The sequence below is a fragment of the Cyanistes caeruleus genome, chromosome 5, assembly GCF_971803275.1.
Source record: "Cyanistes caeruleus chromosome 5, bCyaCae1.hap1.1, whole genome shotgun sequence".
NCBI lineage: Eukaryota > Metazoa > Chordata > Aves > Passeriformes > Paridae > Cyanistes > Cyanistes caeruleus.
Window position 1 is genome coordinate 77,741,145 of NC_141705.1, and position 71,783 is coordinate 77,812,927.

The 71,783-nt window shown below is 43.6% G+C and overlaps 3 long non-coding RNA genes across 3 annotated transcripts; 1 reads left to right on the forward strand and 2 right to left on the reverse strand.

Annotated features, from left to right (window-relative positions):
- Positions 1-1,750: 1,750 nt before the first annotated feature.
- On the reverse strand, positions 1,751-6,119 carry LOC147653285 (uncharacterized). Its single transcript, XR_015286892.1, has 2 exons — positions 5,942-6,119; positions 1,751-2,899 (listed from the first exon to the last, which is right to left on the reverse strand). It is a non-coding gene; the product is annotated as an uncharacterized LOC147653285 (long non-coding RNA).
- A 25,292-nt stretch (positions 6,120-31,411) lies between these two features.
- LOC111929060 (uncharacterized) lies at positions 31,412-38,230 on the reverse strand. The gene is made up of 3 exons (XR_015287307.1): positions 37,939-38,230; positions 34,261-34,489; positions 31,412-33,833 (listed from the first exon to the last, which is right to left on the reverse strand). It is a non-coding gene; the product is annotated as an uncharacterized LOC111929060 (long non-coding RNA).
- A 45-nt stretch (positions 38,231-38,275) lies between these two features.
- On the forward strand, positions 38,276-43,887 carry LOC111929059 (uncharacterized). The gene is made up of 3 exons (XR_002864493.2): positions 38,276-38,365; positions 43,303-43,345; positions 43,802-43,887. It is a non-coding gene; the product is annotated as an uncharacterized LOC111929059 (long non-coding RNA).
- The last annotated feature ends 27,896 nt before the right edge of the window (positions 43,888-71,783 follow it).

Sequence of the window (71,783 nt, forward strand, 5' to 3'; positions counted from 1 at the left end):
CTGAGGACGTCCAGGATCGAGTTGGGCTTGGAGCAATCTGGTCCAGTTGAAGATGCTCATTGTTAAAGGGGTGGGCTAGGAGAACTTTAAAGGTCTCTTCCAACTCAAACTATTCTGTGATTCAGCGATCCACAACAATAAATCACATTGTATCCTTCCTGCTGTGCGGCTCAGATCATCGGCATCTCTTTCTACTTGTCCTGTTTTAGCTGGGAATGAGGAAGGAAGGAGGATGTTTAACAGGAAAAGGACACTCTCAGGAGTAAATTATACCCTCTTGAGTTGCCATAAGCTTTGAAAAGTACAGTAAAGAGCTGCAGATGAGGCCAGGACTGCATTCAAAACACAGGCATGAGGACAAATTTATTTGGAATATGACAGGAAGCCACTTGAGAGCATCCAGATACGAGCATGTACAGCTCAGCTTAAGCAATGCTCTTTCTTTACAAAAGTATTTAATTTTTACATCTGTGTACAAAGGATCCTTGGGGTTTGGTTCAGGTGAGATTTGAACCCTAGAGAGGAAAATGGGAGGCTGTTTCCTGATCCTGAGCAGTCATTAGCATGCCTCAGTCTCAGAACAGTGGGACGAACCATTGCAGAGATACAATTAAAGGTGGATTTATCTCCTGTGTATATGCTAATGTACACCTCTTGGGCCAACAAGGTTGGGGCACAGCAGCTGCTAATTAATATATTAATTATATTTGAAGGATGGAGGTCATTGTGTATTTTCAGGGCCTCTTACTATTTCCATTCTTTAACAAGGAAAAGGAAACCGATATGAAAATGTCCAGAATTTAATTAACTTTCAAACTGAAGGCAGTAGCTGTAGCTTTCTGTTTGATGCATCTTCCTCTTCTCATCCCCTTCTTTCTGTCTTTACCCATTAAAAGTAAATTAAAACACCACACTTATCAAGACTGTAGCTTTCCAACATAAATCTTTCTGTATGTGTGGCTCACAATACCCTAAGAGGGAAAATGACTCATCCTAATATTTTTTTCATTTTAGAAGTGGCTTCAATGCCTACCCCAATACAGACAGAAGGCACTGGGGAAGCTGTTTCAGGCCAGCTGCAATTATTATTCTCATTTCACAACAGAAACAGATAGAGCCTATCCAGCTCTCTTGTTTGCATCCTGCTTCCTTCGCTGTCATTAAGGATAAAAGCAAACTCAGAATGACACTGGCAGCCAGAGATCAGAGATGTGATGTTGTGAAAGCCTCAGCCACCAGACACGTACGTGCATTACGCAGAACTGTGATGTGGAGGCAGAGGTTGGGGTGAAGTTATTAAAGCTGTCTCAGCACCTCCTGCGCTGTCTGGGAAATGCCACACCAGAAATTATCTTTTGCGTCGTGACAGTTAAAGTTAGGGACAAAAAAAGGTAAAAAAAAAAAAAAAGTGTACTACATTACATGCTTCTTATACTGTCTGTGACTGGTAAGGCTCCTCTTGCTGCAAAAATATTATACCTATTGACTGCAAATAATGTGTGATTCACTGTGGGCAGAGAATTAAAGGCAATTTGGATCCTTAAAATTCTCTTTCAGAGGAAAGGAGAATATAAAAATGAAAGTGGTAAGTCTTCCCTGCATGCATCTTTTCTCTCTGCTTTCTTATAATTAATGTTATTTTCACCTGGTCTAAGCTTTCTTTATGCTCTGTCATCTGCACAGCACCAATATCTCTACATTGCCAGCCATCATGCAAGGTAAGAGCAAGAAAGACAAGAAAAATGGTGAATGCATTAATAAACATTTATTACTGATTTAGTTCAACCTGGAGCTGTGATTGTTTGAAATGGCAGCATCAGAAGTACATCCAGTCACTCATATATGCAATTCTTTCCTTCAGAATGTAGTCTTATTGTGGGGGAGTTTTTTGTCCCCTGGAAGACTTCACATACACTCACATTTAATCACACAACACAAATCCAAAAATGAAATTACCTCTGTGACTTTTACAGAAGCTTCATGTATACTGAAAAGGGAGAATAAGTGGCAAACCAGCATGAATTACAGTAAGATACTTCCATTAGGGCTTTCTGGTGATATTATAAACAAAATTATCCTCAAGCCACCAGAAACCTGAGCCAAAATTATAGGCCCTGTGCTTCAAATAAAACCTTGTGAAAAATTAATGGGTGAATGTAAAGTTAACAGTGTTCATTCCGAAAATTCTGACGCAAAGGCGCATATCCTTAAAATGTGCCTGCCTGCTTTCTCCTTTCCTCAGTGTTCAGAAGGCTTTTTTGGTCAAAGGAATGTGCCCTGGTTTTCCTCTTGTAAAATAAAGCTGGCTGAGTGCTCCCTGATTTGGAGACACTTTTGTAAATCCTTTGAGCAGTTTCAAATTTGGTCGGGTGTCTGGCCCTCTAATCCGTGCTCTCCACATTATTTTAGGCCACTCTGAGTTCAAGACTGTAATCATGGGGCACCAACTACCCCTGTGGTTGTAACACAAGTGGAAAAGGAGACTGCACATACCCATCAGATGATACGTAGGAAAATGCATCCATTAAAACCCCAGGGGCAAACGAGGTTTTCAGATCTTTTCAGCTTTCCTTGGAAACAGTCAAGCCAAGGGGCATGAGAGTGGAGCAAGAGGGATGTGCAGCATCAAGAGAGGTGGCTGGGGGTGTGCCAAGATTTCCACCAAGATATTTCTGAGCTTCTGCTGCAGCCTGACCCTGCCTGAGCCTGCTGCCTTACCCACAAAAGTGGTGCAGTGTCCCTGAGAGGCCACGTTAAGGTTGACTCGTGTGCTTTCCCCTTTGGCTGCTCACTCATGCAACAGCCACATGCAAAGTGTGTGCCTGTCCTCAAGTAGCCTCCAAGCGCTCTTTAAACACTAATCCAGTCCAAACTGTTGAATGGGGCTGTGCTTCTACCTCTGCAGGATAAAAAACAATGGGGAAAGAAAGAAAGAAACAATTTGCCACTTTGAAGCCTATAAAAAAAAAAAAAAGAAAAGAAAGCCTTTCATCCTGTAGCATGATGTATCGTAAGTGACATGGGTTCCTTGCATTAGCATCTGCAGACTATAATTATCCATGTAATATAACAGCTGGGGAGTGTTACTGTGATGCTTGGGGTTGATGGATGCTCTGGGAGGTTAAGCAGAGCTTGCTAATAATAGGATCTCTGAGATGCTGCATGGATCTCTGTAAAATGGTCCCTTTTCTGCCCTGGAAGGAGCACAGGGCATGGAGAAACCAGTCCTCTGCTCCCATCCTGCCCTCTGCTCTCTCCACCTCCCGTCCCTGGAAATCCTGCTGTCCCACAGTTAATTGAGCCACTGCTTTCTGCTGTCTCAGAGGGGCCTTTTCCTCTTCACACTGAGAAGGGAAGCCTGCCCTGTCCTTGAGTCATTTCCAGTCCTTTCCCTGGGACTGCAGAGGGGACTGGGCAGCAGGGAGGAGGGAAGGAAGGAAAGCTGTGCCTCCAACAGCTGACAGAATGGCAGCTGCATAAGAGAAAATCTGGGGTGCAGAGAGTTGTCATCCCCTAAATCACCCTCTCTAGCTGCATGTTTACAGACAGACCACGCTGCTATTAACACAGGGATCACACTGAATTCAAGGCTTTGCTCTCTGTGTGAAATACGAAAAAGAAGAGGAATTTAGAAGCCCCTGCTGCCCCGAGTGCTTGCCATACTGAGCAGCTATTCATCACCTCCACATTCGAAGGGCTTAACCTTTGTAAAACCTCAGCAGCACAAACTTGCCAGGATTAAACTATTTAAAGCTGAGCTTGCCAGAGCATCTGCAATTTGCACCTCTTGTCACATCCATGGGCTGCATGACAGGTTGGAGAAGGTGTAAGGAGAAGTTGCAGTGACATGGCCAGACTCAGAGCAAGATTAATATCAAGTGTCAGAGATGCCTGTCACCACTGAGGCCAGTGGAGGAACACCCCACATGTCTGGCCACTGACCCAGAGCACTTCCAGCATTTCCATTTCCCTGAGATTTACCCCTCACCTCTCTTTTCCCTGGAACAGCCCATGCAGAAGGAGTCATTTGTGTAGATGTGGGAGGAATGAGGTGGGTTGTGATTGATGCTGTCACGACAAACACCAGACCTGGCCACTTGCTCTGGAGATGTCTGATGTCTGCCATTTGTGCCCTCTGGATCAGAGGAGTGAGGGTAGAAAGGTCTGTCTGATGACAGAGCTGTGCAATGAGTGTGATGGAGGGAGGACATCTCCACCCTGGCTGACTTGGTATGGACTCTGCTTCCGTGTCACGATTCACGTGAGTTATGGCTAAATCGGTTCCAGGGGAGTGACCTCAGCCTCAAAATCAGCTCCAAGGGCTGGTTTTGGTGAGTGACATGGAAAATTCCTCAGCTTTCCCTGGAACTGAACATCCATTCATTGTGTCTGCTGCTGGGCCACAAATGTCCTTTGCTCAGGAACAAGCAGGACAGGCGAGGACACCGATTCGAGCACAGTTTTCCCTCCTTGGAACATCCATAGGGTGCCTGTACTATTCTGGGACAAGAGTGACTCTCTGTCCTCAACTCTGCACGCCACAGCACAAGCAGAGAAGGAGGCTGGTCTCTCAGAGCTGAGGAGGGAGTCAAGGACAGGCCCTGGGAGTCACACATCCCAGTTTCCTTACGTAGTATCCCTGAGAATTTTGAAGTCAGGGGCGCAACTTGAAACCCTGGGAAAACCAATAAGCAATTTCTGTAATGGCCAATTTTTACAGTACTGGAATTGCAAACCGAGACCTCAAAAGGCAAGAGGATCCCAACTGAGCAGGATATCAGTCAAATTAACTTCTCCCCTCAGCTCTACACTTGCCAAGTTCCTAGATATTTTACCAAGAAAACAAAAATCGGAGCGCACAAGTGTTTTCCTTCTAGATTTTGTCTAAGCTAAAGACACTAAGCAAACCTTTAGGGAAAGTTTAGAGAAAAGGAAAATTGGCTCACCCTTCCCACTTATTGCCTTAATAGAAGGGTTGCAAGGAAATGAAACTTCAGGATACAGCATTTATTCCCAAAGCCCACAGCAAGCTGTCACTCTGTTTTCCCATGGAACTGAGTAAACAGAATACCACTTGGCCTCTAATAAATGTGAAAACAAGCTCACAAAGGAGCACTTGATCAGAAGTGACAAGGCCAAGAGTAGAACAATCCAGAGGAATAAATGAAACTTGAAATTTAGTAATAATATTCCCTAAAGATATTGCAAATTCTGTTCTGACTATTGCAGAGGTCCCCTGAATACCTTGTTCTAGTGCTTGAATTCCCTTCCATCGAAATTCCCACCGCCCCTACTGCTTCAACTTGCTCAGAATGAGGAAACCATCCTGAAATACAACAGGAAGGTCCATAAAGTAGCTGTTCTCTCCCATTTTCCTCCAAGGTGAGGGCAAATTTGTGCTTTGGGAAGCTTAATTGAAGCTAGCCACATATGGAGAAATGATGGGCTTGCTTGTTTCTGCTCTCCCTGGGGGGATGCCCTTCCCAGCTGAATTAAGTTGCCACTGTGTTTCACTAATGTGCATCTGATGCCTAATGAATTGGGGTGTTATTCCCATTGCACAGAGGTGGATTAAAATCGAGTCCAAAGCCTTTTCATTCATTTTGCTAATTATTCTCTGCATTCATTGCACGCAGATGAAATGATGAAAGCCCCCCCTGTTGTGCGGGATTTGGACATTTCACACTTGGAACATAAATTGGGCTGATTATCCTTGCAGCATTATTGTCACATTTGGGAGTGTGAGTGCCAGGAAGCAATAAGCTGTGCACTCCCACATTCCCGGTCTTTTAGCCCCTTGGAATGTGAGAGAAATCCCTTTCTTTGTATGTCGTGTTTCAGTTTCATATCTAGATCATTTTGGTGCACAAGACCTAGAGACAGATCTCCTTCAGATCACGTTTTTAAAAGTTATCTTCCATTCCCCTGTTCCCATACTCACAGAAGTTTCAAACAGAAGGCAAGATGCTGAAATTCTGCAAGTGTCTTCTTTTGGCAGTATCTGCTGGGGAAACAGATGCAGAAATTCTCTTGAAATAGAGAGTTTCTCATACAAATTACAGGCTGTTAAGTGACTTCCAGAGATTCCAGTTCATGGTCGATTTGCAGTTAGGGAGAAAGTTGTGAGAGTCTTGGATCTCCTGTTATTTGAGCTAACTGGGTTTAGTGATAGTGTAGGGAAAGTCTTCACTGTTGGAGTGCTGATCCAGTCATACTACAAGTGCATTGCTTCCCATTTGTCTGGCACAGCTAAAAGTCCTTTCTCCATAAGGACAGGACCTCAGGAATATCCAGCAGGGCTCCAAAATGCCAGATATGAACTTAACATTAAATTATTCAGCCTTTTTCCATTTTTTTTCTGTGTGTCTGCATACAGGCTGGAGACTTATAATCTCTACCTGCACTTCCATTTTATGGGTGATACAGTCAAGCTGCCTAGGGACTTTGAATTTTGGCATCACAAGAGAACAAATCAAAAAGAAATTTGCGGCTGCCATAAAGCACCAGATATCTGCGTGAAATATTTCCATTTTTGGGAAAAAGTTTTGGTATTTTCACAATAAAAGTTATGCTTTCAAGAATCTCCCAGCTGCAACAAAAGGGAAAGTAATGAGTGAGAGCAAGTCCAGCATAAAATCAAACAAACAAATCTCATACAACAACTTGGAATCTGACTTTATGCATCTCCCGTGGATGTGTGAAATACATTGACAGTTTGCTTAGTCAAGTGTCTTGTCTGGATGATGGCTGCAGCAACAGCACATGAAAGAGACTATGTAAAACAGGGGACTAAAATTACTCTTCAGCTGTGCTCCACTAACGAAGGCAATGTTGAAAGCAACAACATCTGTGCTGTGTGGCAGAGACAGGACAAAAAAATTGCTGTTAACTTTACACTGTGAAAAACTGGGGTGTGTTAAACAATTGCATCCTCACTTTGTGATAATGTGGCTGGGACTACGTTCTTGACAGGAATAGGCTATAATTCCAGCAACAGGAAATAAGAAGCTTAAATAAGCCAAATTCCATGGCCTTCTGGAATCTCATAACCGTTACCAGGATTGCACAAGACACTGGCTTCAGGGCAATTGCTCTTGAAAAATGTGGGGATGTCCTAAGCAAAAATAAATAAATAAATAAATAAATATACAAATTATCTAAAAATAGCAGCTTCTAATGCTAGAGTTGAGGGGCTTGCTCAAGTCTCTACCATCCAACACATTAAGGCTGAGTCTTAGGGATAAGTCTAATGTTGTTCTGTCCAACTGGCAGAATTGCAGCCTGAATTTTCCCTCCTACTCACCTCATACAATGTCTCTTAAAAGAGGCAAAGCCACTTTTCCTCATAAGGGCTTTAAACAAGTTTGGGAGGTAACTGGGAGAAAAAAGCCATAATGCATAACCATAAACATACTCTTAACACAAGCAGAAGTGTGTTCCTACCAGCACATGGCTGGTCCCTGACAGCCACGGGCATGTACCAGACGTGTTCATTCTATTTTAGGAGTGAAGTAGCACCATCATTTGTGAGAACACAGGTTAACCATGGAAATTATTTCATAAAGCCCATTCTCTTTTTTCTGTGAGGGCAGCAAGGTTTTGTGGCCTGACTGGGTATAAACAGGCTGACATGGGATGTAAATGTTCCAATTGTTGTATTAAATATATTTGACTGGAGCTGGACATGTGGCCACAGCCCTGGTGTTATTTTCCCAATTAGAATGTCTTGAGGGCCATTCTTGACACACGGTGTGTAGATGCTGCTCATGGCATTACTTGGGCAGGGAAAGGCTCAGTGCTCCTGGGACAAGGCCCTGCACATGGGATCCCACAGCTATCCCAGCACTCCTGGGAGGAACGCGGAATTTAACGGATGTGCGCTGGTTCGTTCACCCTTAATTAGTTTGTATCCTCTGAAGCCATGATGCACTGTAACTCATTGACCCAACATGAAAGGAGACAAATTGGTTAATTGAGAGAGAGCAGTGCAGTGCCTGCTCTGTCCTCAGGCACCAGGGCCTCTGCTTCCCCGAGCAGGATTGCACCCAAAGGCTGCTGGGTGGGCATCCAGCTGATCCCGGGCAACAAGGGCAGGAAACAGATGTTCTGGTGCCATCACCAGTACCCTTCCTCCCCCAGTACCCCCTTTTGCCCCCCCATTCTTCATCCCTCCCTCATACCTAAGATGTGGGAAGTGGAAAAGGGGGCTGAGCAAAGGGATTGCTTCACAGCTTGCATGAGGCTGGAGCAGCTTCTCTTTTATCTCCCAGGCTTGTAGGATTCCTCCTGATGCCCTGCTTGGAGCTGCTGAGCTGTCATTTCTGCTCAGCTTGGCCCTCACCGCTGTGAACTTCGGTGGAAAAACCTCTTTCCTCAATTTGCTTTTCCCTAACAACACACACAGCCCTCAGCTCAGGAGGGTCTGGGGAGATTTCTTGTCTCCCCTTGGTGCTGACCCTGCACACAGTCAAGGCAGAGCCTTTGCTTTAGCTTTAAAGTAAAAGCTCCTTTTTAAAATTGCCACAAATTGAAAACATATATTGCAAAAAAAAAGAGAAATATACATCTAATAAAATAAAAAGTAAAAAAAAAAAAATTAAAAATTAAAAAAAAATGAAAACCTTTCCTTCCTTTCAGCCTTTTTCACGGTAAGAACATTGCTAGTTCTGTTTTATTTCATATTAGAGATCTAAGAATTTTAATACCCGTGGCAAACTCCAGCTTGTCTTTGACTCAAAAAAGACTGGAATAGCAGCAATGACACTCAGCTGGAAATCCAGTTACTCAGAAAGTGACACCACCAAACCCCAGCCAAGCCTGCCCTATAGCTCCTCTCCAACAAAGTGCAGCTGAAAGTATTTGAAGAACAGAACAACCCTATGATATTTCTCTTTGGTGTTGCTGCTGGAAATATCAGCTGCCTTCCAAATACCTTCAAGCATTCCTCAGGACCCTCTGATGCTGAAATGCCCAGGGATTTTCCAGCAAAGCCTTGAGAAATTGAGGCTAAGGCTTAATTTACATTTGTGCCCACCTCAAAGGCCCTTCATCTTTTAATAAGGAAGAATGTTACCTTGGCCTGTTAAAATGTTCAAATTATGAGATCCCTCACTTTCATTTTGATTGATATCATATACAAAATTTCACATCATATTCTCTAGGTGACTCTTCCTTGGCAGGAGGGTTGGACTGGATGATTACAGAGGTCCCTTCCAATCCTAACAATTCTGTGATTCTGTGATATAAATTTCTTCAGGTTAGGTAAAATGGAGAGAGTGAAAGACACATTTTTTCCCATAAGAAAGACAAGGCTTGAAGATTCCTTCTTAGTATGATGATGACAGAGTGAAGGTTAAAATCAACCTGTGCTTTCTTACCAACTTACAGCAGTGCACACCATTATCCTTCACTAATGCCCCAAATAATGAAAAATGGTTCATATTTTAGAACTTTTCTTTTGCAACATCACAGATGTTAATAAAAGGCAGTGAGTGGGGCAGTGTGTTGGTCTGAGAACAGGCACACACAGATTTAGAGCGCAGCTGAAATTTGAGTGGCACAATCCCACTCTGGTGCGTGCAAAGTACATTTTAACAGCTTTTGTGCTGGTTACCACGTATGCCTGGCAGCTGGATGCTGAGAGAGTGGCAAATGCAAACTGCACAGCAAAGCCATGAGGGAGTTCTCAATGAGTGTTTTCTAAGTGAACAGCACAAATAAAATTACAAAAAGAAACTGCTGTTGCTCTGACACAAACCCCCATCACAAACCGCACAGAGCCCCCATTAGCCATCCTCTCTCCTTCTTTTTTCTTCCATCCCCCCCCATTTTTAATAACTATAAGAGATGAGATGCTGTGTGCTGATCCATCTCTCCGTGATTGTAATATAGACTAGATTCCAAAGGGACTTGATAAACACATATTATATTAAAATATTCTACCCAGTACAGCTTTGTTTATTCTGTTTCTTTTCCAGTGGAAATACACCTTATGTAAAGATGATGTCTATCTATTTGCATCTTGTTCCCAGGCCTTAGATTAGATGATGCACCCACAGGCAAATATGGTCTAAAGCTGTCAGAGGTAGAGCTCCAAAGACCCATAATGTTCACGTGTATGTTGTGAAAGGAAGAGATGACATTAAAAAGAGAAGACTAATTCAGTGTAACTTCAGGTATTAGACTGCACAGAGAACTCCCAATCCCAGACTGCATGTGCTGTGACCTCAAAGTGCTCCACCACAAGAGTCAAATCTGTGGGACAAGTGTCCACATTAATTCCATCAAACACTTGGACAGGCAAAATCAGAAACAACATGGAGCTGAAATGTATCATAGAAATCTTCCCTGGAAAGTTGGTGCTGTGTTTATCCTACTGTTTGTTTCCTATGGGAAAAGATATATGCATGCAACATAAGTTAGCAATAAACCCAAAAATTCTACATGCATTTAACTCCCAGTGGAGTGGTAGAATGAGGCAGTAAAAGGGCTAAAATAATTTTCCATTTTCATTGCACACCATCCACAGAACTGCTCATTAAGATGGTGAGACTTTCAAAGAAGAAGCCTCATGCAAGGCAGAGTATTTATGAAAGCTGTAATCATACAGGGGATACCTAATCATACAAGATTGTCTAGCCTGGGCTGGGAATTGAGTGAGGTCAGGGAAGAACAACCTAGTTGTCACCATAGGAATTAACTTTAGATCAAGCCATGATATGTTGTTCAGTCTAAATTAAACTGAGCTAAATCATAACAGGTTTGGGAGTTTAGACAGAAACCAAGGTCAAGGGTCAGTAAAAACACCTGGACAGGAAAACTCATTTAATTATATCACTGCTTGGAAAACTATCAGGATATTTGGGGACAGGGGTGGGAAATCAAAGCAGGATTTCAAGATAAATCACCTGCATAAAAAGAAAAATGGAAATCTGTAAAGCCTTGTAGAAATATAAACTCCAGAATTCTGTCTTGAAATGTATGGATCTATTGCTTGTTTTCACACCCATTAAAAAGAAAGGAGGCTCTTTGGCTTTTGGGTGGAAGATGGAGCATATGAGGTTTTTTGCATGGATGTTCTCTTTTTTGCTTCTAACCTTCCTCAAAGATAAGCTCTAGCAGCTGAGGGTTTCTATGCTGGCCTTTTTCAGACTTGGTTAGGACATCTGAATGTTTGTGAGATGTGTAGAATAATGTGCAGGAAGGCTTGAGCAGAGTAAAAATAACACTAAAAGCAGTAGCAGTAAATTTAGGAAAAAACCCTTTAATCTAAACTCACAGTGAATGTGATTAGTTTTCAGGCTTTGCTCTGCCAGCTTGGATTTATGTTTGCTTGATAAATATATTCCTCCTTCTGGAGCATTCTGTAAATGCTTGTTTCCTTAAAGTTTTCTTCATCTGAGAACTGTAGTGGTTTGAACAAGGCTGACATGAACTGAACTGTGTAAAGTGATTTGTGAGCAACAACTGAAGTCTCCATTAGACAGCTGAAAATAATTTCTTAAAGTGTAAAAGTAAAAACATAAAAACGTTGATGCCCTTCAAGATCTTTCTAAGGCACTTTGCAAAACAACTCAGCTCTCCTCTGTGTAAATCTGGATTATTTTAATAGCTAACCCTGTGGCTCTTGCGGAGGTAAAACCGTGGCTTTGTTTTCATCCAAAGCTCGGTTCCAGCTGCTCTTGGTACACACTTCTCTGCTCAAGCAGCATCCTAGCTGATGTTGCCTGGGTGGAATGGCTGTGATAAGATGGACAGATATGGAATTCCTGAATTGCAGTTATGGAGAGGAATTTTATCAGTCCCCCCCTGAAGCATGTCAGCTTGTAGCACTGTGCATACAAGGTTATCTGGTGGAAATGCTGATACCCCTGTGAAGTGCATTGCTGTGTGGAGGGGTGTGGGTTTTTTCTGCACTGCAGCCCATCCCGTGGGCCAGCTCAGGCTGCCGTGGCCACCAGCCACCTCTGGCCCTGCTTTCTTGGGGACAGCTGGAGTCTGGGGGCAGAGGAAGGGAAATCCTGACTGATATCCTGTGTCTTGTGCACTGCAGTGTATTCACCTCTCCAGGGAAAGCCACAGCTCAGTGAAAGGCCTTGGCTCTGCAATTAAATCCCTGAGAGGGGACAGGGCGATGCTGAAAATGCAGAATTTTTCTCACAGTCTGTAAATCATAAAAAGGACATAATGGCAAAAGCCTAATGAGGTTCAAAAGACACAAGACTCTGACTTCAACTAAAAATAAAATAGATCTGAGAATGGGGAGAGATTCATGATAGTGGTAACCCCCCCTCATAAAGATACTCATAACTGTACATTTCAGAAGGGTAAAGGGGAGGTACTAAGCTGTAGTGCCCAATTGGTGAGTTGCAAATACAAGAAGCCAGGGAGAAAAAAAAATCTTGGTGAGAATCAAAGAGCACCTGCCACGCTGCAGGTACTTGTACATCACACAGACACCTTCTGCCAAGGCAGGTGGAAAGGAAAGCCCAAAAGTAAACTGGAATTTGTTTCATACACTTCCCCATGAGGATCAAGGAGAAATCCAGCTCCTCAGTTTGGAGCCCTGTGTAGCTAGGCTAGTCATGACTGGCTAGTCATACTCTCTGCATAGCAGAAATGTGCTGACAGATGGATCAAGAGAAATGGAATATATTAGAGCGCTGAATAAGCTCATGGGCTGAGCACTGGGTTTGATCTGATGAATGCAAGATCAGCTCTTAATGCAGATGAGAATACTGATTATGCTGTGATTACCATGCTTCAGTGTTTCAGAGCACATATATATCTGCATCCAGCTGAAGTCTGAAATAAATAATGAAACTCAAAGGGCTTTTTGGCCTTTTGTAAGAGATGTCCATGTTTTATTTTTCAGGGCTAGAATCCTTCTATAAAAGGAGGGAAAAGTCAAGATATAAATGCCTTGATTCAGTTAAAAGCCATTTGCTTGCTTCCATCTCTGTTAAGTCTTCCTGGACTAATGTTTCCTTCCCTCCAACAGTGAAGCACTCCAAATGTGTTCTGCTTTTTGTATGTTAATGGCTGGAGTTTAAGTTGGAAATTGCTCCACTATCAATTATGTGAGCTGACTTGATCGAGGAGACAAAGGCTCTGAATACCAAACAGCTGCCTGGCTGGAAAGGGGGAGGAGGGGGGGAAGCAGCCTTTGGGAGGCAGGGACCACTTATGGAAGTGCACCGTAAGTTTTGGTTTTGGGAGCACTTATGGAAGTGCTCCCTCAGTTTTGGTTTTGGGAGCACTTATGGAAGTGCTTCCTAAGTTTTGGTTTTGCATTGTTGGGTGAGCCAGGCTGGTTTTGGTGAGCAGGAGGGCTCCTGAGCCATGCCAGGGGCACTGCCAGGAGCTGAGAGAGGGATGCTGCAGATCCAGGTGCTTTGTCCCTGGATCCCAACAAAACCTGGAAAGCCGCTTGCTTCAGTAATTTGTGCTTTGTGAAGAGGTTGCTTCACCCTGAAACACTCTCAGGCACCGGGATCAGGAGGCCTGGCACAAATTGCCTTCCCCCAGTACAGAAATCTGTGCACAGAGGCTGTGGTTTAAACACTCTGCATCGCTAGGGTGACAGGAGTGATGTGCTGACGTGTGTCTTTAAGCTGTTCTGGTGTCTGGAAGGCACGGACCATTAGCCAGGTGACACTTCGTGCCCAGGCACTGCTGTGATTGATGCTCTAATAAAAATACCTGAGAGGGAAGGGTGGGAGAGAGGGAGGGGATGGCATCATGGAAATGACCTTATCCCAAGAGTGGCCAAATACCCATGGAGGCCATGAAAAGCAAGGACAGTGAGGGGAAAAAAAATTAATTTGTATTCAGCTGAGGATTCACGGCTGTAAAAAAAGGAATTAATAAAGTAGAAGCTCCCTATTTTCCATTTTAACATCAATATATTAAGCAGCTGATAAAATCCAGTATAGAAGGAGAAATGCTTTCCTTTTGCATATGGAGTGCCTTCAGAATATAAAGAGGAAAGCCTGTCTGGAGTTTAAGGTGTTAGCATGGGACTCTGGATGCAATTCACTTCTGCCTGTGGACTTTCTATGTCACCCTGGTAGAGTGACATATCCCCTCTCTTCCCCTTCCTAAAGGTAATTTACCCATTATGGAGGGAGTGGGAGCAGAAATGCCATTATTAACGCTCGAAGTGCATTGGCCACCATAATGAACTCAGATACTGTACTAGGAGAAGACACTTGAGTTACTCAGAGAAGAGGACAAAACAGTGTTTGTCTGTGTCCTGCTGGTTCCGTGCAAGGAATTCGATGTTAATTGCCACCAGGCACCCCAAAAAATGTAATTTATTACCAGGAATGCAAGGACAGGGCTTCTGCTGACTTCCTCTGTGCTGCTGTGTCCTTGCTGTGAGGAAACAGCCAGGGACTGAGGGGATTTCAACAGCTTCTCCTTAAAAAAAACCAAAACTGTTTGACTCCTCTTTTCTCCCTCAGCCTGGGAAAGGAAACTTTAGAAATGGGTTTGCAAGGAAACAGCAGGGTGTTGCTCAGCACACATGGTTAGTCTCAGCTGGAGAATGGAAGATTTGGCCTGTCTGAACTCTAAATAATGACATGGAATTGAGGGGCACACTGGGGCTGTCTGCTGCAGGCACCTAAATTGAATGTCATGGCTCCTCTTCTGCCGCACTCCAGAGAAACGAGAGACTGAGGCCAGGTTTGGCCAGGCCAGGTTGCCTTTAGTGGTAAGTGGTCATGAATTCAGTGTTTATTCTTCTTCACCCTGCCCTTTCCATCTGTCCAATGAGGAAAAAAATACTTTTCTTGAATAAAAAGCGCTGCAAAGCTTTTAGTGATTGATAAAGCCAGGTATCGTCAGCACATTGTGTCACAGGAACTTCGTGGATCCAAGGGGAATGTGGTGCTGTTTACCAAGTAAAAAAAAATAAAAAAAAATTAGGTTCACTGTTGTGATATCCTTGCCAAAATATGCCATTTTAAGGATGGCTTGCTGCCACTGAACAGCTGGGAATACCGGGGAGACAAATCACCTGTTCCACTCTTGGCTGCTGTGTTACATGTTGTTGTTACCAGACATGTGTGCTCAGAAGTGACCTGAATTGTTTCAGGTGTCATTTGTGGGAAAGAGGAATGCAGAAGGCCTCATGTTTCTAAAATTGTTACTTTATAATAGATAAAGTATATATATTATATATTTATAATTAATATACATATACATATATATGTATATATGTATATATATATGAATTATAAATATATAATTCAAAACACTGCTTTGGGACTTGTCTTTTAAGCATGCATGTGTGTCCTGACTATTGGATTTTTTTTAAATGCTGCGTGTTTCTGTGAAAATAATTCATGTTCTGCATTTTGTGACAAGTGCCTTTCATCAAGCTTTGTGCTTCTATTCTGATCAATTCTACCATAAGTGCACAAGTGGCTTTCTTTACCATGTCCACATGACAGTCTCAATTGTAAAATAGAATTTTGGGGTTATTTTTCTCCTCCAGATTGGGTAAATAAGACTAAAGGAAAGAATGTTGTAACTGCAAGATACTTTTTTTTTTTCTCTCCAGGCAGATGTATTCATTTTATGGTTTAGTAAGGAACAAAGTAGTTTTGATGTGGATTGTAATCTAGATGGTTTTATCTGGTCTTGAAGACATCTGTTTGACTTTGTCAGCTGTATATCACAATTACTTGCTGTTTTATTTCTGTCAGCTGTTTTAAGATATAGATATTGCTCAGATGCTGTCTCTGACTGAACCTTGAACTTGTGCTTTTTTCTCTTTCTGTGCTGATTATTTCCTCTTCCACTGCCAAATTGTCTTAATTTAGTTAAGTTATTATCAGCTAAAAAGCTTCCCTAAATTTATTAACAGCCATTTTTCCAGGTAATCTGTTTTTCAGGTTAGTAGTTAGGGAACTTGTATCCCACTGTGTCCCAGCAGCCTCTGCCAGTTTTTAAAATGGAATATTTCTATCTCAGCTTTGGCCAAGGTCGGTATTTCACGCAACATGAGTCATCTTGATGCTACCACAGGTCACCTAGAATTTACTAATCTGAGACCAGCAGCACTCCAAAGGGTCTGTGAGAGGAGCTTTGAGCACTGGATTATGGTCTAAGGGGATAGAGAGCTAATCCTGCCATAAACAAGAAGACAATCTGTGTGTGATGTCCCGCAATTAGTTGGCATGATTAGTCATAAAAACAGTTCACAGAGGGCTCACACGGCTCCTGTGATAGACGTGCACATTCTCTGTAATACAGAGAGGAGATATAATGTACATCCATGGCTGCTGCACAGAGTCAGCTCAAGGACAGCTTTGCAACAACTTCTGCAGGCTCCTCGTGTGTGTCACGGCCCCACTGCAGCTGCAGCCTGGCCAGGCTAGAGAGATCCAGGGGGTTTTTGCCGTGCATGGGATGCAGATGGGATACCCCCACCGGGCAAGCCCTCAGGCTCACATTAGCACAGATGCAGCCAAAGTTGTCTGTTTTTAAGGAAGAGATCCCTGAAAATACAAGAGAGTCCTGTGAATGGTCAGGCTGGGGAGTTCCCCTAATGTGTGAAATAAGAGATATGGAATCCCCAGTTATACAGCTTAAAAATCCAGAGGAGGCTAAATGGTGAGGAAACCCTATTTAATTTCACATTTAATTTTAGCTGAGTATTGGCTTCTTTCCTCACCAACTTGCCAGAAAAACTGCAGGGTAATTTTCTGTTTATCTCAAAGGCACCAGCCAAACCCAGACTGAACTTTTCTCGTGCAAAGGAGAAACGCTGCTGATCAAAGGCCAAATTTGAATATGATTATTTTCCTCTTTTGCTTGAGTGGTACTAATCATGTAGACTGTAGTTATGGGGAAGGGAAAAAAAAAAAACCCAGAGAGACCTAAATTTGTTCTTAGTAGATTATTTTACAATCCAAGGGTTTCTCTTTGCTTTATAGTGACAATAAGACATGGCACAGCGGAAAGAGGGAGCTGACCACAAAGGGACTACTGATGTGTCAGGTCTCCCAACCCAACTTTCCTGCACTCCCTGCTTAGCCAACAGAATTTAGATTCTTACCTGGGCTGGTGGAGATGGTGGTTTAGGGAACCCAAATGCAAAATAAGATTTTTGCCATGAAATAGCCTGCATTTCTCTCAGTCTTGCAGCAGCCTGAGATTTTTCATGTGTATAATCCATGGTCAAGGCCATGGCTGCAATCAGTTTCATCACTTCATAAATGTTGTCAAATAACTTGTCATGGGCTACTAAAATTTTAATTAACCTATCGCTTAATTTATACACGTGGCTTCTAAGAAAGTGCCAGGTTTTTAAAGGTAATTAAGGAAATATTACTTCTGCTCTAAAAATGTGTTTCTAACTGAATCTCATGACTAGGAACTAAAGTAGTAGGGATGTGAATGGGGGTTTTTTTTATGTTTTGTTAGGTTTTTTTTTTTATTTTTTCTTGGTTTGTGCGAAGTTTTTTTTGTATTTTCCAGTTGTTTAGTAACCTGTTGCAATTGTGCCCCATTTAGTGCACTACAGACCATGGTTAATGGGCTTTAGCTCCAGATTTAAGTTTCTCTAAAGGCAGCTTTAGTTCCTTTAAAAGTTTAGAGACTACCAGTAGCCAGTACAGAGTGTGGCGGTCCTAAACAAAGATTAAATGCATGTTTTTTCTTCTTCTGGTGCTGCCAATTGAGTAAAACTGAATCACTGTATATTCTTGTGCAGATGGAGAGGAAACAAATGTGTTTTCTGTTGTTTTGTGTGCCCAGTGCTGCTTTATAGCTCAGAAAAGATAGCTTAATTGAGACTGTCTGTGCATGGCACTCCCCCTGTTTAGTGTTTTGCCAGCTTGCAGGAAGGAACCGTGGTTTCTTGCCAGATCAAACATCACAGCAGAATATATGCTTCCCTAAACACAGACTGCATCATGTTTGCTTGGCCTCCACCACCAAAAAAAAAGAGCGTGCACTCCCTACCACTTTGAATGTTGGCACCGCTGTCGCTCGCCTTGCTGGTGGGGACTGGCTTTTATATAGGTCTAGCTGGTGAGTTGTGTTTCCTGAGAAAGGCTGTAAAATCTCTGCCAGCCACAAGTCCTGCTGGTGCTGCCTGCAGCCCACTGGCTCCCCGTGTGATGTGTGACCAAATCCCAAAATCACTGCGGGCTCCCCGTGGCAGCCCAGCGTCACCTGGGTGCACTGGGCAGGCCAGCTGTGCTCGGCTGATCCGTGTTGGCAGCTGGGGTGTGGAAGGAGAAAGCACCAGGAGGGTCCCCAGGAATCCTGCAGCAGCAGGAACAGCACCTTCAGTCAGCAAGGGGACATCTGGTAGCATGGCACTAGGAGGAAAGTAACACCTATCCAAATTAAGCGTTTTAAACCCTTTATTTAATCACAAGCTGCTGCTGTTCAGCGGGACGGAGGAGTCTGTTCTCTCTCCACTGATGCTGGCAACAGAAACACCAACACACTCACTGCAGTGTGCAGGCCAAACTTTGCTGCCATGGCGTTATTTGCAGTGAGGGCATTGCACAGGCTGTGCACAGGCTGCAGATGCTGCGGTGCTGTTCTGTCTCCGTCCCAGCACCGCACACACCTGCTGGGGACCCGGCCTGTGGGACCCCTGGGGACACCATAACCTCAGTGGGTGGTTTTATGTGTCCACAGGATGCACAGTGCTCTGAATCCTGCTCCTCAAGGTGCTTTAAGCAGCTGTCAACTGTGAATGTGATGACACAGCTATGGACCAGCACGTGAGGTAAACTTTAGATGGAGAATTTTGGCTGGGCTTGCATGCTGGTGGGCTGGCAGGTCTGGATTGGATCTCTCTGCCTACAGAGGATATTTTGACTTCACTCACAGCTGCAGGACACAGCCACTGAAACCCGTTTCCAGAGCATAAAGCAGCATGAGGTAGCACAAAATATTCCATGCCAGATCTTTTCTCACCGGTTGAGCCCTCTCTATTAATGGACTTCTTGGGGGTTGATGGATATGTCTAAAACTTGGGATTTAAAACTTTGGTATTCCCAAATTGCATTCCAGTGCTGTTGGGCTGTCTCCTCAACAGCACTGGCTTTTTTTCCCCCTTTCCTCATGGAGTCTATCTGCCCTGCAGCCTGAATATATCCCCTGCTGCAAGTGGATCTCCAAAGGGCTGTTACTGGTGTGAGTAAATACGGCAGAATAACCCCTCTTTATTTTTGCATACTCCATCTCTCAAATCTTTAAAGTTGGAATCTGCAATTTCCAACCCAGCTGGCTCTCATGCTTTTCTTGAAGAGAGTTTTGCCAAAATACCAACAATGGCCTCAACTGTTTGTTGGTTTGGCACAGCTGTGTTCACAGTGGTCTTCACAAAACAACTGCAATATTTAGAGAAATGCACAAGAAATCTGAGACTGTCAATTGTTAAGTATTTTTGCACAATGCATGACATTAAAAAGATTTTCCTCTGTTTTTTCTGTTTAGCAACTGTGGGAATTTCCAGTCTTAAGTGACAGTCTCTCTTATTACCATGTGGAAAAAAAATATAATTTTGTTAGTCAGCAAAGCCAGTTAAAACTCCTATTTTAGTTGTTTTAACAATAGAAAAATTATTTTGGTCAGCCCTGCAGTTTCATAGAAACTAAAGAGGACTTTCTTATTGCAAAACTGCAAGGTCATTCGAGTGGAAAGCAGCCTGATCCCGTGTAGCCAAGCTGGACTTGCAACTAAAGGAAAAAAAGAAGAAATCGTACATAGCAGGGGTGCTCACACCCAGCCAAAACATGTTTGCCCCAAAACTTCCTCTTCTTGACCCTATTGCTGTCCTCCTGCAAGCCTCAGGCCTCTCTCATCTCGTTTGTATTTCAGCATCCCTGGGACCAAGTGCGGACCGATCCCTTCCGAGCCCTGCGGGCCGGGAGCTTTCCCTTCCAGAGGGTCTGGCTCCCTTTGTGCAGAACGAAGCCTGGCTGGATTGCTCCTACCAAGAGAGATTCTGCACCCAGCTGGGACAGTTCCCCCTCCTAAAGGCCCTTTTCGCTGAACATCGTGCTCCCACTCTGCCCTGCAGGTACTTATCCTGCTTTTGACAGCCCCCTCAAGCCGTGCCAAGCTGCCCTGACTGGGCATCCTCGCCTGTGCAAACAGGGGAAAAGTCATTAGCTTCCTAGGCACTCCTCAGTCTGGCTAATTAGGCTCGTTCCACAGACTGGAGGACTGTTAATTGGTCATTTCTAATCAGCCTCTGCCAGGGGAGGACTTAGTAACGATACGACATAAAATCAGAACCTTATCCTAGGTTTGGGGTGTTTGCAGCTGTAACTGCTGCAACAAGCTGGAACAGAATGGCAAGTTATTTAAAAGAAATATTTTAAATACGTGGAAAGGTCACTTGAAGGAATTTGACTGAACTGTAAGCTGCCACTCCAGGGAATAGAAGGAAAATGACCTCCTTTGCTATGGAGACTGAAATATTGCCAAGCCCTGAAATATTCAGATGATTGGTCAGCTGCCAAAAACTTGCTATTCATGAAATGCCTGGTGTATACAAGCTTGTAGGGCTATTACAGATCTTAATGAGCTACAATGGAGACTTCTGCTTTACAAAAGGCAGAGGCAGCAGCTTGTCCTACCAGATCCTCTGTTTCTGGCCTGTTCCACAAGCATGGGACCAGAGAGCCGAGTGCCTTCCTCTGGTGGGAGCGATGGGCTGGCTCAAAGCGAGGTGCTTGCCATGCAGGGAAGCTGTTTGCCACGAAGCTCCTTAGATGACTTCATTAGATTTTTGCCTGAGCCCCCACAGCCCTGGAGTCATCCTTGTTCAAAGCCATTCTTTGGCCTCTCAGTTTGGAATTGGTGATCAATGCAGCCCCAGCGTCTGTCGATCCCCAACCCCAGCTCTCCTGCTTCTGCACGTCTGAAAGAGGCTGCAAAGCACTTGATGAGATGGGGACTCATGCCCTGCTGCTCTTTCTCTCTCCACCTCCGTGCTCTACCAGCAATAACTGCGAGGCAGGCACTGCTAATCAGCCACTCGCTTTCCAGAAACCAGGCTCTGCTCCATGAATTCCCACTCACACGCTCTGTCATCACCCAGAGCTGAAAAACTGCTTTTGTTTTTGGCTTTTCATACAAGTTTGAGCTGTTTCTCTTTAAGAATTCAAATTTTAAAACTTCAGTTTTCCGGCATGAAATTGAGAAATGCAGGTGAGTCCCTATCAGATGTTCAGACCATTCCAGTCTCACTATTGAGAAGTCCTTGCCTGAATTTTTGCTGTTTTCTGATCAATAAACTAATTCTGAAAAAGCCAGAAAGCTATCTGATAGTTATATTAGGAAGTTTGGTGATTCTTTTTTATTATTATTATTTGAGAAGGAAACCAAATGGCAGCTTGAGGCTTTCAGGGACTGAAGGCTGTCTTTACCAAAAGGGCTACTGATTTTTTTGTTCTTCATTTCTAGTTTTCACAAGAATTAGATGTTGTTCTCAGCAGGCTGCATGAATTTGCAGAGCTCCCAGCAAAATCAAATAAAGAAAGAAAAAGTTATTCTTCATACAACTTAGTAGTTTCTAGCATAATCCTTGCCAAAAAGTTGGAAAACAATATAAAATTTAATCAGAATTTATTGAACTGTGTAGGAGGAATGAAGTACCTCCAGAATTATATTATATCAGACTGTTTCACCAAAGGAACATCAATTTGTAAGCATAAAATTCATAGAAAAAAACCCCTTAGCTTGCTGAAAATGCTCTGAAAATGTTTCAGTGAATTTTCCCATGAGTCCTGTGTGCTGCACATCTGCTTTGTAATGTCCATTCTAGGGGCTAAAATCTGCTTTCTTCTATTGTTTTAAATACATCTTTGTATATTATTGGCCACTAACAGAGCAATTGGCTGCTCTGGTTTGCTGCAAGGGAGTAAAACTTGTGGGGGAGTGTAATTCCAGTTTTCCAAGCAGGGATGACTTTGCAGGGCTTTGAGCCACCTGGTTTGGTGGGAGGTGTCCCTGCCCATGGCAGAGGGTTGGAACCAGGTGATCTTTAAGGCCCCTTCCGACCCAAAGTGCTCTGTGATTTTATGAAATAATTGTCAATATTTATTTAGAGTAGGTCTCAAGCCACTAGGGCTTCATCCTGGATTTTTATGGGTGGATTATTAGTTCAATCTGCTGAAAAAGGTGCTGTGTATTTGTGATTAAATTCTGCCCAAACAGCATATTCAGGTATCTGAATTTGTGCTGTAAAGCCGCAGCAGAAAGTCCCTCAGAGATACCACAGGGTTCACTTGTTGCCTTCACCTCACTGCATTTCTTTTCCCGGTTCTGTGACAATTTTCCTTTGAAGGCAGCAACTCAAATTAAGCTGTTTTGAAGGCTGGCTTTCACAGCTGCCTGGCCTGATGCTAATTTTGGAACAGAGCAGGCCGAGAGGTCAGAACCGCCCCTCCATCCCTGCATCCCTCCCTGCATCCCTCGCTGCTCAGAGGGATGCGCCGGGCTCCGGCTGACCCCTAGTGGTAATGGGGGATGCCGGAGCCAGCCCTGGAGGCTGCCCGCAGCCTGGAGGGGCAGCTCCATCCTTCCCGAGCATTGCAGCGTGCCTTGCTGCTAAGAAACCCTCCAAGAGGGGAGGAAAAAGGTGCCTGTGTTCAGGTTTTATATGAACAGGATACAGGTTATGCCGTGGGAGACTCCAAGCATCTCTCCTGAGGTGTTATGGGGCAGCACTGGAAGTGAAACAGGATGTATGGGATGTGGGGTGAGAGTGTGAAATGGTGTGGTTTTCCTCTGGGCAGGGAAAACCCATGGTCAGCAGGTGTAAGGAGGATAGGTTTCCTGTAGGTTGCTCCTCCCCCCAGAAAGCCACTGCAGATAATTAATGAGCACAAGGAAACAGTGCTGAGCTGGTGATGAGATGAACCTGCCGATGGTTTAAAGCTAGAAGAGAAGAGATTGAGATCAGATGTCAAGAAGAAACTCTTCCCTGTGAGGGTGGTGAGGCCCTGGCACAGGTTGCCCAGAGAAGCTGTGGCTGCCCCATCCCTGGAAATGTTCAAGGCCAGGTTGGATGGAGCAACCTGGTTGAGTGGAAAAGGTCCATGGCAGAGGATGGGAATGAGACAATATTAAATGTTCCTTCCAACCCAAAGTATTCTGTGAGCTACAGCCCTCGGTGTGCTGCTGTTCTTTAAGGTTTATATCCTACCTAAATGTATTCTCTTTCAGTTTAGGGCCATTCCCCCTTTTCCTATGGCCAATTAGGGGTCTTCTCCAACCCAAATGATTCTGTGAAAAATAGGACTTGCACATTCCCACTGGCCCAGCTCCTGGTGGCTTCATGCCCTCAGAAGGGCACAAGGAGAAAAAGGCTGTGTCTCTGCATCCACAGGCACAAAGGGAAAAGCACCACAAGAAAGGCAGCTTGGAAATGTGAACGTTGTCTCTGAAGCTGTGGAAACATTTTGCTTTCTGCTGGAAGCATCTGAACAGCTCAAAGTCAACCCCAGCCCCGAAATGAGCTGTGAATTTGGGCATGAACCAACCTGAGTAAATGTAGTTCCTCATCGTCCCAAATATGGGAAATCTGCCCCTTTGTTGCTTTCACAAAGAGCCTCTGGGTTTAAGAGGGAAAAAAAATATTTGGGAGATGCACTCAGGGGCCAGGAAGAAAAGAAGTGAAGGGAGAGTGGAAAATAAAAATCCCCCATCTGTAACTTTTGTCTTTGACAAGTACAGTCAGCAAATACCCTCTAGCAAATCTTTGAAATGCAACTTTTTATCATCAAGATAATTACTCTGTTCTGAAAATCTCCTCTCTTTCTGAGGATATGTCTATTTAAAGTGATGATGTTGAGAGAAAATGAGTTCAAAACCTTTAATGTAACTACAATTAATAGGTGCATGTGAAGACTGCGCAGCCATTAAAAGAGCAGTGTAAAGTTTCTGTTTGGATACTTTGGGATTTGTATAAAATGATGAAGCTATGTTTCAGATTTGAGGAAAAATGAAAATTTAGAACTTCTCTCTTGGTGCTTGGTTCTATTTAATTGCACAACAAAGTTGTTTTCAACTGGGACAGCCAACCACAGCAATAATAAACAGCTCCACTTGGGACTTTTGGGGCCAATTAAGATTTTAACATAAGTCATAAGAGGTTCAGTGGGGGGAAAGTCAGACCTCAGAAGCTGCCACCTTCTGCTGTCGGGGGAGAACTGGCAAAAGCTCACGTTTCTCATTTGGAGAGATTAGTTCATTCTGCCACACACAGGGCTCCTGAGGACTTCAGCTGCAGCTACCTGCACATAAAAGAGAGTGACTAATGTGGAGAAGGATTTAAATATCTAAGTCTCTTTAACATAATCTCCATTAATTTTTATGGATTAAGGAATTCTCTGTGTTAAAGCAGTCACGGAGGCTTTTGAACTCCCGCTCTGCTAATTGGTGGAGAGAAAATAATTCCTTTGTATGTCCAGATAACTGTGGACTGCTAGAAAATTAAGAAATTACAGTAAAACCTCTGCCTGAGGTATTATTTACTGGCCTCTTTTGACAGATGTGTACTAAGCACTGAAGAATAAAGGGGGAAAATTACCTGGGAATTGTTGACAGGCATTTAACGTACAAATTATTTGATCGTGCCAGTGTGCCTGTTTGACGTGCTCAAAGGGAAATGAAACGCTGCTCAGTAACATCTCGGGGTACTGCAGGGGCTGGAAGTGTCCACAGACCCCTCTCCCTCTTCCCTAATTCCATTAAGTTCTTAAATGGTGAATTGGGAGATGTTATCTGAGTTTGCTTTGCCTTATCATGGCTGTGCTGCCGCTGCTGCCAACAGCGGCATGAAACAAATGCCGAGCCAGCAGCTGGCAGTCTCTCAGATCCATATGTTTTTATCTGTTTAAAAATAGCCACTCAGAATTCATGCTTTTCAGGAGCAGGAAGGTCCTCTTTCTGGGATTTGTTTAAGATACAGTGTATTTTTGTGGTAACCACACATTCTTTGTGCTGCTCTGCCTCTCCACTTGGAGCCTTCTGGCCCCTGTCTCTTGTCTACTGATGCGAATTTCACAGACATCTTATGGAGACACATCCTGCTTTTTTCTTAATGCTTTCACTTGGGATGAAATCCATTCCCACACAGAAGCTCTGCTGTCTAATTGATGCTTAAAGATCCCCTTAACAGGGGGAGTCCAACCATGCCTTGGCATGGAATAAATCCTCTGTCTCCACGGTTTTGCAGTGGACCTGGCAGTTCTGGGTTAATGATTGGGCTCAGGCTTAGAGGCCTTTTCCAACCTTAATTACTGATTCTGTGAATAGCACTGATCCTACTGCTCAGCCTTGGGAGATGCCACATGGACTCTGCAGCCCCTTCCTTCTAAACAGGACATTTTAAATTGATATTTTTGCACAGTGAAAGCTGTGCTTTCCCTGGAGGTCAAAAGTCAGAGTTGTTCCCATGAGTTGGTGCAGTGGTAGCAGAAAAGCATAGGAAAAATCCTTAATGCTTCTCCTCTAGTGCCTAGGGAACTTCAGGGGACAGGGGGTAGTCAGGTTCAGCACAACAAATCAGAATAAATTGTTGCTGTCTGAAACTACTGATGGCAAGCTGGACCCAGAAACTGGATATTTATCTCACAGTCACGTATGGATTATTAACACCATGTTTGAGTTTAATTAGTGGCTTTTTCTGTCAACTCTCTAATGAAGAACCATGATTTCTGCTTCCAGTTTTCTGGCACAGGCTGCTGCAGGGAAATAAGCAAAATAACAATGTGCTGTGACTCAACCTAGCAAGAAATGGCACAACTGACTACCACAAACATCTGTACCAAGGCTGTTACCTCTGTCTACTCTCAGCAACTACACTAATACCAGCATCATTTCCCATTTTCTGTGATTAAGTTTTCAAGACTTAAGCAAAATAAAGAAAACATAATTATTTATAAGAGCAGAAAATACCTTAAAAAAAAAAGAAACAACAAACCATGTTGTTCATGTTGACTAAATTACAGTCATCAGTTAAGCAGAATATTTTAACTATGTTAAATTATCTGTTGATTTTGGTTGCAGATGATGTAGTTGCAGGCATTTCTGAATTTCCTGGGGTGAGAAAAGTTCAAATTAAGGGTCCCATAATGCCTCCCCTTTGCCATGCTTTGACTTTTTTCTCCCTGGCTTTTTGGGAAATGGTTTTTCTCCATTCATCCTTAGAACCCTTTTCAGAAATTCCCTTGTGGTCAAGTCAATACTTAAACTCTAAACAACACAATAGCCAGGCATGCATCTGCTTTATTAAATTAAAGCAGCTTTAATTTTGTCATAACATTTTTTCAAATGCAACTGTAGCCTCAAGCTCCACTCAATGAAGTCAGCCAAAATATTTTAATAGGGTTAGCAGCTTTGCTTCCATTGTCTTTAGCTGGCTTTGCACGAGCCTTGGGGTGGACAAGAGGTTAATAATGCATCAGCAGGGAGCTGGTACAACCTCCTAATGCAGTGCTCTTCTCCTGTATCTCACCCATGTTCAGTCTAAAACATTTTGAGGTTGATATTTCTGATGGACTCTTTCCCCAAAGCACAGAATGTGAAAAGCTGTTAATGTTCATCCAAGGAACAATCGAGAGCTTTCCCCTGAACTGCTGTAATGGCACCTCCAGGAGAACAAATTTTTGCACAGATAAACCAGACAACCTGAATGGAATTTGGAAAAAAAAGCCATAGGGAACATCAGGGAAGCTGGAAAGACTTACCAAGGCAGATTGTGATGGTTCAGAGGAGCAATAACTAAGGGAGGACACAATTACTCCATGAAGTGTAGAAGGAGATAAAGGCTGAGGAGGTAGAGCTTGTTGTAGGGGAACCAAGTCAAGGAAACAACACCCACCCTTGGGTTGTACCAGGGGTCACTTTTTTGGCACGAAGACTGAAAGGTGAGGTGAAAATATTTATGTGGAATTTGAACAGTTTACTGTGATCCAGAGGTTTAGGAGTTCACACAGAGAGTGTAAAGTTACATCAGAGCTATGCAAGGCACCGTAGCATTTGTCATCCTCTGTGACAAAGACTTTATGGGGGAAAATTTTATTCAAAACATGATGGCTTAGTCTGTGGGAAACATTATCTCTTATCTGTGAATTCACTGTTTCCTTCAGATGTTCTCTGGACTCTGCCATTTCATGGGGAAAAACCTCATTTCTGGTCACAAGAGAAGGTCTGGAGTTGGGGCCATGGGTCTGTTATGAAACAGCAGCCAGGTTCCTCTGATTTTCTTTTTTCCCCTGAAACTTTAGGCTTAGGATAAGAAATCAGTTTTTGATTTATGTGTTTATACCAAGCCTACACTTGCTGCTCAGTGGTGTTGAACTGCTGCGAGATGCAAAAATCTTTCAGTAATTTTAAGAAAATGCTGCAAGCCTGTGCTTTCTTTAAAAGCTATTTTTCTTCAGATTATAATTTTCTGCTTGACTTACTGAGAATCTGTAGTGAACAAGCTTTTTTTTCCCCTTCTAACTTCCTTAAAGGCTTAACTTTGAAAAATGCACGAAACTAGCTAGTGCCCCAGCTTCAATTTCCCTGGTTTACCTCAAAAATTACTGTAAATCTCTTCTAGTATTGTTCTGCATAAAAGATAAGTGCACATTAATAATGCAAGCTTAGAAACTTCCTGGATGTTGTAAAGAATAAGAACCTATTAAGGAAACAATGGCATTGTTTTCCTTTCATATTTCTTCCCCTTTCAATATCAACTATCATAAGCCGTAAGAGACTCAAATAACAATTTTCACTCTCAATATACCTAGAGCAGCCGTGTTGAAGACCAAAAAACATAACATTAACATCATTTTTTAACAGAAACAAGCCAGCTTGCAAACTGTGGTTGAAAATGCAAGTAGGAGCCCGCACCTGATGCTTAACCAGGTAGGTTTATACACAGAATTCCTGCTTTTCAGGTACAATTTCAGTGAACTGTGAACCACTGGCAATATGTTGGGTAGTTATATCAGTTTGGTTACTTTCTCATAACTGTTGAATTCATTTAAAATGAGAATTCCTGACCCAGCTTCCCCCACTGCTGGGGGAAGCTTATCTCCCCCCAAGTAAGTTGATAAAAACAGCAGGCTACTGAAAGGAAACTCTTTTCCTCATGGTTCAACCCTGCAGTTGAGGGGGGGAATTCTTGGTTTATGGCAAATTTGGGAAATAAAATCAATCAATAATTAAAAATCCACCATCTAAATGCACACAGGAAGCTTGAAATGCTCTTGTTTCCCTTGGTGGAACTCTCTCTGTACCTCTAGGACAATTTTGCACAGTTTGTGTGTGTATCAAAGCTAATTTCAAATTAAAAAGCCCAAGTGGACAGTCTTAAAATTAATGTCATTTTGTATTTGGCTTCAAGTACTAGAGAAGAGTGGGTGCTTAGGAAAAGAAAAATCAGCACAATAATAATTGGGAAGGGAAAAACACTTGGGAAGGGATGTGTTAATCATGAATTTTTTTCCTATCTAGAGTTAAGATGCACTTTTGTCCCTGAGGATTAAAATAAAAGTGTTTAAGAAGGGAAGCAAAAATGAATACAAAATGCAAGTAGAGGGAAGCCTGCCCATGGGAATGGATTCTGCAGGAAGAAATGCAGGGAGCCTGGTGGTGGGATGGAGCCATGCACAGGCAAAGCTCAGAGCAAACATCCAGGAGCTGAAGCTCTCTGAGGTTTTTGAACAGCTCCCAAAAGGAAGGAAAATGCTTGAGCCACTGAACTGGGAGGGCTGGGGTAAGGAAGGGCTGGGAAGCAGTGACTGGGGTTGTAAATGAGCAGTTTTCAATAAAAAGGTGTGCCTATGGGATAGAAACAATCTGCTTAATCCAGGCCTTAAAAATTCCACTTATGGGTGGCTCTAAGAAGGTGACACCTGAGGTACCACTAGGGCAGGCAGTACCTGAGTATATTGTTACTGCTGTAGGAAGATAATTCACGTGTGCTGCAGCAACCATTTTTCTTTTAAACACAACACCTGGGTTCTCCCTGTGGAATTGCCATTATTTAGGTGCCAGGTGCTTATCTGTGGTCTGCCCACAGATGCACACAGACATGTAAGGAGTTATGCAAACACAGCTAATCAATTTACATTAAACAGCTGATCAATTTACATTAAACAGCTGATCAATTTACATTAAACAGTTGATCAATTTATATTAAACAGTTTTTCTTTTTATCTCCACAGCAAATAACTTAGGCATGTTTTTCACACATCAGATCTACTCTCATCTGTGGTTTTTCCCAATACTGACCTATTTCCCCCCCCCCAAAGAATAAGATCCAGTGGTCATTACCACTTTAAGCTTCTATTTCAAAACTATTTCTCTTCCCAGCATATGGGAAGCAGAGCATCCAAATGTTTGTTACACTGGAAGGCAAAACCCCACAGTTAGCACTCGTGGACTTGGAGTATTTCCATGAATCCTGCCTTCTGTGTTGCTCAAATACAGGTTTGGAAGCCCATCCTTTTAGAGATTAATAGTTTCAAGGATCTGACCAAGCAAACTGATTTTTGGCAGCGACACTGATAGGAGTTGTCCCTATAAATACTCAGGTTTAAAAGTGAGTGAAATTAGTCACCAAAGAGAAAAGCCCTGTTGAGGTGACATCCACGTCTTCCTCCAAATGTGACTCTGGGACCAGCAGTGGCTCAAGCTGTTCGCCAGCTCTCACTCAGTACAGCCCCTGCAGGGTTCAATGTTACAGCTTCACCCAGTGCAGTGACACTCAGGGATGAAGACAGATTAGGGATGCGTGTCTGGCCTTTCCATTTATTGGCTGTTCCTTCCAGGAGCCACAGCTCAAACACAAAACCTCTGCTTGTATCTGAAACCCGGCAAATGAATCCCGAATCCCAGGGAAATTAGTTAATGTAAACTACTAAGAGCAGAATTATTTGGCAGTTTCTAACCCTCTGGCCATCTATTAAATATGCATAAACAAAAGCTAAAGCACAGCAGTTCCAGATGTTTGTTTGTACTCAGCTGGGGGGAGAAGGATTTTCTGTTTGAAAAGAAATTAGAGGAAATTTTTGCTTTTGGAAGTCAGAAGCGAGTTTACTGTAACTATTCATTTTCATTCAAACGGAACTTACTTGTGTTTGAACATTTGTTTCAGCAGGATGGAGCTGCAGCAACGCTGGTTTAAATGCAGTTTCGCTTGTGCTGGATTCAGGATAGGACTGGAGCAGAGCTGAATTTGCTTGGCTCTGAGTGCCACAGAATCACAGAACAGTTTGGGAGGGAAGGGACCTTAAAGCTCACCCGGTTCCAACCCCCCTGCCCTGGGCAGGAACATCTTCCACTATCCCAGTCTGCTCAGAACCCCATCCAACCTGGCCTTGAGCACTTCCAGGGATGGGGAATCCACGGCTTCTCTGGAGAACCTGTGCCAGTGCTGGGGAGAAGGTGCTGGAGAGCACCAGCAAAGCTGGAGGGGAACTTGTGAGGGATTAAAATACTGGAGTGTGCATTGGAATGTATTTCTATCCAGGGAGCTGGTGAATATGAGGTTTTATATAAACTAAATTTATATAAACTCCACCTGCAGTTTAAATCTTTATATGACCTTTGACTATCACAAACACCCCAGTCTCTCTTTCTGCCTCTATAAATCCCGTGATGCAGTGCAGCTGTTTCATTCTGCTTTCCATGAACAGATAATTTCTGTGGATGGCCCTCATTAATTTGCAGAACCCCTGTTTAATTTGCAGAACCCCTGTTTAATGATGTCTGCACAGAAGTCAAAGCCTTTACATTCAGTAGAAACAGTGCTTTACAATCAAATCTTTGCAAAGCAAATAACAATAAAGCAATTTTTCAGCTATAAACTGAGAAGCAGAGGATGGACTAAAAACAATTCCTCTATAGCTTTAATGCAGAAGAATTTAATTATTATATGAAGTTTTGTAAATAGATATAGATATATAGATATAGATATAGATATAGATATAGATATAGATAGATATAGATATAGATATAGATATATACAGATGATATAGATGATATAGATGATATAGAAGATATAGATGATATAGATATAGATATAGATATAGATAGATATAGATATAGATATAGATATAGATATAGATATAGATATAGATAGATAGATATGACTTCTGTTGCTGAAAACTGAAAGTTTAGGACTTTTTCAGAGGAAAAAATATCCTTTTGGCTTAAGTGTTTGCTTAACATCACATGAAATGTCTTTTTGGAATTAGGGCAGAGGTGGATAGGATAAAGGTTTTTCTTAGCAGTGAGAAACCAGGGGTTTGACTAGTGTTGAAACAGTCAAAGTTACTTTCTGTGATGTATCTATTGATGTTTGACTAATTCCCTCTTCTGTAGGCCTGAAGCCAACTTATTACAGGCCATAAATTACAAAATGTTTGCATTACCAATGCTGCCTGGATTCAAAATACCCAGGGGTTTTATTTATTCTGTAAAGCAGTGTATTATACCAGAAAATTTTAAGCCCTACTTAAGCATTACACTACAAAAAGAGCAGCTGATTTAAAAAAAGAAAATCAATTACTACATATTTAAAAAGGCAAACTATTAGGGAGGAGAGAAAAAGGAAATTAAAAAAAAAGAAAGATACTTGTATGAAGAACCTGGGCCTCTTAATTTTTAAGCCAGGCAAGGAATACCACTTCCAGAGCAGCAGAGGAGCTGCAGGGACAGAGCCAAGGCTTGGATTGCCATCTAGTGGGGTCTGGTCACTGGGGACAGGCACAGGAGTTTCACATTTCAGGGGGATGCTGAAACGATCCTTTATACTTTGCACAGTCCCAAATTAGCTTCTTTTCAGCTCTCCTTTAAGCTGCCATCTGGCTTAAAGGCTGTGGTTTTCCTTGTGCAGGAGTAAAACTACATCACATTTTGGCTGGGTGTTGTAAGGCTGCTGTAGCACTGGAGGAGGAAACCTCGAGTCATTGCAAAGTCTGGCTGGCAGGGCTTCCACAGCAATCACCAAACCCTGCCATGTAAGGGAGAGTTCACTGCTCTGGTTACAAGCAAGTGAATGCAGGTTTCGAGTGGAATACAGCATTTATTCATTTGGAGTCGTTTTCCACGGCAGACCTTTAAAAAGACCCAGCAGTGCATGCTTGAGAGGGCTCCTGCTAGAATGTGAGTAGTATTTGGACTGGTTTATTTACCCTTCCCTTGGGCAGGCTCTCCAAAGACCAGGACGGCATCTTCTGGTTGCAGAGTATTCCAGAACACTCGATAAAAGCTTTTTATCACCTGGCTGATATTCCTGTCCTGGGCACTAAACACAAATGTGTGATAAGAAAACACCTTGGACAGCATTTGAACTTGGTGGTTTGGTAATGCAATGGTAATTATGTCACTAACTGTGACTCCACTAGGTGGCACAGAAGTACTTTTTTAAAGTATTTTTAAAGTTTTAAAGGATAAATTTAAGCATTGCCAGTGCAAGAAAATTTCCTTGAGGAAATCCAGCACGAGCTGCCTTTTCCATTCCTTTGGAGTCTTCTCAGAGCATGAATATTGGGGGACTTTTGTATTGGGTATTAATAAAAACTCAATCACTGGATTTGGGATTTTTATACCAGAGGGATCTTAAAAATACTGTGATGGCCTTGCCCAAAGGGCAAAAAGCAGAAAATAAGCTTACAGGATGAAATATTGGACAAAAATGAGGGAGCAAATTGTGGAGCCCTCTACCTTGATAGGGCAGGATAATGTGAAATTTCCTAGATGAGCTCCATCAATGCCTCATCCCAGCAGTGTGAACCTGCCCTCAGCTCATTGCAGGTTAGCCTTGGCACATCCCCAGGGCTTTTACTCCACTCCTGATGCTGCAATGAAATGCGCCAGTGGTGGCTGAGCCAAAGAACAGGAATGCTTTTATGGAGCTGTATGGGCACTCTGCTAAGATTGCTCTTTTTTCCCATGCAGCTGCACAACAAAAATGTCCATCAAGTCCCTCTGCACTGGAACAAAGTTTTTTCACACTTTTTGAAAGTCTGGGGGGTTTTTTATTTCAATTTTTTTTCACTGAAAATCACTAACCTCAGAAACCAGATTTGTGGGGATGTTTGGTTTAAAATGGAAAAGCCTTCAAATTCTGTGCTCTGAGCAGAACAGGAATTTTGAGTTGGATGACAACAAACCTCAGCCAGCTCTGTGCAGCCCCCTAAGCTCTTTAATCAAGTGACAGGCCATCCCGGACTTTGGGGTAGAGTTTCCTATGGCAGACTAAGCACTCAATTAATTTTGTCATTTCCCTCTTCTCTTGAATTTCCCTTCTTCATACCCAAATTTTCATGGTCTCTGCATCCCTCTCACTTCCCTGTGGCTCCAGCTTTTGCTTAGTAGGGGTCATGGGCTCCAGCTGCCAAATGCCACACGAGGTTGCTAACTAGTAATTATTTGTGTTGGTTCTCATACTTTGGCAAAGCTACTTGGCAGGTCCCAGTAACCCAATCCTCCCCTTGGTTTATGGCTGGGAGAGAGTGGAAGCTGCCCACAGCTACATTTGCCATAAATACAACATCTATTAAGTCCTACTGAAGGACTTGGGCTGAAACCAGTGACTTTTTCTTCAATTACACTCTTCTGGTCAAGAGGTGTAAAGGGGTGGAAGTTATAAACTTAGAAAGGGATGTCTGTCAGTCCCAGTGGTTGCCCGTGGTCATCTTCAAATAATGTTACTATTTTAATTCCTGTCTTGATGTATTGGATATTGAGTGATCCAAAGACTTGAATGTGGCCAGCTTTTCTCCAAAGAGTTAGGGTTACTTAACAAAGAGTTAGCTTGTTACTCAAAATGCTGCCTCTACCTATTAAAAAAAGAAAAAAATAATTTAAAAAAAAATAAAAATAAAAATAAAAATAAAAATAAAAATAAAAATAAAAATAAAAATAAAAATAAAAATAAAAATAAAAATAAAAATAAAAATAAAAATAAAAATAAAAATAAAAATAAAAATAAAAATGTAGAGGTATATATTTCAGTAAAACTTTTATGTTCAGCCTGCATCTCCAAGGACTTTACTGCTCTGTAAAGCAGACTCTGTGATGTTGCAGAGTAATATTGCATGAGTTATCACAGTTAAAGGAGCTGAGCTGTGGGGTCTGAAGAGATGAACACCATAAAGTGAAGCACAGCTAGATGCTCAGACCCAAACTGTGGCTGCAACATGGTTGGTATCTGCTGTGAATAAGATGCTTCTTACAGTTATGAAAGAAATGATTCCTGTGAAGTACCTCTGAAGATGCAGAGAGATGCTTAATTTCCTGAGTCTGGGGTTTAGGTGCTCCTTTTCCCTTGCCCCAGGAATTTGGGACAGTTCTGGTGCCCCACTTTAACTGGGATCTGCAGCTGCAGCCCCTTCCTGCCTGTCTGGAAGTGTCCTCCCCTCAGTGCTGTATCCATCAGTCACATGCACATGATGCCCATGGAGCAGGCTTGTCTTCTCCTTTTTTATGTTGTTATCTGAGAGATAAGCAGCTATGAATATCTGAGCACACTAAAACCAGTTCCAAGAAACACATGATTAATAACATTGGTGTTTTAATTAAGCAGCCACCTTAAGTTTTACGGCACCCGTGTGTCCTTGTGCGCGTTTGGGTATTTAGCAACACCTCTCTGTTATGTAATGCATCTTCTTTTGAAGGTGACATTTAAGAAATAACAAAATCATAAATATTAGAGTGACTTCAGATGGAAAAAATGTTCACCTCATTCCTTTGGCACAGTTTGTCCTCTCTCATGCTCCTCAAGCTTTATTGTATTTTATTGTTATGCCTGCCTTTTGCATCATATAGCTTCAGCTGTTTCAGAGGCTGCTTTTTCCCCAGATAAAAAGCAGCAGCTGTCTGATGGCAAGCACAGTGGTGGTACACACAAACCAAGAACATTTTATTCAGATAATAACACATTTTTTGGTTAAACTCTTTTTGAAACCCTTGAAAACATCCTGTTACATGTTGGGATAAAAGGCATAGCTGTGCCCTGGTGCAGAGCAGGAGGGGTCCTGCTGGTGGCTTGGGAGGTGGTGGATCTGGGTCAGATTCTCCTCTTTGTGTTTTGCTGCTGGGGAAAAAGCTTTTCCCAAGTTCAGTGCGGCAGCAGTGCAACAGGACAAACCCCTGACCCCATCCCATGAATTTGGGGGTGTTCAGGTACATCCCACAGGTGACAGGTGAGTGGCTTTTGCCTCCCTGAGGGTGTTTCTTGGTGGCAGATTTAAGGCAGACTGGTTGCCAGTGGGAGGTAGTTGATGGCAGGGCATCTAATTACAGGCTTTCCACTTTCCAGGGTAACCTGGAGTCACTCATAAACCTGTCAAAATTCCTCATGGACAGAAAACATGATGGAAAGCCAAGCTGACCCCTGTTTAGGGTTTGCAGGTAAATTTCTACCTGCCTTTCTCTGCTTTTGCTTGGCTTTAACCACCTTGAAATATATGTTTGGCAGAAAATTGTGCACTGCTGTAAGTACCAACAGGGAAAAGGGCATGTCAAGCAGGCTTCCAGCATAAGGGAAATATTTCATGCTGTTCTGGTGGTGCCAATAACTCCCCATATACAACAAGGCTAGAAAGCAGTTTTCAGCTCATGCCATGCCCTGATTCAAAACTGAGCATCTCAACTCCAAAACACTGAAGGCTTCCTAGATTTCACTCCTTTGGAACACTTTCATTTCTCCCTGGAGTCAGATTGAGAGGCTAATGTAATCAGGAGTTATTTAAGGAGGCAGGAGCAGGTAAGATCCCCCAGGTTTTTGAGACCTGCAGTGCAGGGTTGAGCCAGTGAGATGCCTTAGCAAGCACAGGAAACCATAAATAGGCTCCTGTGGGGAAAGAGCATTAGAAATTAGGTTAAAGCAGCAACAATTAGAGATGGAAACCTGAGGAAACACTGCAGCACCACAGTCCTAGACAGGGAGGGTGGATTTTTTTCCCCATATCTCCATAAAGGACAACCCAAATGGGCAGCTACCCCAAGATGATGCTAAATACCAATCTCCCTGCCCAATGGCCATGAATACATCCTCAAAAGACAACAAGTGCTCCTCAAATCCAGCTACCACACATCCAGACCAGGGCTGCAAAACTGTGAAAGCAGAGGGGGATGATAATTTTCACAGAAATCTCTCACAGGTGTATCTCAGTACTGATACTGGGATTTTTCTGATGGTGTCACAAGAGCAGCATAGAACTGACTGATGTGTTTTCTCCCAGAAGAGCACAGCTTTAAGTGCAAACTAGGAATTCCTCATTCATTACAAAACTTGCTCCAGGACATGGGATACCATCTCCTCTGCGTAGGTGTGAGAATAGAAAGGGATCAGGAAGGAACTAATGAAATGCAGGGGCTAAAAATAACCATATGGCTTTTCTCACACCAGACTTTAAAGCTTTCATCTCTTTTTGCCTTTGTTTCAGCAGAAGGGAGATCTCCAGCACAGCTCTTGATAGTTAGCTATAGGCCTGACATGAATGAGGCTTTCTAAGTTTGTGTGTGTTAGCAATAAATAAAAAAGGATACAAATTTTAGCATCCTATAGCTCATGTGCCTTCTTGTGGTTTTCAACAGAGCAAAATATTCCTCCCTTTGGGAAATCTAACAAGAGATTTTAAACACTTCCTTGCATTAGTTACTCTGATACAACAGCTTCTCACTCAGTATTGTGCGATTGCGACACCTGATCCTGACCTAAAGCAGAAATAGGAATAATGAAAAAGAAAATATTCACTTGGCCACAGCATTAGAATCAAAATCAACCTCTTTGTGGGTCAATTCTTCATTTTGAGGGGGAGCTGTGCTTGAACCCTCACCTCGACAATGAAGGGTGAAGTCATCCTGATACTGTCAAAAGGAAAATAACCTTTATCCAATGTCTCTGTGATTTGTTTTAGTCCCCAGGAAGTTGTTTAAACTATTTCCTCCCAGCTTCATTAATTAATCATGTAGAGAACTTTTGAAGGATATGTAAATGTGCTAAGTTCATGAATGACTTGAATTTATGGTGTAGGATTTGGGAAATTATCTTCAGTTGAAATAACATTGCACGGTCCCATATCAAGCAAATTAATATATTGTGTTTGCAAAACAAAATTTGTAAAAACTTGCTGTTTTCATCATGTTATGCATCTCACATTCTGAGCAGAAGCTATCATTTATTAAACCTACCTAGGCAGGTACCCAGAGTGGAGAAAGTAATTACTCACAAAATAATTGGTCAGTCGAGTTTCTACACATTACAAATGGCTAGAATTTGGTTAATGGCAGCGTGGTGGCAACCACTTCATTTCTTTTGATGCCATTCTGCAGGTGCTGAGGGTTCTTTTCTGGCAAAATGAAAACCCTTTGATGTTAAAAATGGTGTTAAGACATTCACCTTTTACCCCCACCCCATTTTTGGTAATTTAATCATCCACTGAAGCAGATCATTTCACTGAGGGGCTCCAGCCTGCTCACAGCACTTTGGAGATTTTTCTTACTTAACACTTTGTTCTGATTTATTGGTTCAGCACTGTTTTTCATGTCCCTGTCGGTTTATAATCATAGTTCCCATTAACTTCAGCATGGCAGGTAGTAGTGAAACTACCTGTGTGCTGTGTTTTAGCCATTGTGTAAGAAAGCTGCCAGGGTAATGCAGAATGGTGCAGTTCCCTCCCTCACTTGGAGTCACAAACCAACACAAGCAGCGTCAAAATCTGCTCTGAGGCACACAAATCAGTGGCCTTGTTTTGAGAGGGTGAGCACTGGAGGAGTTAGTCAAGATTTAATTCTTAAAGGTGCCAAAATCTGCTCCGAAGCACAGTAGTAAGCGGCCTGCTTTTGAGAGGATCAAGTCAAGATTTAATTCTTAAAAGCAGCTCTGTGAGGCCCCATGATTTGGACCTTTCAGGCATAAATCTGAAATCACAGTCTGACCTGGTGGCTGGGGTGGGTTCTCTCTTAGATGTGGTCCCAAGCATGAGGGAGGGCCGGGGCCTGCAGGTGGGTGCCGAGGAGCATGGTGGTGACCTCTGGTTCACACGGCGGCGGCGCGGCCTCGCCTTCCCCGCACGTCCCGAGTGATTTATGGGATCTGATTTGCTGCTGTCACTTACCTCTGATTTGTGTACAAGCTGGAATGAGCCTCGGGGAGAGGGCGGGAAGAGGACAGGGGGACGCTTGGAAGGAAGGTTTCATGCCTCCCCCTGCTCTGAGGGGCTGAACGCGCAATCTGCCGGCGCAGTTCTGTAACTCCTGCCTTACCCGGTCATCTGGGAGGAAGAAAAACTGCAAACTGATGGCAGCCTTGGAACAAGCACTTGAGGAGTTTTAGGGTTGTTGAGGTTTTTTTAACTATCTGCAGGTAAAAATCCTAGGGGTGGGGAGGGTGTGAGGAAGGAGCAGTTTGTGTCTCTGGCAGAGCGGGGTTTGAAACATTACGAGAAGGGAGCTCTTCGTGATAGAAACAATACAGGAGCTTTTCTTTTTAGATAAATTCGAAAATAAGCTTGAAAATAATTGATTTTCTTCTTCCTGGTAACTTATTTGAAGTTTTCAGGCTCTGCATTTGGATGGGCCATTGCTCTATCAAATTTCTGAGGTGGGGCCCTGCTTTCTTCTCCATGGAAAACCCTTGGGATGCCCCAAGGATTCCCAGGCGCTTCTCCACATCTTTGTTCCTCTAAGAGCGAGCCTTGCCACCATCCCTTGGAGCACCCAAAAACCCTTCAGGTGTCTGTGCCACCTCCCCTGGAAGCTGTGGAGAATTCAGCTGCTCCTCCTGTGCCTGTGGATCAAAATGTGGGTATCTCCACTCGAGGGAACCCTGGGCAGATTGAGTCAGTGCTTGCAGCAGGATACGAGGTTCTGGCATTTATTGGAGCCGGATACGCGGCTGTGCTTCATTAGTGAGGAGCCAAAGGGATGTGCTGAGTGATGTGCTATCTTTCCAATCATGTTAGTCCACATGAGACCTGCATAGAGCTGTTTATTCCCCATCCTGTTTTCATAACTGAGGTCCCCAGCTCAAGCTGAGGGACAGGAGATGCCAAGCTCCTCTCTTGGTTTCTCCATTTCCTTCCAACTTTGGCTTGAAGAAGCTGCTAATAAGACTCAAAAAATCAGTATTACTCCTCAAAAATTTACACCATGCTGGCAGTTTCTGTAAAACATACAAAATTATTCATTTTTCCTGGGATCAGGACTGGGAGGCTGGGAGCATGTTGAAATGGAGATCTCTGCTGTCTATCTTGCAGCTACCAACATTGCCAACACACAATTTATTTTCTAATACTTCCTTGCAACTTGAAAATAAGATTGTTTACAAAAAATTTGTAGAGATCTTTTTCATACTCACCTCACAGTATGATTTCTGAGCTGAAACTCTGAGGAATCTCATCACAAACTTTTGGGGAAATTTGGAAAGAAAATTATGAAGGAAAATGTCAGCGCTAGTGCTGCTCCCACAAGCTTCATCACACGTGCGGCCAAATAATGCAAATAATAAAATACACTTTAATTTATCTACAGTTATTTGTGACTCAGGAAAGCTCTGGCAATTCCATGTGTGCAGGATTTGATGGAAAATCTGGCACAACTGTGGCGGCAGCAAACATCTCACTGTGCTTAGGTGAACAAAACCCCACCTTAGCGTGGCATTATCAGAGGTAGGGTGTGTAAACAAGGGATCAAAGTCCAGCCAGCATTCCCAGCCTGTGGAATAGGAAATGCCTGCTCTCTTCCATTTCAAATGAACTCCTCTAGACTAAAAAGTTGCAATTATCCAGGCAGCTCTGAGGGGATGAGTGAGCAGCTACTTTAGAAACAGTGCGGGTGTTAAGCATACACAGTTCAGGTGTTGCCTGCTGGCAGTTTTTGCGTGTTCTTTAATATTAATCTTTGTAATTTAATAGGCATAAATAGAGATCATAATTACCTTAAACAAAAATGCTTTTAAAGTTTTGTCTGGCACATTATTTTGGACTGTTTTTTTCCCCCTCTTCAGACTGCAAGCCATCCAGGCAGGATGGGAAATACAATACTTGGTGTCTTATATTGGGCAGCAGTAAGTTTCCCTGCTGAGGCGATGTCCAAAACTTGGAGAACTTCCACAAAACTCGGTTATTTTGGTTATTTTAGGGATAGCCAGAGTTCAGACTGTTTGGAAACCATTTCTGACAGTCAGTGGCATCTGCAAGTGTTTTATGGAGCGGTCCACTGGGATCTGGGGGGAACTTAGGAGGTGCTGTGTGCCTTAAAGCCAGCTTGCTAATTCATAAATAACCACCTGAGCAAATGGGAATGAGGGGAAACTTTTGCCCAATGCTGGAAGCAAAACACCTCTACTCCACCTGATGCTAACATGCCCAGGCTGCCCTTGGACAGACCAGCCCGTCTTGAGAATACTTTCCAAGACAATTTAAGACCCAGCCTCTCTCTGGAGGGAGTTAGAGTTTTCATGTGCTCCTGGAATCCTCTATTTTTTCCCTCTGCTGCTGCTGTTTCTAAGAGCTGAGGACTGGGGGGTGTGGAGGAAGCTCCAGGAGGCATCATAAACAGAACAAAGCACCCAAAATGGGGCCAAGTCCCTTTCTCCTTTCCTTTTCTTTTCCATCCTGACAGTGATGGCAACACTTCAGAAGGAAAAAACCTGCATCCAAATTGTCCCTTCCCACTTTTGGGATTTCCTTTTCGCAGCCAGCCAAGGCCTGGGGTTTATTTTTCCTCTGTTGCACCCCATTTGTGAGGAGGAAAATGCATCGCAAAGCTTGAGAGCCCAGGGCAGGGTTGGTACTTCCCCCTCTCACCTTCCTGCATCTCTGAACCTTCCCTCTTCCTTAGATGTTTGGGGAGCAGCTCAGGCCAAAAGGAAGAAAGGAGAAGCGTGGGTTTAATTTGGCTTATTGTTTATGGTAGATTGCCTAATTTTAGGTGAATGGCCATTTGTTATATTACCTGATGTGTATTTTGATACTGTAATTTGAATTAGGGGAGTCCTCCAGCGCCAAGATTAGCATCATAAAACGAAATAAAATAAATAAAAAAGGGTTAAAAAAACAATCAGCCAGTCCAATTAAAATTGTGGCTGTCTGGAGCCATGGAAAAAATGTAGCATAAACAGAGCTGCAAGATTTGCAGGGTGGAGCTGGCATCGGCAGCAAAGAGTGCAGGTATATACCTGTCTGCCTGATTTGGCCCAAACAACTGCCAGCGTGCTCTTTTTGGGGATCAGAGAACAAAAGTGAGGCAAACACCTCCGAGCTGCGGGAGAAGCCAATTCCAAGAGGAAAAGTACCTGTTCAAACACCCCCCCCCCTTTCCTGGAACATCTCTCATCTGAAGGACTCTCAGCTCCCGTGCTTATCGGTTTATTGTCCTGCTCTCTGGCAATTAGTGATCCACTTCACCCCTCGAAAGCTCACATCACTGCTGAGCCAAACTGACAAGATAAACTCGGTGCTTAAAATTCCATTTCCAGTAATAGAAATGTACCCCATCCTGTCATTTTTTTTTTTAACTTTTTTTTTTTTTCTTGAAGTTATACAAAACACCACCATATTAGATTAAGCCTGGAAGGCACAAATTTAAAGGGTGAAACCTGTGTATCTAAAGAGAATGACAGCCTCTAGTTTTCACACTGTAGAATTTTCTTTTGACTTTGGCTCTCAGATTTCTTCTTTCTTTACAAGTTTTCCTTTTTTTTTTCCTTTGTCTGCTATTTTGTGTAATCAAGCCTTGAATTAGTAAATCACTTAAACATGTATTGTGCTGTAAGCTTATACTGGGGTTCTTTTGAAATCAGTGGGTATTAGGGTTTTCTCCAGGCGCTTCATTAAATCAAAATCTTTGTCCTTCTGTCTTATTTTGGTGGGGTTTTGCACCTAGCTCAGTTCCTAGATTTCGTGTCAGCATGGTGATGCCAAGTTTGCTCACTGGCAGTGATTTCTCCTGGGATACTTTCAGAAAACAAAAGTAAAAAGGACATGATCCTCGGACAAGGAGGAATTCCATCAGCATTCGGATTCCCAGATGGCCACATTGGCTCAGCTGGACACGAAGCTGATTTATAAATTGGTGGAGCACCCCAGGCTCTGCACTGTGTGAGGAGCAGCTGCTGTGAGATGTCCCTCCTGTCCAGGTGGGATGGCAGCAAGACAACTCTTTGCACAAAATTTGTTGTGTGCTGTTCCTTATCAGCTTGCAGAGCTCAGTGGTGTGTTTTGGGCCAAACATGCCAAAATTAGCAAAGATCTGGAGATCCCCCGTGTCTGGAGCAGTGTTGGAGGCTTGTGGAGAGCGCAAACTGGGGCTCGACTGCATGATCCAGCAAAATTTTGGATCTAATTGAGTGACAGAGCATCATCAAAGCTCAGCATTTTTCACTCCCTTTCCAAAATGCCTTCCTCATGCTCCCCTTTATCACTCTTCTCTGCATTGCCCTGAAAAAAAATGAGTGCTTATAAAAGAAAGACATAATCCTCTTTCTTCTCATTTGAATTCTTTGTATGAACCAAGTCAGCAAACACACAAACCCTCCTAGAAAAAGTCTTTCATGTAGGTAACAGTGGACTATTTTTTTATTTTATTTTTTTTTTAAGAGGGCAGTCTGCCAGAGGGTGTCCAATATAAGCTTTTGTAGACAGCAGTTTTTCTACACAGAGCTGAGTTGACAGCTTTCCTCCTGGGATAATCACAATCTTCATTCTTCTGGGACAAAATTGCTTCTGACAGTATAAAACCCAGGACATCTTTGATGTAAAATCTGACTCGAACACATGAATGGCGAGACTACAGAGCCATCCCATTCAAGAGAAAATGTTAGTAGTGGAGGCAAGATCAGAGGTGCCAGCCGAATTAATCAAACTAGTAAAACGTGAGGAAGTATCAGTCCATAAAGCTGCCTAATAAATCCGAGTGCACGGCGCTGGAAGGGAAGTGCCTTTGGACACTAAGCTGGGTGTCAGGCTGGGGCTGGGCACCCTCTGTGTGTGTGTAGCCCTGCCCTGCTGTGCTACATTAAACATTCTGAACGTGCGTTTTTAACAAAAGTCTGCATCTCCAGCGTTTGTTGGCGCGGCGCAATGGGCAGTGCTGCGGCGTTCTCCCTCCCTCTTCCTTCTTTCTCCTCCTTTGGGATGGGGAGCTGCTGTCTCAAGGTGTGGGGCTGAACCTGGCAGGGTTGGCTCTGTTCCCTTGGCCTGACCTGGGGATGACAAAGAGGTTGTTGGGCACCACCACGTGCCCCTAAAAATCATCCAGTTTAAGTTTGTAAAGGTAATTAGGGTAATTTTTTTTTTCCAGGAGAAGACAGAGCACCAAGATGAGCAGCCAGTTTTCTGCAGAGGTAAAAATTAACCAACATTGCCATGTTCTTTCCTTAGATTTTAAAAACCAGGAGGGGGTTGTTTTCTCAAAGCTCAGGATGTTTTGGGATAAACAAAGGTGCAGTTAAAAAAAATACTAATTGTGGCATGTAGCCCAGGAGTATCAATACACCAAGCCTGGCTTCCAGCATCGTTTCCTTGCAAAGATGTGGAGATCGAGTACTGGAAACCAGAAAAGGCAAAAGGAGATGTTTCTGCTCCTGGAGACTTTAGGCAAGCAGAAGGAGGGAGGTGATGAGAGGGCAGGGAATGCTGCGATTGAGGGACCCATGTGTCCAAGAGGGAAGAGCTGGGTCAGCAGGTGGCACCAGCGCCCCATCCATTCATCCACCCATCCATCCATGCATCTATCTCCCGGCAGCAGCGCTCCACAGCCCGCCGCGTTTGGAAAATACCCTGTTTGCTTTCCTTTTTAGCTCGTGTGCAGTGTCACACGAATGCCAGACACTTTATCCGAGAGCTAAACTCAAGCAACTGCTTCCAGTTTGGGCTGTGTCCGTACACCTGAAGCGAGGAACAGTAAGGTCTCTCCTTTCTGCACCCCTTAAAGCAATAATGCGACATCTAACAGCCTTCAGCCTCCTAAAAAAAATAAAAAATAAAGTTTTAGATTATTTTTCATCTTGTTTTTTTGTCACATTCGCTTTTCCTGAGCACTCCTGCAAGAGTCCTCTAGAGAGGAAATAGAATTTAGCCTGGGGAAGACTGGAGAGGACCTCACCAGTGTATCCAAGAATCTGAAGGGAAGGTGCCAGGAGGATGGACCAGGCTCTGCTCGGTGGTGCAGGGCAGTAGGACAAGGGGAAGAAACCGATGCAGAGGAAGTTCCACATGAACATGAAGAAGAGCTTTACTGAGCAGTGACTGAGTGCTGGAACAGATTGCCCAGAGAGGGTGTGGAATCTCCTTCCCCAAAGATATCCAAAAGCCACCTGGACACAATCCTAAGTGGCACGCTCCAGGGGCTCTGCTTGGGCAGCGATTTGGACTAGATGACCTCCTAACCAGACCAACCTGTGAGATGGAGGAAGAGCCAGATAGGGAAAAAGCCTGCAGAATTAGCACAGACTGAGCAGGCACACACAAATTTCCCTACTCCTGCCAAAATTCCTGTAGCAGGTCTCAAAGTCCTGCTGATTTCCCTGTGAATCATCCGCTCCTCAAGCTCATCCAGTGCCTTGCTGACTTCTTCGCCCTTGGGTCTTCTGCAGAGGCTCCCTGCTCTCTCCACTCAGCCAGTACAAAGCAGGCCCTGTCTCTGTGGCTCAGCCCAGAGCAATTCCATCCCCATTCGGCAGAACACTTAGCCACATGCTTACCTTTAATTATGTACTTAAACCAGAGACGTGTGAACTTGTGCTCTGGTCTCACGCTGGACAGCACAGAACTTAATGAGATGCTTAAAGTTAAATAAGTCCTCGGTGATTTCCTGGATCAGGACCTACCTAAATAGAAGATTACCCCACCTGATATTTAAAATTAGATTATGTTTAATTTGGAAATGAGGGCACTTCCTTGAAGTCACATCGATTTGCCATAAACAGTTCTTGGAGGCAATGCCCCTGGGGTCTAATCCAGGCCCCTTTCATCAGGCTCCTGTTGATGTCAGTGGATTTGCATTAGGTCCTGGGTCCCTGCAGAGGACAGGGAAGGAAGGAAGGAGACAGCTGGGATCACACCCTGTCAATTTACCCCCCTGGATGAAGGCTCAGCAGCCTCTTTTCCCAGAGCTGGGACAAGATTGCTGGGTGGGAGCCAGGATGCTGCAGACTATGCACACCCTCATCTCCCCTCTTTCACCCCCATAGCCCAAAATAAAGTCATGGAGCTCAGAAGATTAATTAAAATATGCCCATTTTGCTCATGCAGACCAAGTTTGTGGGTCTGCTGTGTGATGCTTTTGCTGTTGGGATGAGGCAGGGCTGACTTATTGCCCACAAACTTAAAAACAGGATGGTGACTCCATCACCACACAGCTTTTGAAGAGCTTTTAGCTCTCTGTTTTCTTTAAAGAGGTGAAATGGATAAATCAACAAATAAACTTAATTAGAACAGGGTAATAAATTTGTACAGATTTACATGCCTCTGGATAGTAATATATCTTCTCACTTCAGTGGGGGGAAAAATGAGGGAAAAAATATGAGTTTGTTTTGGACACAAGTATCTGAATGGGATACTGGAACCATCTTAAAACACACTTCAGTGCAGCTAAGAGAGGAATTCGCACATAATCTTGTGCCCAGATGTTAGGGTTTTCTTCTTCACACAAGACATCTATCATCAGAAAGGGGAAGCTGTCTCATTTAATTTGCATTCCAGGTTACTAAGGAATTTAGTTTGTTGCAGTAAGTCTGGGCAGTGTTTTGCTTAGCTACAGAAGCCAGAGGCAGATTGTATAATTTCCATTTCCTGATTATATGACAATCATAAGTGAAAGGGCAACACTTGGACTGTTTACTACTGGATGAGGAGTTTAAAGGGCTGTTTACAAAATTAGGGTTGTGAAGAGAGCGAGCTCCCTAAAACCAGCCTGCTCCCACCTCCTGTCCTGATATTATCCAGAAAGATCCCTTCATTTAAATCTCCGGTTTGTCATATAGCAAGCTTGAAACTTTGTAGCTTTATTTTATTAACATGAATATGCTTTGCAGCGTGTTTTAGGTTGCAGCTGGTGCCTGATGTGATTTGGTTCTTATCTTCACCTTGCAGTTCTGATAGATGAGAGTAGAGCCGAAGCTTTTCTCTGGGCCTAATCCCTGGAATGTCTCAGGAATAAATCTGCTGGGATCTCTCTTGTGACACATCTGGTGCGCTCTCTGACATTTGTGGCAGTGCCAGCTACAGAACACCCTTTTCCTTGCCTTTTTCCCCACTGTCCATTCTTTAGCTTTCCTGCCTTTTTTTCAGCTTTGGCTCTCCTTTCCTCCATCCATTTCCAAGGGATTTTGCAAAACCCAAAACATGGCTGGCAGCACCCAAGGTGAGGCATGGTGGGAGAGAGGGCTGAGCCAGATGGCCGCATCCAAAAGCTCTGAAAATGCTCAGTGCAGGGGCTGGATCCCAACGCCGTGGCTCGGGCCCACGTCCATAAAGAAGGAGAGAGAGGAATTAAACACCCTGTTCCTTCAGCTGACCAAGATATGATGATATTTCGTAATCATAACAGAGAGGGAGCGGTGGGGCCGAGCTAGGTCTTGGCTGCTGTGTGTCCCTGTGAGGAGAACAGGACAGGGCTCAGATGGGATGAGCACATCCTGGGCTGTAAGGCAAGCGCAGATGTCCCCTCCTGAGAGGAACTCCTGGCAGCTGGAGGCTGCATGCTGTTCACCAGGGAGCTGCACCAGCTCCAGCAGAGAGCAGGGGGTCCTGATGCTCCTCAGCACCCCTCAGCAGCACGGCGGAGCAAGGCAGCCCTGCTCTCCCCACGCTCCCCTTTTTGCAGAGCTGATGGGTGAGTGCTGGCTTTTGGGGTGGCTCCCACCAGGTGCCAGCATCAGGGCTGTGCCAGCATGGCAGTGGGAAGAGACATTGTCCCAGAGCTTGCCCCAGTCAGTCCTGGCTCGTGCCTGGCTGCCCACACTCCTGCTGCCACTGCGGCTCTGCCGGTGACGCTCCTGAGCTGGCGCTGGCTCCTTCCCTCCCTTCCCCTCCTGGGTTTTCCACTGTGACTCCTGTGCTGTGTATAGAGGAAGGTTCTGTTTCTTGTTCTTTTGCAATACTAGTAGCACTCGGTTTAAATTTAATTTTCTTCTTTTCAACAAGCATTTTTTTGGCAGTGCCTTCTTTGCCCTTCAGCTGTTTTAAATGTTTATTTCTCATTTTGCACATGTTTGACAAAGACAGCACTTACACAATTCCTCTCTGAATAATTCCCTTTCTCCCTAGAGCCAATAAAGTGAAGAGATTATAAAAGGAGACACTGCACTCCTGTGTTAGGCAGCCAGGTCGCCCATCTTGCCTCTCTGCTCCAGCAGGCAGTGCTGGGATATGAATCCTCAAACCCCTCAAACGCTGCTCCAGATCATCCCAAATGCTCTTCCTTGCACACCACCATTTTTCCAGAGGTACAAACTCTTTTTTGGGGGGGAAAGAAACCGAAGCACATGACCTGAACTGTCATTTTAAAGTCCATACCCACCTTTCTTCCTGTTCTGTAGGGCTTTGAGGTGTGATTAAATAGTATGTGCCCACCAAAAGTGGGGCACCTCCTGAGGCAGTCACACTTGCCAGCACGGTGAGGAGGGTGGACATTAGTGAGAATGATTTATCGGGGAGATAAATCATTTCAAGCCTTCATTGCTTTCAGACAGCACAAGCTACTCTGCACATGGGCAAACTGAGAAAAGTGTCAGCCTTCCAGTTTGTTATCTCATCCCAGTCACCAGTGACTAAATAACCAAGTATTTTCTTCAAGTCCTGCATTATTTACATTTATTTAGTACACTGTTTACACAAAAAAAATGGTCTGGATAAAAGAAAACAATGATGTACAGTAACAGGGGTTTTAACAGTGAAAATCTGTGTCAGTATTTAGGGTAAAATAATCTCAAAATTTGCTCTAAGCTTAACCCAAGGTTAAAACTGATCTAGAAGGAGAAAATGGTAGAGAAATAGAACGGTTTGGAACAGATTTAATTCACTCAAATTCTTTGCAAATTTGGCAAAAATGTTCTGGTTTGGAATTTTAGCCTGAGCCAATAGCTCACACTACGATAAACAACTACTGCTTTTTTCCTGTCTGCAATTTGAGTTGGATGCATCCACCATTTGACTGCTTTAATTTCTTTGGAAGGGAAAATCTTGTCACCAGCCATGAATACTTGAAAATTGCAGCTGCCCTGTTTGCCACATTACAAATACAGGCTGCAATCCTGCATTGGCAAAACTCTCCTGAATTTCACCAGGCCCAGGTTTTCCCTCACGGGATACTTTGGTTCTTCCACCATCTATCTGGCTAATATAGCTAATTGCTATAATGAGATTTGCAAAGAGCAAGCTTGAAAGTCAGCTGTAAAGTCCAAAGTGAGCTATTGCCTCAAATTCACTTTCCATGAGCGTTCTCACAGAGATGGCCGGAGTGCTGAAACGTACGGGGAAAATGAACTAAACAGACCTGCAAACATCATTAAGTCCAAACTCCGTTTAGGGATCAAATTCCTTTGCAAAGAAGGAGCTTTTTCTTTTATTGCTTCAGCTCTGTGAATTTCATACCTCAAAACTGCCCATGAAAAAAATGAAAAACTGAAAACAGAGAAATAGGAAAAGGAATGGGTGATGAGACAGAGTTTGATCCACACATGTGAAAAAATGAGTTGTGGGCACCTCCCTCTCCAGATTTGCTGCTGGACAGAGATGGGCAGCACCCCTCGAGCCCTCCCTGGGGCTGTTCTCCTCCATGCCCTGCATCCATGGGCACTGCACACCCTGCTTGGCTCCTGGTTCCTTGGGGGGATTCTGCTGCAATGCCTGTAGCTGCATGGAAACAAGTAATGAAGATTTTTGCAAACCAATCTTGGTTTTTAGGGCAGATACTCAGGATATCATCTGCTTCTCTTGCTTCAAAGCGCTTTGACACCATCTCTCTTCTCTTACCCCGCTCTTTTCCCAATTTTTTTTCCAACATGGCTTAAATTGGGCATTGGGATTCCTCCTTCAAAATCTGTGGAAATGGTATGAAATGTTATGAAGAAATGAATGTAGGTAACGTGGCTGGGCTTCTGGGGGCAACCTTCAGATGCTGAAAATGAAGAAGCTTTGGAATAACATGCTAAGGAGAGCAAGTAGAAAATGCTGCCACTTGGGCCCCTGATAAATCAGTTGGACAAACCATGTGGTAGGAAACACTCCCACCCTGGCCCGCCCTCAGGCTGTGAAAACATCTGATTGTCTGTCTAGCAAAATACTTCCTGATGGTGCAGTATTCACCTTATTTTTATACCCAGACTTTCCTCTTCCTCTTCAAAATGTGTAAGAATATTAATGCCTAATGCCCACTCAAATCCAGTAAGTATATGTATGTTCTATGTAATTTAAGTAGATTTACATTTTGCAGTGCATCACAAATATCAGCTCAGACAATATTCCTAGTGAAAAGTGGGAAGTCTCTGTTTTGAAACTGCCCAGGTTTCTTCTTCACCTGAAACAAGTGATGAGCTAGACAGGGACTTGCACAGAGACATTGTCCAAGAAGTCTTTGCCACCAAAGAGTTCAATATGAAAATATTTTGCTACCTATGCACAGCAGTTTCTACATTTCTGAAATCAAACCATGCATTTGTGTAAGAATTTACAGCTGAAAAATAAGTGCTGTGTGAATTCAGCTTCCTCGGTCTTATTTGTCAGAAAAATCTTACAGCTCTGAAAGTGTAGGATTTGTGACACTTGTCATTTTCTCTTGGCAACTTTCTGCAGTTGTTTGTGATAAACTGTCCTGAAACCATTGCTTCCTTTAAGGTTAATGAGGCTGGTGAGCAGCCTTGTTTTCTTTGCATTTGCACACCAGCTACGTTCTTGACTATTACATGGATTTTCCATCTGCCCTCAGAGGTTTAGGTTATGGTTTCCATATTCCTCTTTCTTTTTTTTTTTTTTTTCTTTTTTGCACAAGCCATTATTCTGTGTAGGCATGGCAGGTGCAAGATGGTTATTCAATTGAAATTCTAGAATATATATTTATATATTCTTAATTTTTGAGTTCTCCATCATCCTCTTTCCACTGCCTCAGTGTAGCTCTGTAATTGATTTTCCTGTCAGGTGCATCGCTGCCTTGGACTTCCAGAAGTGACATTTGCTCCTGACTCTGTTATGCACAGCTATCAACTTTATCATTAAATACAGCACCCCACTTTGTCTTATCTGGTGGTAGGTGCTGGAACAGCTCTGTGGTGTTTATCCAGGGATGTAAGGAATTGTTTTGGCAATCATGGCTTGGCAAAGAGCAAACCAGAAAAGGGTGCCCAGATCAGAATGAGTCTGTCAGGCTCATTTTCCCCTTGCTTTTAATGCTGGGTTTATTTTGTCAGCTTCTCGAGGAAGTGGAACGTACAGATGTTTGATACTTGGCTGGAAACAAAGTCATTTACATTCCTGAGGTGAAAAGAATATCAAACAAAGTCTGCTTTACTTCTTACCTTCTGTTGACCAAACCTGAGGCTGATCAGGGAAGCACGGTACCCTGTGGTCCTGACAGAGCTGCCTAAGGCCTGATTTGAAGGCTACAAGGAAAGCCTGGATATTTAATTGGAATAAATTATCATATCAAAATATCATAGCTGTGGCACTGAATGGCTCTGACTTTGAATAGACTGCAGAGCTGAGCAGGAGTCACTGTGCTTGCAGCAGGACACTTGCTGGGAAGGCAGGTGGGGCTTCTGGGTGTCTGCTGGGCCTCTGCAAAATCCTGTGGGTTGTAGGTACAGCTGAGCTGCCATTCTGTGCCAAATCCCAAATAAAGTGCTCAGTATTTCTTTGCTTATTTATAACCTGAGTCCTGTGTCAGGGTATGAAAGTGGAGCTGGTTCCCAGGCAGAAATGGTCCTGAGGGAGGCAGGAAAGTGAAAAAGATGCTCCTACAGGAAGGAGGTCTTGCTCAGGGTCGAGCTCCTCCAAACTGCTAGTGAAATGTTCAATCCCATTAATTCCTGCTCACAGTTCTAAAGTAAAATATTTCTTTGTTTGCTTCCTACTCCAGGGCCAAGTTATATGTTAAAATTGATAGCAGTAAATCATAACATTAGGAAAAATATCTTGTTTCATACATACTTCTCTTTAATGGCATATGATTAGGAACCAAATAGGAAAAAAATTATCAGATTTCCTATCCCTTATCTGCAAAGGTCTTCACTCAGTAAAAATGGCCAGCATTTCCATATGGACTCCAGCTGCTGAATGCATAACTGAAATAGAGCTATAGGGCATAAATAACCAGCGAGATCGTTTCACAAAATACAGACCATTAATATCTAAAACTGGTCGTGGGATAAACCCTGCAAAGAGAAAAGAAGAAGAAGAAAAAAAAAGATAGCATAGGAAGTTTCAAAAACAGATAAAACAGATTTAAGTAACAGGTTCTCCTAATATCTGTCAGCTAGTGATTTTCCAGATAGGTGATGCCTCAAGGGTCTCCACGCAGCAGAGAGAACTCTCTGCTGCTGTGCCTTTGACAGGACGGTGGAGAACCCACCACATACCAAAAAAATAGAGGAAACTGAGAGTCTGAGCCTGCTCCACTCTCCCAAAGCCTTGCTTGGAGAGCTCAGCAGCTTGAAACATACTGTTCAGAAATTCCAGTGGAGTAGGGGCACGGAGGCTTTGTCAGGAATGTTTGATCATATCCTTTTGTGAAACCTAAATACTTTCCAGATTCAGAGAGTTCTGCCCTCAGAAGAGGACAACTAAGTAAATTCAGCATTTTTAACCAGTAACTCTTCCCAGAATTAGCCACACAAACACAACTCCAATTGGACTTAGAAGAACGTGTGGAGATGCATTGATTTTATCAATATTTTATTCTAAACCCTTTTCAGTTAGAGAGCCCACCTTTTGCCATATTTTATCATTGCAGGTTTGCAATGATAAATGCTGAATGGTGTAAAATCTTTTGATTTAAAGCTCTGTCATGATAAGGCTATACCATCACAGATATATCTTTCCAGCAGAACTTCTCCATAACTTATAAAGCAATAAACCAGATTTTCTCTCTCAGAGGGGACGAATGGAAAAATTCATCCTTTCCTCTGTCCTTTTTAAAAATTGAATATCTCAGATCAGCTTCATTCTTTCCCAACTGCAAGCATGGTTGGCCTTTTTCAGAAAAGTTGTTATTTAATTTTTCAGCTCCCATTTTTGCCAGTTTATGAAAGTGAAAGGTTGATTCTACTCCCTCTGCTGTCACTGATGCTGGAATTGTAACCATTACATGAAGCACTCAGGATCTTCAGATCCTGAAGAGCAGAAGCATTTCTTTAGAAGGAAATGGAAGATGTAATATTTCTTAGTACTACAAGGTGCTTTTCAAGTGATAAGTTACTTCAGACAAGAGTGGTGATGCTGTAGAAGAGAATATATTTCCGGTAGTGAGATAGAGTTGCATTTCCAAGGTCAGTATTTTCCCTCGTGCTCTGGACAGAACCTGAAGGAATCTTTGGTGTACACACTGTAATTTAAAATTTGGAAGAAGCATAGTCAGGAAGAAACACGTTTCTGCTGCCTGGCATGCAGGGTTTGCATGCCTGCAAAGCTCTTTTAGCAATACAAAGTGTTTGAGGTGAGTGTCAATGGTTTAGGCCCTTCCTTCCACCTTCAGTTAAGGAACTCCCCACACTTTGTTTTAGGCTTGCCTGGATTTATTAATTTACTAATTTGGTCACTTGCTTGGAAACAAAATCAATACTTTTAAGGAACCAGCTGACACACACAATTGACAAGTGCCAAAAAGTAGCTTTCTCACTGCTTTAAGGGCATACATCTCTGTTGGAAGAAGGGATGTGTACATCTTGGCTTTACGATGTCTTCTCCTGAGCACGTTTTGATCCATAAGGAATAAACATTACTCCCTAACTGGCAGATCCATGTCATAGCTATCTTTAAGAAATTACCTCTCCAGTCTGGCCAAAGAAGAAGGTCAGCTGGGCAGATGGAAAGCTGTGGGAGCCATGGATTAGAGGCCAAAAGATGCCTATCCTTGCTGGATATTCGAGCATCACATGGACAGACCTGAGGAACCTTCACTGCTGCAGGAAAGGCAGCTCTGTTTTGCTCCCGGAGAAGAAAGACTGAAGAGGGTATAACAAGCTGAATTCTGCCACATTCTGAGCAAGGCCTTCCTTCCCTGATGAGTAATTGAGGGAACGTGTAAGGAACGTGTTTTCCTGGCTGAGATTAAGGGATCAGACTTCCCTGGACAGGCCATCGGCCGGAGTCCATCTCGCAAAGCCACAAACCCAGTCACGTCTACCCAATGCTCAGCACCATCCATCCCTCCAGCAGTGAGCCCCCTCAGGCTGGGGACTGGCTTTGGTTGCAAAATAGTCACAGACCTCTCCCTGAGAGACTTCTGTCCCTGTTCCTCCCAGGCACGCTCTGTGCACTGTCAGTCCCGGTGCAATGACAGACCACAAAAGCTGCTCTGAGGCTTGAAGAGAGATTGTCCTCAAGAGAATTTATTGCCAGCTGAATCGGGGCACTGTGCATCACCAGCAGGGACCAGGGGGCATGTGTGACATTCACAAACATATATATGCACACATGCATGCATATAAATATGTTATTTGTGGTTATTTAGCTGCTAATGGAGTGATTAGCAAAGGACAATGCATTAAATAAATCCCTTGTGCAAGCACATTGTTTTATGCAGAGTTACACCAGCAATAATTAGGGACACCGCTCCTATCTCCCTGCTTCTTCCATATCTGATTAGGGAAAGAAAAGAAGTCCCCAGCCCAGTTAAGCCTCCCAGCTGGGAAAAGTGTGAATTTTTGAGGCCATTCCTTTCTCCAGCTTGGCTGTCTCCTCATTAATTATTATAAACATATTAGTTACAGTAGTTTGTTTTGGAAGGTAAACAGAAATAAAACATTATGAAAAGTGATACAGTAGCAGAGACCACAACTATGCCCAGCTCTGTCTGTGGATTCCCATAAATGTCAATATTTTCATTTGATGACTGGTGCTCCTACTGAAGTGGCCAGCGCTGTTCCAGTAATTCATTATTTTCTTTCCCTTCCTTTGAATATGAGCTCCCTCCTGCTGTTGGAGCATCCAGGCCTACATGGTGGAGTGCTCACAGCATCTGAAGCACCCTCACCACTGAGATCACAAAACAAGTGAAATATTTCCCCCCAACCACAAGAAGCGGGGCTAGGAAAGGATTTCCAAACAGAGCTTGTTTGTGCCACCTGGAAAGCAGCCTTTTCTCTAGCTCTGATTGATAGTGACAGCTTAAATCCTCCAGGATCCCACCCATCCATCCCATCTGGCGGGCAGTAGGGCCGCCCGTGCTGCGGGCATGGCAAATGCAGCGAGGCTGGATGTGTCTGGCTGCAGGGAGAGCCCCAGGCAGGGCTCAGAGATCAGTGGGAAGCTGCTTCTGGAGTCCCAGGAGTGCTGCCTTCAGCTCCTCCAGGGAAGGTGCATCGCCAAAATTTGTGGAACTTCCCATGGAACTTTCCTGGGTGACTCCCCGGCTCCAGCTGCTGCAGCAGGAATTGTTCATGCGTTTTTGTTTTGTTTTTTTTAATTAAATAGTTTCACATCCATCTATCTATGGACTTGGTATCTAAGGGTTACAAGGCAGAAGCTTTCTTATGAATGTAAGAGTTTAAAAATACATTCCCATGGTTAAGAAAGTTGCACTCTGAAAAAGCAAATTTTCTTTCCTTTTGAGCTGTAATCAGTTATAAACTCAGGAGTTCCACTACCAGTTCTGTACGGTGTTAATAGTTCTAGGAACTTGTAGACACAAGTAACACCCCAAAAAAAGCATAACAGCCCAACTAAAATGTCCTTGGGATGGGGATACAAGTCTAGGAAAAATCTGTTCATTTGTACAGGAGCTGGGAATTTTGAAAATCATCCTTGTGATGATACAGGAATGGAGCAAATAGCAGAGAAACTTTATATTAATTAGGACCAGTGTCATATGTGCATGACATAATCCATCTTGGCTCGTCAGGAGATAGCTGGGTAGATAATCAGGTGGGTCATAGAAGAGTCTGACAGATCCTGACCAGCATTCCCAAGTTTTGGCCAGAGCAAGCAGCACTGTCACATCCATCCTCATGCTCTCTCCTGCACCCTCAGAGCATTTTTGCTGGAACCCTTCAGTCAGCCATTCCCCTGCCTACCCTGGGCCATCCCTGCTGGGGCAGATGTGAGCCTTCATCCTTTGCCACGTGTCCCAAATGCCCCCTTTTCTTTTTAGCCAGGGGTACGAAGTTACTGAGCTCCTCCACAGCTCCTGACATTTGTTACAAACCCATTCCACTTCACATATTGGCTCCAGTTTGTTCCCAAAGCTTTAAGCTGCCTGCCTGTGCGCCTCCGGGGAGCGTCCAGGTTTCATATCCATATGCTCAGATGGAAATAACATTTGAGTTGAAGATTCATAGTTTGGTCTGTGAGTCGCTGATTTGGCCTTTAAGATGTAGATTTTCAACAACTGAATCTTGTTTAAACTGGTAAGTGCAGCTGCTGCCCTGCCAGTTTGTGACCTTATTTCCTTCTGGATGTCCCCACTGGCTTGCATGCTGCTGCCAAGGTATGTAAACTGACCTATAGGTATTCCCTTGCCCTCTAAAGTAATTCTTCAGCTGGGAGTTGCTGGGGCTTTCATTAGACTGACTTTAGAAAACTGATTATGAATCACATCTGCTTGTGATTAAAAACAATTTGTTGTGATTACGGGGGGGAAATGTTATTTCTGTGCCGCGTAGCTGCCGCCTCGTTGCAGTTGGTTTTGAAGAAGGTTCCTACCTGTTGGGTGCCTCTGTGTGCTCCCAGCTCTCCTCTGTTTTCAGCATCATGGGACAGCACGTAGTGTTTGCATATCAGCCTGAATTTGTCACCTCTGAGCATCCAATACAAATGTTTTGGTGCCTTTTGTCGGCAAAATAGCCTTTAGCCCACATCAGTGGGAAAAATACCAGCTTCTAGGCATGATCATACCTGTGACAGGAGAGGCACACAAAAAACCCAAAAAAAGACCCCATTTTCCAGAAGCAAAATGTTCACAAGCTCTTTTGAGGTTTGTTGAGTTTTAAATAAATATTTCACTAAAAAGGCTCTGGAAAGGGATTTACTTGGCCTGAAGGTCCTTTCTGACTTTGCCTATATGCTCAGCTTGGGCAATAGAGTTTGTTTCCTGGCCAGAGTTTTGATTCAGAAAGTGTAGCAACTACATGGTGTTTCTAAAACACCGTGATCTGACACAGTGCTGCAGCAGCAAGTGCAAGGGTTGCATGTGGCAAGGGATTATGCACCCAAAATTCATATGTGTGTGTTTTTCTTTTATTTTCAGGTCTTCTTCTTGTCTATTTGCACAAAGAGATGAATAAGCGCCCTAGGTTCATTATTATTCCATTCTCACCAGCCTTGTTTCATATATTTTATTATGTTTCCCATTACTCATTCCCTTCACTGAATACATAAAATATTTTCCTTGCTTGTCATCTTAATACAAACTTTCCCAGGAGCTTTTATCGCTTTTCTTGCTCTTTTCTAGCAACTTGCAGTTGCTATGGAACTGAGATAAGACAATAAAAATCAGCCCATCTATTCAGAATACTTATGCCTAGAAGCATAAGATGTATCTATTATAGAGTGAGATATAAAAGTTATATATCCTACACTTTTGTCAGCGTGCACAGCTTATTTTACACAGGCTGTGCAGCTCAGTGTTTTGAAAACAGCCATCATCTGATGTCCCTGAGCGTGCCCAAAAGCAGTCAGTGACTACTCCAGCCTCACACCACTGCCACCTCAGCCAGAATTAACTCCTTAATGGCCATTTTATACACACTCTGTGCACCTGAGAAGTAGAAACTGCGCTTTTCACATGTGATTTACTTTGTGATATCTCATATTAGGCTTGTGGTGTTGCAGTGGAGCTTGCTCTGAGCCAATACCCTCGTGTTAAAGACAGTAAATTGTGTTTTTTCTCAATTACTGCAGGGAAAAAAAGTGCAGTGGGAATGGCAGGTGCTGGTGGACACCCTTGGGTGCCCTTGGGCTCCCCAGGGATCTGCAGGGCTCTGGGACAGGGCTCCTGCCCTGCACGGCTCGTCAGTGGCAGTGACTCATTAAAACATGAGCCTGTGTTATGTGGTTGCCAAGGGAACGAGATAATTGAAGTAATTGTTTTTGCAAATTCTCCAGTTGGCATCCAGCGTGTAAGGCTGCCTGTCACTGGGCAAACAGAGCCATGTGGGCTGTAGCCAGCTTTTCTGGGAACCAGAAATGCCTTTTCAGTATGGACAGTGCATATTCCCTGCAAGGGTTTTAAGTTGGGATTTTGCATTGGGTTGGTTTTTTTCTTTTCTTTTCCATCTCACAGGATGCAGTGCTTTTTTTTCCAAGCCAGTTTTTGCCCCTCTGAGACTCGTTGCAGATCCAGCAGCTGCAGATCTGGTTCTCTCCTTACATTTGAATAAACATTCCTGTCCTGACTGGCAAAAGCCCTGTCTCTGGTTTCCTCGGTACCTGCATAGGCAGGGCTGCTAATGCTGCTGCCGAGCAGATGCTGATGCTATCAGCAACCCTGTTCCGAGAGCAAACGCGCTCAAAACCCCTCCTCCATCGATAAGAGCAAGCCTGCAGATGCTTCCAAAGTGTCCAGATTGGCTGTCGGTAGCCGGGATCGCTTCGGCAAGCAGCTGGATCTCATCTCCGGGCACGTTTCTGCTCGTGTAGGCTTGGCAGAGCTTGCTCTTCTGCACCAGGAGAAAATCCAGCAGCTCCAGCCAGAGAGGTGGGACATCCCTGTGCCTCCCCCCTGCCCTGCAGGTCCTGGTCCCTCCAGAGGGCCACCACCCCTGCAGACAGCGCGGGGAAGCTTCTGCTTTCAGTACAAATTCATGGATCTGTGCTTGGCATCTTGCTGGAAGTAGGAGCATTCATTTCACTCGTGACCCGAGGCAAATTTAAATGTAGGCTTCCAGAAGTGTTAAAACAGTATAGACAGAGTTTAATGGGCCAGACTCCAAGCTCTATAAATTTAACTATTCCCATATACCCAGTGTAACTTACAAGTTGATTAAAACACGTGTGAATTGATTCCTGTAGACTGACACTTCACGGGTGGCTTTAGACTGGGAAATTATCTGGTTTTGCTTTATAAAGTGCCCTATATCTGGTACATATGGCTTGGAAGTCGTTTGAGAAAACCTCTGAGGCTCTTGGGCTGCTGGACTGGCTGGGCTGACAGCTTGGCAGGGAGACAACAGACAATTATATTCCTTTTATCGCCTGAAGGTTGCGGAAAACACAAACAATATGGTCATGGGGAGAGAGCAAGAACCACCCATCCCTGCTGCTTTGAATGGAAAGTAGCCCCAGCCTCAGACTTAAATGAGTGCAGTCATTTCAGAAGGTTAGGTGCTCCAGAATGAAGCATCCATCCTATAACCCCAGCATGGAGTAGTTGGAGACACTACCATGGCTCCTCACCAGTGGTGGTATGCACATACTGACCACCCCAAACAAACCCTTCTGCCCCACATCAAACCCACTCCTTCACCTCCAGAGGGAGAGCCCAAGCTTCAGGGGAGATTTGTGCCCATGCAAATCCAATGAGGATGTGCCTATGCACATCTGCTGAGGCAGGAGTGTGACCTCCTGTGACTCGAGAGGCTGCAGAGGAGGATTATAGCACTCCTGGCAAGACATCCTGGAGCCAATCTTGACTGGGTTTGGGCCACCATTAGAAAAGCTTCATAAACTGATCCCATGTCCCATGCCAGTAAAGATGTCAGTCAGAGCTACCACCTTCTCCCTATTTCCACTTGCCTCCTTCCTGCTCTGTTTAATAGCAGTTTCTAATGTTACAAGCAAAGATAGCTGATACACTCCTAGATAAAATGCCTTTAAATTCAGTTTTGATAGCAGGAGAATAAGGAAGGGTATCCAGTTTAAGAAGAGGCTTGTGCCTTTGGTTACCCTTGCAGGAAGACTGTTTCCACCCCGCTCCATGCAAATGCCCCAGAGACATAGAGACAACTTAATTTAGCTGTTGTGTCTCCAGCAGTGCCCAGGTTGTTTCCAAGAGAAAGCAGCCAATGCTGCCCTGACTCTGTGGGATTATAAGGTTTAGGATTAAACTCAGCCTGAAACTGATGGTTTGGGATTTTATTAGAGGAATCATATTAATCTGGCTTTGTCACCCTGGCTGATCCAGATACCCATCTGGCTGATGGATAAACCAACTCTGCTGGTTGTTTTCAGCCTTTCCTTGTGTTCTGCTATTTGAAGGGTGAGCAAGAATAAGACTGATGAAATGCAAAGGCTGTGATGAAAGGATGGTTTTGCAATGTGGCGTGACAAGGTTGTCTACAAAACTAGGCCAAAGCAGTAAAATCAGTTTTGGAAAAGGAGTGTAGTGATCTTTGGTATTCTGTTTCCCTAAGAAGAAATACAAGGAGTGTTCTGGGGGCTTTACGATTGCTCTGTGAAATTCCAAACAATTGCATTCCTGGGATTTAGCCGGGAAACCAGAGGAGTGTGTGTTGACCATTTGTAAATCATATTATTTAAATTCCCCATTAACACATATAACTCACTATTTCTCTGGATAATCCAGCATGCTGGACTACTTCCAGATAACCCAAATCAGAAGGGCTGGGCATTACTTCAATTACTGAGACAAGTGAAGTGGAAACCTAATTCCACACCCTTTCTGTATTGCAGGGGGGTGTAAGTCTTAAAATCTGGGTTTTTAATCTTGACTCTGGAAGGTGGTGGGATCTATGCCCAGCCCCAACCCCAGCAGAAGTTCACAACTTGGGAAATGTCATGGATGAACTGTGCATGCTTTGTGGGAGAAAAAGGAGGTCATGACACCCCTCACTTTGAAGGCTGAGTCTCTGGTATCCACCCACTTATATCTTCCACCACTGTTTCTCATCCCAGAAATACTACTTCTTTTATTCTGTCTCAATAACCTCTGGAGATAACATGATAATTTTATGAATTCTACACAAGGGGCACAAAGGCAGCTACAAGCCAACCTCCATGCTTAAAGTGACCCAGAAAGCAAATCTCTATTGAAGTGATTTGAAACAAAAAGTTGGTTTTGATTACTCTCTTTTTTTTCCCCCCAGGACCTAATGGAAAAAACATTCAAGCTCTCTTCAGGGCTGTATGGTTTTAAGTTAGTCTATTAATCTTTATTATCTAAATTAATGGAATTTTTTGTACTACATAGATGTTTATATATTATAATCCTTGCCAATGCTGGAGGTAATGGGTGTTGCCACTACGATATTTTGCATTCTTTGATATTTACGTTATTTTTTAACAGATTGGCCAAAATTCCAAACAAGTGCATAGTCACACTGTTTGCAAACCCAGCTTTGGAGTTTCTTCCTCCTCAGCCAGGTGAAAAAGCAGAAAGGTGAGAGTGAGCAGGATCAGTTTTCCTGCAGGCACTGAGGTCAGGGGTTCTTCCCATTGCATCTGTAAGAACTGCAGAGCACAGCACTGGTGCCTGTATCATAACTGGTCCAGACCAGTGCATGACACTTCACTTCTGATGGTCCTTTTTTCTTTAATTCTTGCCCAGAATGGGAATTTTGTATTTTCTGCTGTGCTCTGCCTCAAGGCAAGGGTTTCTTGGGGAAAACACAGCTGAACCTCAGACGTTTTCTTTCCTTCTCATGGAAAAAGGTTTTGCTTTGAGTGAACCCCCAAAGCATCACAGATGCTCATTTTTACTTCATACACTTCAGCCTGAGGAATATAACAGGGCTCTGTGTGTCTAAAGAACAAGATTTCTCCTAGACTGCCCTCCTGAAAGGATGTGGGTTTCCCACTATTTAATTCATAGCTCATTTAAGCCACTTTTCTTCTTGTCCCAGCTGGAAACAGAAACTGCCAGAGGTTCACGAAAATGAAAAACAGCGAGTGAAATATATTGTAAATCCAAACTTTCAAGCCCCAATAAGGCTTAATTATGATTTCATCCAAAGTGGCTCACGTAATTACTTATCCCATATTTTAATGCTGTAAACCTGTCTTCTGCAGCACACATCCACGCTCCCATTGGCCGTGCCAGGAACTCACCTCCAGATTTATCACTTGAGCAGGAGAACATACAATGATCCTTTAAAACTTGCCAGTTGCTGGAGAGCTTAATATCACTGCTTTAGATTAGGAGCACTCTCGAAAGTAAGTAGGAGGAAGTTCAAGGAGCACTGAAGAAACTCTATCTGTTTATCCAAGGCAAAACGGGCACATTTTTAAGGTTGTCTCCTCCAGGTACTGTCAAATAGCACTTGAGGTCCCTACATAATTTGGACCAGGAGTGATATGTCATTAAAGAAAGCAAAGGGCCTGTCAGAGAGAATTTCCTCTTTTTGCCATGTTGTCACTTTGCTCCCAGCGTGATTCGTGTCATCACCAATAATTCCTGCACCCCACAGCTGGTCTTTTTTCCCCTTAATCCAGCAGTTAGATGGACTGGCCAAGCTATACAGGGCTGTGGGTTCCATTGGGCATGGGGCTGACATATTTAAGAGGTTGATTTCAAATGTACACATATGATGAAATGCACGAGGTGATGGTCCAAAGGAATGCTTTTGTCATAGTCCTCCAGCCTAGTGATGATCATTTTAAGTGCTATTAATAAATTAACATCCTTCATTTGTAGGGGCTAGAAGTCTGGTTACTTTCCAGGCCTTATATTCTCTTCATCTGAGACCTCTGGATCATTAAGTGCCACCAACAGAAATACATTTCCATCTAGACGTGTATTTCCTTGCTCAGTGGTTTGCACAAAAAAACTAATCCCCTTCCCAAAGCTTTTTTTCCTCAGTTCTGTGTTCCTCATGACTAAACTCAGCATCATTCACGGTTTTACTTTTCGTGCTGCTTGGAAAAGCACCTGTCCCTTCAGAAACCGAGGGGATCCGTGTGTGTGTGATAACATTTGAATGCTGCAACAAGAAAGAAAAAGAAAAAAAGAAATAAAGAAAAATCCTCTCCTCTTGCACACCATAAGGTAAGCTTAAAACTTGGTGTCCACCAAAGGGTTTTGTGTTACCTCTTATGCTGTGGAGCTCATTAATGTGCAGTTATGTATCATGGAATGGTTTGGACTGGAAGTGATAATATCAGGGATGCAAATCCCTAAAGCCAGCCCCAGACCTCTGTGCACAAAGCTCTTCCTTGCCCAGGTGCCGCAATTCTGACAAACCGCATCCTTCCCTGGGCCAGGCAGCTTTCTGAAAAAAAAAACCCCGACCATCATCATCAACACAACTTCCTGCACTAACTCCCCTATAAACAGCCACTCTATTTATGCTTCCCAGCAATCTTTCCTGTTAGGAGCAGAATTGCTAATTGCTGGTTTACAGCTCCTTCCTCCCTGTAGCTTTCAGACCAGTGGAGCCTGGCCACACTCCAGGTTTTTGGCTGCAGAGGGGATGAGCATTTCCAGCCCTCTGGTTTGATTTTTCCCCTCCAGAGACACAGGTCTGGGTTTGCACAGCCTGGTGGTTGATGCTCGTGCAGGGGTGGGAGTTCAGGATATGACCTGGCTCCTCACCTCCTGGTTTCTGTTTATCCCAGAGCAGAAGGGAGGGTTCCCATGGAGCAGCCCTTAATTTGGGGAAATAATGTGCGGTTTCCACTTGGAAAGTCTTAATTAAATAACCTCTGTAGGCTTGGAAATGAGTCTGTGTTTATCTGAATGCCAATTTTGTTTTCCTGGGCATAGGCAAATGGCAGGGTAAATTAGGGGACAGAAGTGTTCCCTCCAGAATTAAAACATCCAACGGCAGCTCCACCAGCCCTAGAGAAAAGGAAAAGCAGAAACACAGAGATCCTGCCCAGTTCTCAATTTTCCTGTTTCTGAGATGAGCATCTAATTTCTAGATTAATTAGTTGTTTATCTAGGCCACATGCTTTCCTTCATCTATGGGAGTCAAACTGAAGCTGAAACAGTCCTGTTGTGTTCACCATGGGCAAGAGAGGAGGGGTTTTGTCTGAAGATGGAGTTTATCAAACGGGGTTTGCTCTCACATCCCGCTGTCTTCATGTTTTTGTTGTAGCTGTCTTTTTCCCTCGGGGTTTTCCATTGACTGAATTGTCTAAACCCTTTGACCACGATTGCCAAATTATACTTTCCTTCAGAGATCATAGCCCAGATAAAGGAGCTGAGTGGCTGCCTGCAGAGAGGAGGGATACGCAGCACACCGAGATCCTAGCGCTTTCATTTATCAGCGAGAGTATCTTAATTATTAACCCCTGTGACAAAGAGGGGTTTCTCCCATGGCCCTGGGGACAGATGTAGGGAATTGCAGGAGGGAGGCTGCACCCTCCCTTTGTCACAGCACAGGCAGGGCCAGGGTGGCTTTGACAGCTGAGGGTGCACATGGCACATCCCTGGATTTGGGGGCAGCTTCCCAGCAGCCAGGCACCTTGTAAGGGGAGGAAAGGGCGAGGAAGCGTGGCTGCTTGGCCTTTCCTTCTCTCACTCTGCTTTCAGTGCCAAAGAACTGTTTCCACCTACGTCTCTAAAGGTGACTTTCATCAAAAGAGAAAAAAAAAAAAAAAAAAAATAAGTGGCAGCTTTACAGGTATGTAAACACCTTGTTTTACAAACAGCAGTATAAAAGCCTGACTTGACCTGACAGCTTTTCTTTAACAAAAATATTCCCTGCCTGTAATGAATCTCCTGTCACTGATTCCTGATTCCAGAAACAAACCGTGCTGTTCCAAGAATGTGTTGCACAAGTGAATTCATAACAAAGTAATCACGGAGAAAGCAGGTTCCTTATAGCAAAGCTGTTATAAAGCATCGCAGACACGGGTATTTTAATCTCCCAAAGTGTCTCTGTCAGTACTTCCCTTCCTCAGAGCAATTTGGACCAGAATGACAGCAACAATAATTGGAGGATGAGTCACTGGCTGTATTGTAGGTGAGACGTCATTGTGGAGGGAAGGCCAAGAGACAAACCTTTAAAAACAGACTTGTTTTTATGCTGCTGCTGTCTCTCAGCCTGGCAGTCCTGGGAAGGGCACCACAGGTGCCCCCAGACTCAGGGCTCATCACAGCTGTCACTTCATTCTGAAGTTACCAGTTTCACCTCCAGACTGTCACTGATCCCTGTCGCACAAGATCTTGGTCTGAATATAGAAATGTCCACCAGAAAATTCAGTCCCTGAAAGCCAGATTTGCTCTGTGTTTGAACCAGCAGAAGGGAGGCAGTGAGGAAACCCAAATTCCTAAATTTGCTCTTGAGATCAGGATCCAGCTATAGACAAAAATGACCATCAGGGTTTAGAGGAGCAGGAGTGTGACACCAAGTTTAGAGCTTGAATCAGGGAAGCTGGTTTAAGTTTCGTTCTTTGCAGATTTCGGCACTGACAGAGCAAGATCTGAAGTGGGAAATCTTTGAAATGAGATTCAGGGAGAAAATGAGAAAGGCAAAGATGCAAAAGAAAGGACAACAGGAAGAAAGGCAGAGGAAGGGCAAAACTGCCTTTTGCAGCTGCTGCTCGGGCTTGGGTGACAACTGTGGGTTCAGAAGTCCTGGCAAAATTACTTTTGCTATCCATGACATTTCATCTGCTTATTTTGGCACACTGGGGCAGGAGAAGGAGTGGGGGTCCTGCCTTCCCTGCTGAACCATGCCTGAAGGTGGCCCTGGGGATGGAGGACGAGCATGGTGTCACTCAGACCAGCCTGTCCTCTAAACCAAGCACGTGTCACTGCTCTGATTTATTAGCCCACGTTTATTAAGAGATTTGCTGATTAAAGCAGAGAGGAAGACAACCTGTGTTTCCTACCACTCGTCCCTGTGCAGAAAGATAACATCACTTACTTTTTGGTCTCGGAAAAAAAAACCAAAAACCTTGAAATTCACATTTTTCCCAGGGTGGGAATGTGGAAAGGGAATGTTATCCTTCAGAGGAGGCGCAGGGAGCTGCATGTACCTGGCACGTTTAGGGATGCTGCGGGGGCTGGGGCCCGGGAGGCAGCAAGTGAAGGGCAACATGATCCATCTTTTGTGCGAGGTGAAGGAGCTGCGGAGCCGGGCAGAGGCACGGGAGGGCTGAGCCAGCCAGGAGCGTGCACCGACTAGCACCGAGGCAGGGAAAACAGCTCTTGGAACCGCTTCCATAAATTTTCTTTTCCTTGAAGCATCCGACAGAGAAAGAGAGAGGAGAAGAGAGGGAAAGGGGGAGGGAGGCAGATGGAAGTGTGAACCGTAAAACCCTTCGGAGCGAGGCGGACACCGAATTCCCGGCCCTGGGCACGGCTTTGTCCCCTCTCCGGGACTCTGAGCATCCCCCCAAGGGTCCAGCAACACACATCCAGCTCCCATCAGTGCCAGGCGTGTTCTGAGCAGCCGTACAGGGGGCTGAGAAATGATTCCTTTCCCGTGCTCGGGTCCTGAAATTTGCTAAACTGCTCTCTGCAAAAGAGACTTCTGTCCTCTGACACCTTCCCCTTAATACCAGGTTTCTGCGCTGAGGAAGTATTTCTTAGTGCTAGGGAAAGCGTGAATGGGAAGAAAGTCAATATAAACACAGCCTCAATCATCAGCTATTTCCTTTTTTAGTTCTCAGCCCCTTAAACAACAATGAAATACAAGCAGAAGTTACTCCTTTCCAACCTCTCTTAGTAATGGCTGGACCATTAACTGTTTCCCTCTCCATCACCGTGACAACTTGTGGTTAGTCCCCTGGCAGCTCCCAGGCCAGTTCAAACACAGGTTGCCTGTTTCAGAAGAGTGTGTGCTGAGCACAGGGGGCAAAGTGACTTCCCCAGCATCACAAGAAAAAAAAAATAAAAAAAGCCTGATCAAAACCCCTTTTGAAGCAACGAAACAGTTGCACTGACTTCATCTGGGGATTTGGAGAAGACCCTGAGCCAGAGTGTGCAGCAGCAAAACCACAGCTGGTGATGCCCTCAGCATGTCTCCTGGATTAAATCATCCTTTTCTTTCACTTTGGAGGGGGAAAGGGACAGCAGGAGTCATGAAGGCAAAGAATAAGACTGGCTAAACATAGAAAAGTGTTAAAGTGCTCTATAATGTTTCTGAGAAGTGCTCAGTGAAAATATTTCCTATCTAATAAATGTATGACTAAGAATAATATTGAGACAGCCGTAACTCCTTCCAGCAAAGGCTTTGAATGCAAAACAGATCAGAATGCTCCTGGACAGGGAAAAGCAATTGGTTCTTACTGTAGTCACCAGGGTGACTTCTCAGCTCACTCCTTGCTGTCATTCCAGATGGGAAAGTGGGACAGCAGGACATGTTATTACTGCTACCACAGCTAAGACTTACCTGTGCTTGCTTTCAGAGCCTTCCAGAGCAACCCATTCCTTTATTTTCTACACTGACTCTGGTGGCTGTTAGGAAACCACAGAGATCCCTGCAATGGGAATTGTCACCAAAAGCCAAAGATACCTTGATAGGTATCCAAAATATAACATATATAACATTTTACGGGATGAATGTCTCTAGAAACTCAAAGGTGTGGACAGAACTGAACGAGGCAGTGACTCTGTGACATAATGGGGAGAGGTTTTGGTAGGATCCTGGCAGCTGGGACTCCAGACCAGTTGTACTGTTGGGTGACCCTGGGAAAGTCACTTTCCTCAAGTCTGTGCAAAACAGGAACCGTCTCCTGCTTTTCAGACCGAAACAGCAGGATGAATTATTATGGTTGCTCTTCTGGTCCTCTCCAGTTATTTTTCTCAGTCAGCTCAGCTCTTTCATCAGGGTAGCAGTCCTCTGACATCTGAGAGGCTGGACAAGCTTAATCAGGGGTCATTTATGAAATAGGATTAAATTTTACTTGTAGTTTAACAAGAATCCAACTGTGTTATCCCCTGAATCGTTGAAATGTCAGTCTCTTAAAAACTTACATGGCCAAAACAAACCTTAGGCTGTTGCTAAGGAAAATAATACAATATTATAATAATTCTTACAGCCATGTGTTGTAACAATTCTCTGATGGAGACATTGTTTGCTTTTCAGATTTTTCTCAGGTTTGTATGGATGGTATTTGATTTGATTGCTTGTCATCACATATCATAACACCATTCTTTCCTTAATTTTCAAAAACACAGGGAAGGATATTTTTCTGAGGCTGCAGAAAATCCTAGAAGTGAGGTGTGCCCATAGAACAGGGACATCTAAGAACTTACCAAGACCTTTGGGAAAAGTTTGAATTCCTTCACTCCTACAGCTCTCTCACACTCTCACCCTGTAAGACAGGAAACCTGTAGGATAAATAGACTGCTTCTGCATATAACTGGAGGACCACTTTTAGCAAAGGCTTAAAAAATATGGGCATTTGATATTACACTGTGGCTCTGTAGGAAATGCAGAGAATTTGTTGACTTCTGTTGCTTCTCCATCTCTGGAGATGAGCAGGAGATGCAGTTTCTCATCAGCTGGGGAAGTTCCTATCTTTAATTACATTTCTGTTTGGACTATATAGTTCTAATTTTGTACTCCTTCTTGAAAGTTTTGGCATGTGGGTTAGACAGTTCTTGAGATTTTTGTCAGATGTTATTACCTTCTCTGTGAAGTATGTATATGGCTTTGTGCTCTGCATAACCCAGGCTTGTGTAAAGATAAAATATTTAAAAATACACAGTTGGGTTCTCTTTACCTTGGCCTTCTTGAGTGTAGAAAATAACCACTCGTGCTTGTGTCAAGGGAAAGTGTTTCTTTATGGGTTAGTGAAATAAGCTATTCAAAACCACTAAATCCTTCCAAAATACCCTTTCAGAGCTGTCAGAGTGAGAGACCTCGAACCACAGCGTCAACAGCACGCTGTTCATGCTGCCAGAGTTGGAGGGAAGCAGGAGTTTGACACTGAGCCCATTTAGAAATGACACAACATTCTATTAGTCAATTAATGGATACCATTAATTGATGGATCGTCTCAGGAGGGAACCTTCTTTTTCTTGTCCTTTCCCAAGTGCTCACCCTTCCAGCAGCAGGTCAGCACGCCTTGTGAGCCTTTAGCCCAAAGCAAATATTATGCAAATACAAATGGAAAAACGCTTGAATTTTATTTCCTGCGTTTTGCTGCTGGTTGAAAGACAGCAGAGCGGGTTCTGGGGGCTCTGACACAAAGCCAAAAATATCTATTTGCAAACATAAGAATTGCAAGTAATTCCCCTTATATTTCAAATACTGATATTTAGCTTTCAGGTGATATTGTCCTTAAACAAAACTGATTTCTACACCAAAGTTGAATTGCCTTTGCCACTTAACACGTTGAAACCCACCTCTTGTGCTGCCCAGCACTGCATATGGCAGTGTTAGAAATCAAACAGCAAGAGTTTCCTCAAAGACAGAAAATATCTCAGACTGACATCTCAGAACAAAGCCTTGAGCTTTGGCTGTGATGGGAACGTGATAGTTTATTTTTAAACAGAGACACATATACACACGCCTAAGAAGGTCTTTAAGTTGGAAATCACTCATATTTGTGCACTTCAAGAACTCCAGAAGAAGTTCCACCAAAGCATTGAAAACCCCACCTTGCTCCTGCCTGTGACCAGATTTTTTTCTAGGTGTGCAACAAGGGAGGTTTTCAGGCTTTATTTCCTTGCTTATGTAACTCAGTCTTACAAATTTAAAGTTTACACTGCCTTTTTTTTTATTCTTTGCTAGATTTAGGTTCTGAAGAAAAGCTTGAAAAGTAATGATTATATATTCTATTATTGACCTTTTGATTACCTGAGCAATATATATAGTTCTTTTTAAAATACACAGCTCATTGCATCTATTTGGCATACAATAGCCCATTTCACAAAATAGTTCAGCACCTTGGGTAAGCAGGAGCTTTTTCCAATTAGTAATTTCAGAATTGCAACATTAATTAAAGGCAAAGGCAGAAGCCTGGTTTGGTTCTGTGCAACCATGCAGATTTGCAGCTTACATTGCAGGATTTCAGTCATGGAAACCCCCAGAAAAGGGAGGTGGTTGGGGTGGGGAGGAGAGCAATATTTGTGTCATCAGTGGCTTTTCTCTGTGCTTTCAGAGGAAAAATTATTTTTATCCATGTCAGTACCTATTTTCTTTATTAATTTTCCCTATGCTTTAAGTCTCTCTGAAAATCTTTGGTATGTTATTGTGGGAAGGCATGAAGTGGATGCTTTCAAAATTCTAAGAACTATGTGGTACATGTAGGGGTTACATGGAACCACAATGCACTGACTTCTGCATCCAAGGCTGGGCTTGATGATCTCTTTTCCAACCTTAATGATTCTATGATTCTACGACTTTCTGTAATCCATGGCATAGAAAATTGGAATTGAAAAGACACACTCAGTTCTTCCCAGTGCTGCTGATTTTTTAGTGTCACTACTGCATGAGGCACATTGCTGCCAAAAGAAACATTTTCCCATGGATAATTTTCATTCTCTTGACTTCAGCGTAATCCAAAGGGATCGGTGTAATAGTTTTTTGTTATTTATTGGTGCCACAAACATGAAATGTGCCACTACAGAAGAGAACAAACCGAACTGAACAGATGACTGCCTGCACACAAGCAAAATGAGCTTCCCCTAAGTCTATAAAATCCATAACAGACTTTTGAGACTTAATAGTTAAGTTGATGGAGGACAGCCAAGACTACCAGTGCCGTGAATTAGGGAAAAAGCTGCAAGTAGAGCTCGAGGCCTATGAAATCCCTGTACCATTTAGAAGGCAGAAGTAAAGGCTGTGAAGAAAGCTATGCTGCCAGCAAAACAGGCCCCTGTTTAGTGCACAGCCTTTAGAAAGCAGCTTGGTGCAGGTAGATAAAATCCCACCTCTATTCCTAGCCTAGAAAGTGACACAGAAAAATGACACTGCCTTGAACCTTGTGGCCTTCTGTCAGAGGGTGAAAAGAATTTCTATCTGCCACTTTTCAGAATTTCCATCCTCTTCCTAGCAGAACATCTCTTTCATGCTTGTTCAACTTGGCTTATCCAATAGCTCCTTTTCATGCTGAGGAGCATGTGTTAAGGTCCCCAGAGGATTTCTGCCTGTTTTTTTAGCCTGAGCCTGTAACTTTTCTTCCCATTAATATTCCTTGGATGTACCTGTTGTGCCCCTGCTTCAGATGTGTCAGTGAGCACTGCTGGGCTTAAAACCACACTGGTTTCAACACACACTGGTGATTTGAGCCTCAGCAAAGAGTGTTCCCTTAGGTGGAAATATTTAGGTGAAAAATCATTCTGAAGAGAAGCATTAAGATTTCCCTGTGCCAAATGGTGATTGTGAGAGACTCAGGAGATGCAATGATGACAGCAACTTCAGTGCTCTGCACTGATTTCCTGGAGACCCTAGAAAGGGTGTGTGAAATCTCCCATCTGCCACTGCTGGTGGTGAAATAAGCAGCCAGAAGAGAGGGAAGAATGTGGAAGAAATCTGAGCTCTGATGTGGGCTCGGGACAAAGCAGCAGAGCCAGGCCAGCGTGGGCAACCTGTGCCCGTGGTTCTCGCTCACAGCAGCTCCTTGTTGTGATTAACAGGGAATGGCTCTGTTGCAGAGTGGTCTGTGAGGACTGGGGAAGCAACATGAGACAGCTTGGTTTCTGCAGAGCAGCCTGATATATTCCATATGCTGCAGGAGCAGTTTTTTACTTCATCCCTCTTTATCTAGGCAGCTTGGGATGGAGAAACATCGCAAGCGAGGAAACAGGAGGCAGAGAGAAAAGTCAGCAACCATCGTCTGGTTTCTACCGGGGCTGAACACTATTTGCTTTGGCTTCCAGACGTGGCAATTTAGCAACAGGAAATGTCAGCTCATTAGAGCCATCGCATGGCATGGCATGATGATAGCAGCGGTTCCCGCTGGCGGGGCTCCAGCCGTCACACTCCGCGGGGAAACGGCACGGTTTGATGGGAAGGGCTCGATTTCGCTCTCAAGGCAGGACAGTTTAGTGGGCTAGTTGACTTGGCAGGCTGTTAACAGAATTAATTTGATTGCCTTGGCAGCGGTAGGAGGATGCATGAAGGAAACCTTCAGGCTCCGTTGCCAGTATTTAATACCAAATGATTATCATATACCATTGAACTGGTGCTGGATGAAGTGGGTGTGAGGGCTTGCAACAACTTTACCAAAAATAGTAAGTGCCATTTGAAGTTGGCAAACGCCTGCTCGAGAGAAAACAAGCTTTCCAGTTAAAGCCAGTCAGAACTTCACCCCGCAGGCCTGTTACTTGTCATGTTCCTGGGCTGTGCCATTTTTCATCCGCGCTCCGGCTGTGAAAGTACTGCTTTGTATTATCCGCCACTGAATTATATTAAAAGCCACAGCTGTCTGCTGTTGATGGAGGCTGTTTCCACTGGAGGATGGATACCTGCAGTAATGACAGCTGGATTTGCTGTTGGACAACTTGTAGTCTTGGCATCCAGCTTGTTATTTTGCCTGAAAATGCACTGGGAAGGGTGTTGCACGCGGAGCTGTGCTTTTTACGTACGTAAACCTCTCATATTTTTTTGGGATGAAAGAAAAAACCGCTTGGCACATGGTTCATTTGTATAAATACCTTTTCTTTAGGTACTTAATGCAATGCAAAGGGTGATTGAGAAGAAGCTGTAGGATTTAGCTGGCCCTTCAGAGCCAGGTCTCTCACTCCAAGTGACTAATGGTAAAACGAGCATTCTTCATCCAAAGGGCTGAAAGCGTTTAAAAGCATTCAGGAGAAACCATGTTCCCTCTCCA